The sequence below is a fragment of the Neopsephotus bourkii genome, unplaced genomic scaffold (assembly GCF_033783945.1).
Source record: "Neopsephotus bourkii isolate Nb327-2 ecotype Australia unplaced genomic scaffold, CSIRO-AGI_Nbou_v1 NB_1820, whole genome shotgun sequence".
Taxonomy (NCBI): Eukaryota; Metazoa; Chordata; class Aves; order Psittaciformes; family Psittacidae; genus Neopsephotus; species Neopsephotus bourkii.
The window spans coordinates 5162696-5234784 of NW_026902293.1; the positions used below are offsets into that span (position 1 = coordinate 5162696).

Here is a 72089-nt window from a genome sequence, read left to right on the forward strand (position 1 = left end):
TAGTGGTCTATTCTTTTCCTCATATCTAATTAGCTTTTATGATTTTTAGCTTACAAATTTAGATCAGAATTGTCTGTGAATTTACTGCCCTAAAAAAGTGATGGTAGGTGGTATTTGTTAGGTCTTTTTGTACAATTAACAGTTAACTAAAAAGATTAACAAATACTCATGTTAATGTTGTGGTAACACATGAGATGCCTTTGATCCCAAAAGTATCACCAGCAATAGTACCAAAGATGCCTGGAGAAAAGACATTTCCTGTATTGTAAAGGAAAATTATCTTGTGAATGGGTATTCTACAGATTCAGAAGTCTTATTAGGTAACTGCTTTATTCTCAGACTGAGGCAGAATCATTTCCTGTAACAAGTTTTCCAGTGTAAAATTTAATTATTGAGTCATTGGCTTGTACCATTTCTCTTGTGATTATTCCAAAGAATAATAGACTTACAAGTGAGGAAGTTTTACACATATTCCAACTATATTTTAGGCCATTACACCTAATTCTAGTGCACTAAATAATTTCTTGTGAAGGGCTGACCCTCTGAATATTGCAGACTAGTATCATCTTGCAGTTAAATTATACATCTTTAGGTCTTCCAGCCTATCACCATAACTGAGAGTATTTCTCCAGTTCCCTTTTCAATTTTTAATTTATTTCTATTAAGATTGTGGAGTTAAAAATGAGAAATCTTTCGTTTAAACGATCAGTTGCAGAAACCATGTAAGAGCTCCCAAGCATGATTCTGCCCAGAGGCAGAGACCAGGCATGTATTTGAAATACCAACAAACCGTTCTTTAAAAAATATCTGGGAAGGCAATTCTGAAGACATAGGTTAGAAGTCATTGTATGGGTCTTCTTCTGCTCCCTGTATTTGCCAATATCTTCCTGATAATGAAGTGAGGCCAGTATGAGAAAAGTCATTGCCTCTTTCCTCTATGACAAGACACTATTATTTATGAAGCACTAAATTAAAATGGACTTTTTAACATACATTCATGTCTAATGAACTAGTCTATAAAGGCAATACCCTCTTCTCTTTTAAATCCCTCATTAAAGGCCACTTAACACTAATTATTTGTACCACTATAGTACCTAGCTGGCCCAATAATAAATTAGGTATTTCACGTACTAGGTGTCTCATTCCAGCATTCCTTGCCATAGAGACTGTGTTGCTCTGATAGAAAAGCTAACAACAAATGGGAGTGGATTAAGCACAGGGGAAAATACAGTAATGTCTTACAAATTAAGGAGTTTCTCATCTCGGGCTTTTTTTCACTATCTTCATCACAAACTGCATCATGGAATTTTACAAAGAAGAACACATTAGAAAACCCCCAAAGCCCATTTCATGTTAGTGGCATTTCAGACCTTATGAAGATTTGCACTTCAGCAAACTACATCGACAAATCTACCTGAGACTCAAACATGGTTCCAAACATAGTCCTCCTGAGTTCCACATGTAGCTGGTGGGAAATCCTGGCCCTCAAGGTCCCTTTTAGGCTAGGATGCTTTCAGATGCAGCAGTTCCAGGGCTTCCCGTGTCTATGGCATTAACCAGCTGCTATGTGATTTGTTTTAAATTGGGAACTCCACAAATCTGGGCTAACCCAGTACTACACAGTCTCTAACACTGGAGTCCCTTTGGCTATTTGGACGTGTTTCTTATTTCTGCTTAAATGCCACTTCTTCTTCCAAAAATTCTAGGAAAGGAGAGTGAAAACCCCTAATCTTAGTTCTATTTTAAAATAACATCCATTGCCTTAACTGCTGTTTGGCTTGAATAATTTAGAGCAGAGCTGAAAATCAATTTTATGAAACAGAGGAAAAGACCCTGAACATTTTCAATCACTCTCCTATTTTCCTCCACCAAGCAGTAATCCTATCAACAAACATAGATTTTAAAAAAGTGAAATTTTTGGCACCACTAATTAGAATTTTTTTCAGTTTTTAAGACACAGTCGATCATAAGAACAAGAATAATTGACAATTGAGGGCTTATTCATGCCAGATCTCAACAATTTACATCCATTTCAGGAAAGCAATTACGCATATACTTAAAATTTAAGCAGTTGAGGAGCCCAAAGTATAGCAAATTTATAATACCCTTGTAAAAGCACCTCATATGCTAAGGGACATTCTTCTAAAATCCTTGCTTTAAATCCGATGTTTAGTTTATTAATCTCCATAATATAGACCATTCAGAGATATTTTATAAATGTAACATGAAGAAAAACTTACATATTTTTTTCAAAGTTGTCAACCAAAAGACACCACTTTTCAAACCTTGTTTTGCCTGTGTACCAGCAACCACACTACTGTATATATATTTGCCTATTTCATCTAAGCAACATTCACAATGTGAACCCAAAATTCCCTCTTTCACAGCCATCTCCATTAGTCTGTGGACCATTCTGAATGGCTGCTAACTAGATGGGAGCAACATCATCATGTCAGCCTCCCAAAGTATCACCGCCAGAAATCATCATACCCCCAAGCTGGGGGGGAGAGGAGATGAATGGGAGGAAAGTCACCTGTTGCAAGCCCCATGGCTGCTGGGTGTATGGGGAGTACATGGGCCCCAGCAGACGAGAGTGTGGCTGAGCTAGCTATACCCTGAAGTGCAGAAAACAGATACTGCAGAGGCCGTGGCAATATTTGGCACTTACTACTTTTGCTGCAAGCTGGCACCAAACAAGTATGTTATCTACAAAGCAGGTTAACTCTTTATAAAGTCGTTGCAACTTGCCAAAATAAAAAAAAAAGTCAAAATATAACTCATAAAAACTCCAGGTACTATCTTCTTTTGTCTAACTCCTATATTTCTACTTGGTGGTCTTTGCATTTGTGTTTTTACTTAAAGAATGCCTCTTCAGAATACAGTCTCTATCAGTTCATGACAAATGGAAAGGCATTTATTCAAGATTCTCTTGCATAAAAGCACCACTTAATGAAGAAAACAGTATTTCTTTGCATACAAAGGAAAATAAAAACAACAAATCCAATTCCTTTTTTAAAGTCTCCTTTGAGGACACGTATATGTCTGAGCCCAAATCTAAATCTTATAATCTCTTTGGAAGGGTTATATCAGAGCTTCTTATCTTATTTGCAGAGTATGCCAACATCTACTTCACTTAAACACATGAAAATTCTAAATAGAAAAGTCAGGAAAAAGTGATTTTTATCACCAAACTCTTTTTGTGATAGCACTTAAAACCTTTAAAATATAATGTATCCATCTCCGACATACCTTTTTAGGCTATCAAGACAAAATAGCTTGGCTGACTTGTTTTTCAGAAGCTACAAGGCAACCACCTGACCCACTCCACTATCAGCGGTAAAAATTCCCCTGATTCTACATGAGATTTTTGTCTCAGAATGTCCTTTAAAACACCTCAGAATTTATTTAAATGAAAGTCTCACCTCATACATCTGAGCATATTAAATGAAATGACGTTAATGTTCTGTGCCTTTTTAATTTCATACTTAAATTAACATAACATTGGCATTAGATTTTTTCTATTTCACATTACATTCACATTTCACATACAACTTGTGCTGGAACAGTGCAAGGCAGAGAGCACTAGCTGAACAAAACAGTCCACATAAAAGTTTGGGGTTTTTTTCCTTGCTTCTAAGACATTATAATAAAAAGATGGAAGTAAAACCAGATTAACCCATTTGGTCATCTTTAATAAAATTATTTTTTATTAAATTCACAAAAGTTCAATGTCTTTCTAATCTTGAGGGACAGCCCTAACCACACTTTTTGTTGCCTCTTTCTAACAGCATCTGAGGAGTACTTAAAAGTAAACAGAAATGATGCAAAGGGAATCCCTATAGCAGAAATTAAGAAATAAAATACAGGGATTAACCTCCAGCCTTATGTGCCTTTATCTCTTCTCTGCCTTGCAACCAAAGGGAGACTAACCATTAAAAAAGATTAAAGGTATTAATTAGACTAAGAGATAGAAACCTATCACCCTTCTGTCAGACCAGACAAGAAAGAAACCTTCTTCCAGATTGAATTAAAAAAAATCTATATTTTTAGAATTTGTTCAAAACAAAAGTCTTGTTGATCAGCTTTCTGAATTCCTATTGTTGTCTAACAGATTAAATAAATGAGCCTGACACTGAATAAACATTTTGATGAATTTGTGTGTGAGTGGCAGAACCACTGCTTCCTCCTCATATCAAAGTAGTAACATTATATGCAAATAAATATAATTCTGTTGGGATTTCATAAATCTACGTAAATAAAACAATGGGAGAATAGGAACAGACAACCCCAACAACTTGAACTTTGCATTGCCTTTTTCTTTTTTTCTCTCCAAAATGAAGAACCCACACAGTATATTTAAACTATGTAAAAAGGATTCTAAATACCCTTTGTGGCACCAACAGATATTATACCAAACTGCAGCTATACGCCATGTCTAAAGGGAGATTAGACATCTTTTAGAATAAGTTGCCAGTAGATTACAAAATATTAAAGACAGAAGACTAGTAAAGAGAGCATAATTTTATCCAAGAATAACCCATTTTTTAATTTTTTAAACTTGTGTATGGTTATTTTTTTAAGTCACATGGATTAAAAAAAATTGCAGCTTTCAATGAGACATCCTTTATAAAAAGAAGAGATGTTAATAAAATACATTCATCTCATCATATGTTAAAGGTGACCCTGTTAGAAAAATAGATTATGATGAGGTTTGAAAATGATCATGGGCTATATTAAATAGCTCTATTTGAAATATGTTAAAGTCAGCTGCTAAACAGCAAATTGAAAAAAAATTATATTAAAGGTCACAATCAAATAAATACTTTGGACTCATAGTACCAGTTAGTGAAAGATAAACTGCCGCTTTACAAAAAAGTGCTCTTTATGTGTATATATATTCACACATATATATACACACACACAAATATTGAACACAGACTCACAAACAAAATATTCATACTTAACTACCATTTTATTTTCCCTTACTGCGTTTGGTATGTACCTGGAGTAATCACCCGGAGAGAAAGTACACTGGATTCACAACACTCTAAGTGGCAAAAGTTTGGCTACCAACATTAAATGCTGAATATTGTTATTTAACAGCTAATCAGACAACATTTTCAGAAAAATTAAAGTAGAAAGAAGAAGAACACAAGAAGAACGGATTCCAGTGCGATTTAGCCATTGAATCGCTTCTCGGCCTTTTGGCTAAGATCAAGTGCAGTAATTGTTCTTATCAATTTAATATCTGATATGTCCTCAATTAGAGGACTTTATATTAAATGGAATTTTGGGACTGGGAGTTGGATCCAGAGCTTCCTTTTTTTTCTTTTTTTTTTTTTTAAGTTCCTGACAACTGGAAAAAGGGAAATACAACCCCCATTTTCAAGAAGGGGAAAAGGGATGACCCAGGGAATTACCAGTCAGTCTCATCTCCGTGCCTGGCAAAATCTTGGAGCAGATTCTCCTGGAAGGTATGCTGAGGCACATGAAAATCAACAAGGTGCTTGGTGACAACTGCACTAACTGGAAATCCTGCCTGACCAATTTGGCGGCCTTCTATGATGGGGCTACAGAACTGATGGACAGCAGTAGAGCAGTTGATGTCATCTACCTGGACTTGTGTAAAGCGTTCGACACTGTCCCACACGACATCCTTTTCTCTAAATTGGAGAGACATCAATTTGATAGGTGGAGCACTCGGTGAATAAAGAACTGGCTGGATGGCTGCACACAAAGAGTTGTGGTCAATGGCCCAATGTCCAGTAGGAGACCACTAACGAGTGATGCCCCTCAGGGATCGGTGCTGGGGCCGGTCTTGTTCAACATCTTTGTTGCTGACATGGATGGTGGGATTGAGTGCACCCTCAGCAAGTTTGCTGATGGCACGAAGCTGTGTGGTTAAGTTGATACACTGGAGGGAAGGAATGCCATCCAGAGGGTCCTTGACACGCTTGTGAGGTGGGCTGATGCCAACTTCATGAATTTTAACTATGCCAAGTGCAAGGTCCTACACCTGGGTCGGGGCAATCCCAGACACAGCTACAGGCTTGGCAGAGAAGAGATTCAGAGCAGCCCTGTGGAGAAGGACTTGGGGGTGCTGATCAATGAGAAAATGAACATGATCTGGCAGTGTGTGCTTGCAACCCAGAAAGCCAATCGTATCCTGGGCTGCATCAAAAGGAGTGTGACCTGCAGGTCGAAGGAGGTGATCGTGCCCCTCTACTCTGCTCTCATGAGACCTCACTTGGAGTATTGTGTGCAGTTTTGGTGTCCTCAACATAAAAAGGACATGGAACTGTTGGAACAAGTCCAGAGGAGGGCCACGAGGATGATCAGGGGACTGGAGCACCTCCCATATGAAAATCGGCAGTGAAAGCTGGGGCTGTTCAGCCTGGAGAAGAGAAGGCTGTGTGGAGACCTCATAGCAGCCTTACATTATCTGAAGGTGGCCTATAGGGCTGCTGGGGAGAGACTCTTCATTAGGGACTGTAGTGACAGGACAAGGGGTAATGGGTTAAAACTTAAACAGGGGAAGTTTAGATTGGATATAAGGAAGAAGTTCTTTACTTTTAGGGTGGTGAGTCACTGGAATGGGTTGCCTAGGGAAGTTGTGAATGCTCCATCCCTGGCGTTGTTCAAGGCCAGGCTGGACAGAGACTTGGGTGGCATGGTTTAACGTGAGGTGTCCCTGCCCTGGCAGGGGGGTTGAAACTTCATGATCTTAAGGTCCTTTCCAACCCTAAATTTTCTGTGATTCTATGAATGAACCTCAGTATTTAATGTACATTAAATATCAATAACTGAATGGGAATGATCTTTTCTAAATGTTTTAGTTTCCAAACCAGACAAGCAGTGTTCTATGAAATCACTGCAACATAATTTGAAACTGTTGGGGGGGTGGGGGAGAAATCCAGTTGTGTGGATTTTTTTGGGATGATATTTTCTAAGATAAGGATTTGCTCCCATGGCTCTATTCCCTGACAGATGAAACTAAAAATTAAGCAACAAAATTCTGCAAAGTTCTTGCTCTAAACATTAAGCAAAATTTTATTAATGGTCTGACAGTACAGCAGTGTATTAGCAATTTTAATAAAGACATCCAAATCCTGACATGGTAAAAAATAACACTTTTTTTTTTTTTAACTTATAAGGTTAGTCCTAAAATTAGTCGAGTGGAGATTTAAAACTAAATAGTGCTGCTGATACACAAAGTTACAAAATAAAATGTAAATTTAAAAAAAAAAAACAAACCAAAACTATAACTTTCAGGAGTATTAGACAAACGGGCATTTTTGAAGGTAGATATATTTTGTTTGAGACTTTACGGGCCACATCACAGATCTTTCACAAGTGTTTTTTTTGCTTCCACAGATATATGCAAAATAATTCTTTGAGTCTTTTTCAGTATACTGAAGCCTCTGACCAAGGGCAGAGTCCTGCAGTCAGTGTGATTTCATGCACACTCTTTGTCGTTGAAGAACATAATGTCCAAGAACTTTTATCAGTGCTCTCAACGTTCCCTATAAAAAAAACTTCATTAAAATAACATTATATTATCATTACAAGACTTTCCATGTAAAGCCAGGATGCCTGCTTCACCTCACCCTTAGGCATTTGCCTGGCCAGTCCCAGCAGCTTCAGCACTTCCACTGGTGCATATGGAGGCACTCAGTTTAGTGCTTTGCTCATCTTGTGCTGAAGACACCAGCTCCATTTTCCACTCCAGAGCCCTTATTCAAAGTGTCTCCATCCTAGTCCCAGTCTCCTGCTTCAGGCTGCATGGACTTGCCAAGGGTTCCCTTGAGATCACATGGGGACAAACCCTTTGAGACACCATCCCTGCACTCAGCACAGCCCACTGTGGCCACTGTTAGAACTGGGAGAAAACCCCACGAGAGGAAACTCAGGCTCCTCATAGGCAACACTGCTGGTGAAATCCAAGCTTCCTCTACCAACTATGGGTGAGGGTTTTTCCAATGGCACACAAATTGGCAAAACACAAGGGTGGCAAAAAGCACAGAAAGCTCCTCTCTTCTAAATGCCTTGCTCCAAAGCAGAGGGATGTTTGAGCTTTTCAAAGAATAAAGTACCAGAAATTTCCTTTGTTCTCTTGTACAGGGTTAAAAGGTTATTTCTGCTGCTTTTCAAACCTGCTTACTGAAAATAACCAGAACTTTTTTTAAAGGAACATCAAGAGAAAGAGACAATAAAGGAATGAAATCTGCTGGAGCAAATCCCCGTTAGGAAAATTTTGAACCCATGTAGTTAAAATATGGCAAGCTGAAACATTTTTTTACAATATGAATTATACCTAATACAAAATATCAAACAACCCAACATCTATGCACATGTTCCAGCATCTATGTTGAACAGCACTCAAGGACAGCACCAATCTGGCTTTGGCTCTCTCTTTAGTACTCCAGGGCCAGGGTAGGGGTATCACCATGACCCCAGACAAGGCTACAGCTGTTGGAGAGAAGCCTTAACCAACATATTACTAGGCAATAACACCAGCAAGAAATTTGTGGATGTCCTCAGATCAACATTCTTCTGCCCACCAGCATTTCTCACAAGTAAGTAATTCAAGGTGTTACCACACAAGTCTGAGAGGAAGTTTTCTGGAGAACCAGAAAAGCAGGTTGCAATACCAGGGCCACTTTTAGTATGTAAATGCCAGACATCACATACATGTTGAAAGAATGATTAAAAAACAATGCACATAATAAAAACAGTGACCCAAAGCACAAGTCTTCCTTGCATAGTGAAGATTAACAGTCTTTCCTATAATCAGGGGCTTTCTATAGACTTTTTTCTTGGGTTAAAAAAAGATCATAATATAAATTAGAGAAGACAGAGAAAATACCTAATTTACTATAAGATATACACAAGTCTTTATTTCAAATGTGAGAACAACTACAATGTTCTGCATTGGTATCATTAATACCTCTTTTCTTGATGCTTCTGTGCACTTAGTGCAATAAGAAATTGTGCTTCTTAATAAAACTGTAACTTTCTCAAAAAAAGTTCACTGAAAAACTGATATATGAAAAGCCTTCCACCCTTCATACAAACTATGGACTTTCTTTTGTTCTTGTTATAATCAGAAGGGGCTTTGTTTTATCTTCTGTGGAACAAGAAGTTTTCATTTCCGGATTTCATAACATTTACAAAACTATCCCCTCTCAGTATTATCATCTGTTAAAAGGAAATAGTTGAATATGGTGGCCTTTTATGATGGGGCTACAGAACTGATGGACAGCAGTAGAGCAGTTGATGTCATCTACCTGGACTTGTGTAAAGTGTTCGGCACTGTCCCACACAACATTCTTGTCTCTAAATTGGAGAGACATCAATTTGATAGGTGGAGCACTCAGTAGATAAAGAACTGGCTGGATGGCAGCACACAAAGAGTTGTGGTCAATGGCTCAATGTCCGCTGGAGACCTGTAACGAGTGGTGTCCCTCAGGGATGGGTGTTGGGACCGGTCTTGTTCAACATCTTTGTTGTTGACATGGACGGTGGGATTGAGTACACCCTCAGCAAGTTTGCCGATGGCACGAATCTGTGTGGTTCGGTGGATACACTGGAGAGAAGGAATGCCATCCAGAGGGACCTTGACACGCTTGTGAGGTGGGCTGATGCCAACCTTATGAAGTTTAACCATGCCAAGTGCAAGGTCCTACACCTGGGTCGGGGAAATCCCAGACACAGCTACAGGCTTGGCAGAGAAGAGATTCAGAGCAGCCCTGCAGAGAAGGACTTGGGGGTGCTGGTCGATGAGAAAATGAACATGAGCCAGCAGTGTGCGCTTGCAGCCCAGAAAGCCAACCGTATCCTGGGCTGCATCAAAAGGAGTGTGACCAGCAGGTCGAAGGAGGTGATCCTGCCCCTTTATTCTGCTCTCATGGGAACTCACTTGGAGTGTTGTGTACAGTTCTGGTGTCCTCAACATAAAAAGGACATGGAAGTGTTGGAACAAGTCCAGAGGAGGGCCACGAGAATGATCAGGGGACTGGAGCACATCCCATATGAAAATCGGCAGAGAAAGCTGGGGCTGTTCAGCCTGGAGAAGAGAAGGCTGCGTGGAGACTTCATAGCAGCCCTCCAGTATCTGAAGGGGGCATATAGGGATGCTGGGGAGGGACTCTTCATTAGGGACTGTAGCGATAGGACAAGGGGTAATGGGTTCAAATTTAAACAGGGGAAGTTTAGATTGGATATAAGGAGGGAATTCTTTCCTGTTAGGGTGGTGAGGCACTGGAATAGGTTGCCCAAGGAGGTTGTGAATGCTCCATCCCTGGCAGTGTTCAAATCCAGGCTGGACAGAGCCTTGGGTGATATGGCTTAGAGCGAGGGGTCCCTGCCCATGGCAGGGGGGTTGGAACTTGATGATCTTAAGGTCCTTTCCAACCCTAACTATTCTATGATTCTATAATTTCACTGTGCCTTCAGAAGACTACAAGAAAGGCTGAGTATGCAAAATTAAGGTACAAACCAAGTTATAGGTGTTTGTCTTGAAATTTAAAACTGAGAATAGGATATTGGGACTGACTTGTAGATAAAATATTGTTGTGAGCTTTCCAGGCAGGGGAAAATAGTAGATTAAAATATGTATTTACTACATAGATGAACTTTTAATTGTAAGATTATACTGTTATTTTAACCTAATGTAAACAGTCTTTCATTCATTTTTAGTGTAAATTTACAAATGCTGCAAACTTCTTATGTCTTGGTCCAAAGCAAATTAAAATGGTTGAGTTACTACAGAAAATACTCAAAACAAGGTTCATAATGGATGTTCTAAGGGAATGCTGGCTTTGGTGGTGACACTGACTGCCTCTGTAATAATGTATTTCAAATTATTTAGCTGACTAAGCACTTCAAAGAACACAAGAAAATATAATTTTTGAAGTGCTGGTTCACCTGAACATTTCAGATGAACATGGCTTCCAAAGCATTTTTAGATAGCTCTCCTTTCCAGACTGAGATGCCCAAAGAATTTGACACATAGAAAGCCTGACTTTTCCTTTACACGCACCATGCACAGTATAACAGTGTTGATTTCAGTGTTCCTCCTTCCATGTTTTAAGAGTGTACATGAGAGGAGAGTCAGGCTCAGCATGTGTACCATCCTACCAGCATGCTTTATATTCCTGTCCACCATCCTGTCTATGTACAAGCTGCTGCCTCATGGTTCTCAGAGGTCCACTGAATTTTTAATCAAAATGATATTGTGCTGCTGCCTTTGCATGTTCTTGCACCTTCTAAGTTTAAATGAAAACAGCACTCACCCACCAGAAAAAAAGGCAGAAGCATTTTTCAGACATGAAAAGCAGAATGAATCCATTCTAATTGTAAACAAATATTCACGTGACTTAATCATATTGCTTTGTCCTACATTATAAACTTATCTGCAGCATACAAACTACACAATATGAACACTCAAGAAACTACCGAAATCTTGACTATACTCCTCTAGAACATCTTTCTCTAATCCCCTACTTTATATCATGGACAAATGCCCATCTGACCAGCTCTGTAGATTAATTGGCTCTTCAAACAAGGCTGTAGAAAAACTGCAAGATCTCATTTCACTCTGCCTCCATCAGATTCTGTGGGGAGGACTCCAGCTGATCATAACCTGCTCTCAGTTTCCTCTCCTACTTTCAGTGACTTCTAATGGTGTCTCAAACTCACCCGTCTCCTGGCATGTGCAGACCCAGGAGCAAATCAAACCCTGCACTGTGACCATTCCCAGTCTATCAGAAAAAGCATGCTAAGCACAAGTAGCATCTGCTCAGCTCTGAAAGTACTGTGCCTTACTCTGAGCTCTTCAAGCTGCAGACAATTGATAACAATACAACTTAATTGTGTTTTTAAAGAGTGCAGCTATCTATGATCAGCAGGTACAGTAGAGAGATTTAAATTCAAATTTATACCAATGCATCTTTGTGAAAATGTACATCAGCCTACATGTGTGCAAGACACCCAGTCTTAGGAAAAGAGCTTATTCTTAAACCTAATTCTAGATCAATGAACTTTAGTTCAGAGAACAATATCATTTTAACAATAACCTGGATTTATTGTCCTAGAAATATAATATTAATAAACATCAGTGACGGATATGATCATGCATTCAGAACTGCTACCTGATCACGTTTAGTTACCAAAGAACATTTCACTATGACATGGAGGACGGGCTGTACTATCTATTCATTTAAAAGTCTTTTTTTTCCTTCTCCTCACAGGATTGTGGAGCATCTGAATATAAATGTTGGCACAGCCTGTCATACACAAAATCTTGGCAGTTGCCTATGCTGTGTAATAGAGACATTTAACTTAATATAAAAAAAAATATTGCAACATTTCAAAATGCTGTTTTTTTATTATTATCTTGTCCCCCTTTGTTTACACACGTTCCTGTATAGTCTGTCATCCATACAAATTTGCCAGATTTCAACACGGGGCTTTTACTTGTACTTGCTCTACCTTGTGAAATGAAAAGCAGCAAGAAATAGTCTGGCACAGATGTACAAAAGCCATTTATAGGTTCCACCTTAATATCTGATTTGGTGTAGCTCCATAAAAGCCAAATGCACATCCCAGGCCAATAGGCCATCTCATTTTCAATTATCACAAAGCCAGATTAAGTGCCCTGTCAGCTTTTTCAGCCCTGCAATTCCAACAAAGCCTCTTCCTATGAAGGTAAACTGCTGCAGTTGCTGCCGCAATCCTGGGCTACTTATTGTGATGCTCTTTAATTTAAAAAATAAATAGAAGCTTTCCATGCAAACATTTGCCAAATGGGATAAGATCACCTGCAAAAATGGCTTTCTATGGGGAGGCTGCTGAAGTTATTGAAGTAAGGTTTGGGCTCCATTCTTCACCTACTAATTTACCCTTAAGGAAGTCCTATGTGCATTCTTCATCAAGAAGAACTTGGAGAAGAGATCATTAAGCTAGTCTAACATAATATTTTGTCGTTGTTTTCTTGTTTTGTTTTCAATTGCCAAATGTTATTCCCTTCCTTTGTTTTTATACATGAAATGAAATTAACTGTATCTGTAAGGTTTTCTCCACAGAACACTGTGTACAGTTGATAAGGCAGAATTTGACAAACAGGCTATGCATTACTCTTTCTGCCATTGGCTTCTTAAATGTCATATGACAAGCAATTTAAACTCCCTAAGATATAGTCCCCATATATGTACAATGGGAATACTGCTACTGATCTGCTTTCTTAAATTCTTTGATGAAAGCATTAGGTAAGAAGGAAGTATTAACAGGATTAATAGCCTTTAAGGGACAGAACTGGCTAGTCAGATTCCCCATATATTGTAGGCTATGTTATGCTTTGCCAGGTTTATTTGTGTTGAGCTCAAGAACCTGTGTTAGACAGCTACCTGAAGACTTTGAAGGACGCAGAACCTAACATATCCTTGGAAGTTTGTTCCAGAGATTATTAACACCTTACTTCTACCCTGTTATTAATTTTTATCTCATACTAATCTGAATTCATTCTAAATCCAAGTGAAATCATTAGTTATCACCTATCCTTTTTTTCTGACAGATTAAAGGCCTTTTTTGTAGCTGGTATTTTCTCCTTGCCAACCTCCTTACACAGTGCAATCAAGCAATTTCTCAGTCTTTTTTTAGGTATTATTATTATTATTACTACTGCAAATGGAGTCAGACTGAAAATCTCAGCCTGAACACTGAAATCCTGTGCTTAAATACAAAATGAGAATAGCATAGGGTATCAGCAGTGCTAGCTCTCCTGCAGTGCCCTGCCAATGTTCTTTAATCTTGATCAGGAAAGACCACCTGCAAGGCTAAGCTGATAGTCTCATTCTTCCTGTCCATTCATTCCTGGGTCGCTGAGCTCAGTCTGCCAACATGGGTATCAATTAGTGCAAAAAACATCATCAGAATTTCAATTAAGCTGTGCTAGTGTCCCTGCATTTAAAGGACTGTTGTCAAAATTGTGCAAATTGAGGCAAAAAAGCTATGGTCTGTAATTAAGTCTGTTCTTTTTTAGCCTGAGATCAAGTATCTTTCAAAAAAAAAAAAAAAAAGGAAAAAAATTAAATTACTTTCAAAACATTGGGGAAAAAACACAAGACAGTCAGTTATTTCTCTGACCCAAGCACATTTTTTATTTTTAAATGACATTTCACAGGCCATTAGTTCATAATATGAACTACCGCCTTTGGACATTAAGAGCAATGAAAAATCCCTCTGCAGAAAAACTCGTGTTCAGGTTACTTTTCTTCTTTAAAAGATTTTTAATTTGTGGACTTCGTGTGCAGCTGTTGCAGAATGACACTCGCAATGATTTGCTCAGTCTTGCTTTGAAACAAATGTATGTACAAATCTTTAGGCAAGATCTGTACACAGAAATACTGATGAGAGCCAAGGTACATAAAATTAAACAGAAATATTTATACCAAGTATGGGCAAATTTAAATATTTTCCCATCTATCTGAACCTGAATGTGATTTCTGAATCTATAAATAAGATGGATAACCCCCTAATTTCAGATGAACAATATGCTGAGATCTTCCATTCCTCATTGTATAAAAGGTCAGACCCACCACACAGTCCCTTTCGAGAGTGTTTACATTCACATAACAAAACAGCTTCTCCAAACATGTTCATTTATAGTTTAACAAAGGCTGGCTTTGACTCCATTCAGGCCAGAACTCAAACCAAGAATTGCAGTTCTAGGGGATTCAACTCCAAAATCTAATATGAGATAGAGTGATGGTAAATGGCTTTCATGGCAGACTCATTGTCCTCCATGCAGTCACCTCACAGACAGTCCAAACTCCAATGTTTAGGTTTGTTCTGATGGATTACCTGGCGTGTACACACAAGTACAAGTGAAGGTAGTACTCTTCCTCTAAATAGCTTAAGATACATTTTTTTAAAGGTTAGTAGATTAGCTTTTAAACACATAAGCTTTTTGGGGGGACAACTCTGGTCTTTTTAGTTCGTATCTTAAAACATGGGCCACCTTCTTCCTTTTTATGAAACTTCACATCTATATTGCAAAACAAAAATGTGGAAATTTACAACTAGGTTTAATTTTTGACATCTTTGCATCTTTGCTTTTGCTAGTTTGCCAGATCATTGGAATTCTGTTGTCATATTATCACAGCTACTTGTCACAGAACATCTTATCCTGGAAAATAATGAGTTTCAAAATAAAGATGAAAGGAAATTTTCTTCTAAAAAGCTTTTCTGTGGATGCATTCTTTACTTTGGAAAAATCGTGTTTCAGTGGCTCTCCTTGGTATCCCGCAAAGGTAAGATGTCACAAATGCCAAATCTGATTATTTTTATTACAGTGTTCTTGCCAGGTACCACGGGGAGGACACTGTTTGGAAGGACTCAAGATTCACCCTGTTGTATACCAGGTTTTCAGACAGAGCCCAAGGTCTGTTTGCTATGCAGCAAAGTTACAGAATCCTCAGATTTTACTAAGGAAAATTAAAAATTTTAACAAATATTTACCAAATCCACCCCCCTGGCTATAGAACCACATATGTATAGATTCAGTATATCCTTAAATATATACTTCTCCAAATTATTGGGAATAAAACTACATGAAAATATAGTATATACTAGTATAAGCTTAGTCTTTTAGACCAACCAAATACTTACCAAGTGTTAATAGCACCACCAATTATAAGTAAACGTTTGAATTTCAAGAACATGAAGAAGATGTTGAGTCTATATTCTACTGGCATGCTCCATATGGCTCTCCTCCATGATAACTGTCTTGTTTTGCAAATATTTTTTTGCTGGCTTGCTAGTAAGGCAATCTTTTATACTTTTAAAAGAGTATTAGAAAGGACACTAAAGCATTTTTGAACAACACATGAAAATCCATTCACTAAACCCAGGCATATATTATTTTATAGTATATGCAAGACCTAACTTCATGCATTTTAAAACTCCTGAGTAAGTTTTGTGGGTTTTGATAAACTACGTAAGGGCTGAAAGAGAGATTTCAGCTAAGTACTATAGTTCAGGAAGGATAATAATTACATTTTGTGTCTCTCAAACGGGACAGAGCACTGTCCAAGGACTCAAATGCAGAGGCTGAGAACCGCAGATGTGAACCATAGATGGAGAAGACAACAAATTTGAACTTTGAGGCTACATAAAGACATTTCTGCATGACCTCTGCATTTATGGTGCTACCTTCTTCTGGGTCATTAAATAGAGCAAACAAAGAGAATATCCACAAAATTGTCCCTTGCCAACCTTCCAGATTTCCACACAAAAGTCTGACCCTGCATTCAAGCAGCTTTAATCTCTGCCAAGACCTCTCGAGAGCCCTAGGATCTTCAGCCAACAGTTTACAAAGGACAGAGATGGAGGGGGCCTAGAGAAGGGGAATTGATAACTGAATGGCACCGAAGCTTTCAGAAAGATACCCAAGTATATCTTCGCTCTTGCACATTTCATTTAATTCTCAGATGCAAATGTTTCCTATCATAAAGCCATCTGACCTCTTTAAAGCGCATACAACAGACAGCCATCAAGCGGAACCTCCCTAATCCGCAGTTGGCCCCATTCCTCAGCTTCGCTGTAGCCAGGTTTCACTGCACTATGGACAGACACAAAGTGGCCAAGACCCAGAACTGAAATCCAGCAGTAGGAGAACCACAGGAGTGCAGGGGATGCCTCTGGTGGCACACTCAGCAAAACAGAAGGATGAATTTCTATCCACCTCCAATGCTCCCAAACATGAAACAGGTGTCTCTGGGGCAACATGGTGAGTGCAAATTACATTCAGCTCTGGAAGAAATAACGTTTGCCTTTGAACAACTTCAGGTACATATCCAAAAGGGAGCTAGCATCTTTCAGCATAATCTGAGATCAAAATACAAAACTCTTAACAGTATGGGGCATCACATGCATTTGAGAAACCCCCTATCAAGCTCCAGTTCAATAAACTGATGAATGGGTTACAGTGATATAGCTGTATGCAGGCCCTTTTTTCCTCTTTGACAGGTATGGTGCTGCTGATATTCTGCATGCTAATAGCAGACAGTCAGCTGCATACTGCTTGATGAAACAGGCAGGACCCAGACTCCTAGGGCCTGGCACCTGCTAGGCTGTGCCACATAATCTGTAGCTGACAGGAAGAATCTGGCAGCTATGGCCCACCACTGATTATTTTATCTTTAATCCAATTTTAAAGATACAGTTATTTTTGTGCAAAGGTTTCCATTTTATACAACAGGGTTAAAATCTTAGTATTTACTATGGTGAAAGCATATAAGCACACTGAAAAAGTTTGGAGGGGTGTTGTCTCAAGTATAACAATTCAGGCACACACGAAGTATGCATATGTATGTGTATAAAGACAGCAAAATCACAGACCTGAAAACATTTATGTGAGTGCAACTGCCAGTAGGTGTGGAACCTGTTCAGTTCTGCCTCTGTGGCCAATGCAAGTGCTAAGGTTTTACAGGCACAAAAGATATTTCCCAAATCCATAATGTAGAGACATCTGATTACTGCTACAGAAATAGCAGCAGGAGGCACAAGCTGTCACACACCTCCAGCACTCTCAGGACTGTGTTAGAAACACCAAGGTTACAGCTAGAACCAGCACTTGAAATAAAGCTCAAGGAAACAGCAAACCCAGTGTGAACAGGGCTTGAAGCTATGAGCAAAGAGCTGTTCTCTTCGGTGCCTACTGATTCAGAAAAACATAACTTTGATTGTCCTTTAAAAATAAATGCACTCAATTATCAATAGCTCCTCTGAATGGGAACAATCAGTAAGACCCTGAGCATTTTATCATCTCCTGAGACAAAAGAGACTCCTGGGAATATATGTGGTACTTCATTAAATATGATCTCTGGATATTCGTATCATGCTTGCAACAAAGTATGCAGAGATTTTTATATAAGTTATTATCACATTCATTTGCAAACCACCCACCTGAAACAGATAATCAATGTCAGCAGATCTTTTGTGTGCTTTTAGTATTTGTTATCTTCAGATGAAGCTCACAGGCATCCCACCCCAAGATTTCCTGGCACCTCTATTTGCAAGAATTTGCTTTCATTTACTTACAATTTGGTCCATTTTCACCCTATGGGCTGGCAGCTTTGTAGTTAGTATTTAGTTCAGCCTGACAATCTAAGATTTACTGGAAGATTTCAATTGAAAATAATAATTTGGTTTTGAACAGGGAAAAAAATACCTTTTTGTCCTTGTGGAACATAGCTTCCCTTTGATAGCTGTAGTGGACCATATGCTGGCACAGGGACTTGGAATCAGTGATGAAATTGTACATTTAGTTTCACAGAAGTCACATGAGGAACTTCCTTGTACTGTGATTACTGGTGGATAAACCTTAATGGCCTGTAATTAGGCCTCTCACCTAACATGAAGAACCTAAAAAAGATATAGCTTGCCTGACCTAGTTGTCTCAGATCCAGTAACAGCCAGTGAGGAAGGGTGGCCAATTCTCAAGGGCAATTCATTCCAGTCTAAGTCAAGTGTCTAGTGCAGGTGGGTTGAATTATCTTTGCCAGGTTCCTTTGTCTCGCACTGACTGCCTGAGTAATCAACATTTAACTTCTAGAAAATTTGAAAGACATGCAGTCTATCATAATCCAAGTGGTAACAGTGGCATTTGCTACATTCATTCACTCAGGTCTTGTGTAGATTAAATTCTCTTCCATGGAAGCCACTGATACAGAGAGAAACAAATAAGATGAGCTAACCTGCTACCATGACATTGAATTCAGAGGCTCTTTCCACCAAACTTAGGACCTCAGAGGCACTGGATGCCATCAGCAAGGTCTTCTTGTGACAACTGTTCACAGATTTTCAGGCAGACACCAAAGAGCTAAGAGGTTACTATAAAAATCAACAGAATTATATTTTTAACTTTTTATGTCTCATGACTCATTTTTCTATTTAAGCCTTCTGGGATCCCATTTTCCAGCTTCTTCTATACAAAAACCATGAAGTGATTTTTTTTTTCTTCCTTACTTAAAAGACGATATTTTGATAATTTCATGTGGTGCTGCCATAGCACAAATTTTAAAAATGCATATACAGTTTCTCTGAGAAAGCTATAAATGGGTCAGTCTAATTCAATTCCTCATAGAAACAAATAACAGTTATAATTCTCTATTGTTTTTATAACGAGCTCTGTTTAGAACTTGCCTTTATTTATAGCCTCCTCGCAAAACCTTAAAAACCAAATCTTCCCCTACTGAATTCCCCATCTAACGCACATTTTGTTTCAACAATTCTTTGATATTTGTTCATACTCATTGCTGTTCTATACTAAGATTAGCAGTAGCTGCAGTATCAATTACTTGGTAAGTAGTTAGAAGACAAAAGAGTTTGGGCTTTGCAAACCTTTAGTGGTATCTTTCAAAACCATCCATTTTCTTTTAATGAGAACATCCCCGATCTCCTTCACAACACTGATGCCACTCAGATCTGACACAATCAGGATTCGATGGAAAATACTGATACTGAATTCGGTGTTTCATACAAATCATTAGTATTTGCACATATGTCTTCATGTATTTGCAATCACTCCAAACGCCTTACACACATGAACTCAAACCACTATGGTATGATCAACATTTCCTGTAAATATAGCCTATCTGGAAATATTGAATATTCAAAGCATGAGGCTTGTAAGCTCAATAACTACAGATAGGAAATCTGTGTGGTCTATTTGCAAGAATTTCTTCTGAAGACCCCTAAAGTCTTTTGCCCCACTGAACCTAGGAGACTGGATTCATAATATAATAGTAACTTTGCTAAAATTTCTGGATGATTTTATTGAAAAAACAATCGAGAAAGCCTCAATACCAAAGGTAGCAGCACCAGCAGTATCTAAAGAAGACAGAAGATCCTCAAAATCTCAACATCTGGTCATCTCAGAGACTACAGAGAATGGGTGTAGAGGATAAACTTAAAGACAGTATCAAAATAAAACCAAAGGAAAACAGAAATAGAAAGCTATGTAACAAATGTGAAAGAACCTTACGTTTAAAAAAAAAAAAAACAAACCAACCAACCAAATAGAAAGAGATGCTCTCTACATAAAAATCAATGTACGGATAGATCAGAAAACCTTACCAAAAGTTTTTTTTTACAATTATGAATGATCGCCCAAGGGAATTTTTATATGTCAGTTTTATACTTCCTCATGTTAAATGAAGTGAAACCACTGAGACCTCAGGCAGCTAACTGCATCACCAGGCAAGGATAGAGTTAGTAATTTCCTTTTTTATCTGGACAGTAAAAAATATTGCTGTGCCACCATAACTTATAGCTTGTGACAAGGCAAAACTTTATGACTTCTGGATTTTTAAGTGGGTTGGGAAAAGTCCAACGTATCAGAAACTTTTTTTTTTTTAATGTAATGACTTGAAGATTAAATTAATGGATTAATGCACATTTCCTCGTCTATCTCTTATTCTCAGTATTGATTTTGGAGTCCCATGGAAGGCAATCTGAACTAGTTACTGCCTAAAAAAGAGAGTTCAGCTGGGGTAACTCAGCATTTCAAAAGCAAACTGCTCAGATTTGATAATAAATGAATAGGACAACATTTTTCTTCTTTTTTTAAGTCTACACTACAGAAAAAACAATGCAACCCTCTTCATCCTGATTTCACTAAGGACTGGAAGACTGATGAATAGGAGCAATCATCCAAAAGCACCAATGTCAGTCTAACTTTGCAATTTTGGTTGAAGATCTTTCCTGTAGGCTACAACAATACTGAGACTGGGTTAAAGAATTTGTCTTAGGCTTTTTTTATTTTTGTATAGAATGCTATCTCTATGGTATCTCTGCACTGCAAGTATAATTTCCTCCCAGACACAGGGGTCTTTCCAGTCAAAAATTTGCCCCTGTGGAGCTGAAGGAAGCTGTAATAATTTCTTGCCTAAATAATCACAGATAATGCACCTTACTCTGAAAGAAGAACTTTCTCCTTGGCATTGTCCACTATCTGTAAATCTCAGATGTTTATTCATTAGGGCAATGATTAGAAACCCAGTCTTCCAGGCAACAGCCATAGTCATCAAGCTATAGAGTCTGAATATCTACTATGAATATTTTAAGCATTTTATATTAAGTAGATTAGCTTCACTGAGAGAGGATAAGGGATTCATCTTAGAGCGTGCTATTGTGTGATAGCTGGTGAATTCTTGATCTGGTAGAAGATTTTCTGCTGGGAGGATGTGGCTTCAAATCTGTGTTCCAAAGCAAGAGGGAAAAGAAAATGAACCTGCGTGTTATGCATGAGTGTTCCATGCACTGGGCTGTTGAGCATTTGAGATGGGTCACTGGGTTTTGTTTGTGACTCAAGTTGGTAAAGACATCCTGAAATATTTTATTATATCAGGACTTGCCAAGAAGATCAGGAAAACACACCCCTGGTTTGTGAATCTTGCTGTAGATCAGGCACTGAGCAGTTTAGTGCTTTCAGGTGTCTTGCTTGAAAGGGATCATGCTAAGCAACAGAAATGAAGGCCACTAAGAATTCTTTGCCTGAAGTCTCATGTCAAGGCATCTGGGGCACCAACAGGGTTAAGCAATAGTTGAGCATCAATTTGGAATTAGGGGCTTACATGTGTATTAAACGGGGAACTTCTGTGAATGAACTCTTCCAGGATCAAATTTCATCTCCCTGGTCCAAATGACAGAACATATAGGAAAGACTGAAAGACCCACCCACACTGGAGTCAAATATTTGCTCCTGAGTTAATGAGCTCAAAAGGACAAAAAAGTCACTTGGACAGTAGTCAAGGACATGTTGTACAGCAATGGCTCATGGCTTTTCTGGCTCTATGGGCTACTCTTTCTACACAAATATCAGCAGACATAATGTAGTCAGACCTAATCATATATTCAGTAGGCCCAGTGCTTTCTGGAACTTATGCATGGACCTCCCATGCACCACACTCCACACAACCCACACAAGGATTCACTCAAGCAGAAGTACAGTCAGGAATGGGTCCCCACTACTAGATTAATACATGGAGCATGGTGCCCCTTTTTCTTGGAACCCTACTGCTATCATGTGGCCAGAAAAGAAGACATCTGGGATCATGAAGCTGCCACAGACACTAGAATAATTAATTTAGCCTGGAGCAAGCTCTTGTGCATCTCCAAGGTGCCCTGGGAAAGAACAAGCAGGATTAGCTGACAGACTATCGGTTGAACACTTGAGAGATGAGATATCAAATTGGTTTAATTCATATGTTGCAATTTTCTTACAAAGTCCTTGAAAAATTGAGTGATCTGGGTCAATGCATGCAAAAGCTTCAAAGGAACCAGAATATTTTTGTCTTAGTTACTAACAGGCATCCCACTGATACAAACATATGAGACTTTACAGGTGATGTCTACCCTAATAAATAAAAAAGATTAGGGAGCCCTAGAGGCAAACGTTAAAGTGGCTCACGGCCATCTGTCTAAACTCTCTTTCTTCCTCCCCAAAACAATGTGGTCTAATCCAACCTGCCCACTGAAGGCAGCCTCTAACTTGTGTTATTCTCCAAAAGATGCCAAGGCTTTGCCTCAAAATATGCTATTAGGTACAAACCTGAATTATGCTAAAGATAAGTGCTACTATGTGAACACTGAGGACGGTCGTGGCATAGCATTCAACGCCCTGCACTGGCTCTGCTCTACTGGGGCAGGCATAGCCGTAGAATCCTCTCAGGCCTAGTGAACTCCTTCAGCCCTCTCTGCAAAAGCCAATTACATCCAATTTCAGGGCCTGGAGCTCTGTGTTAATACAGCTTGATTCTCCAACAACTTTGAAGAGCAGAATCCAACATTCATTGCTTATGAAAACATTTATGACAAATATTCTCAGTTAGCAGACCTTTTTTTCTTAGTGCTGATCTCACCTGCCATGGTTGTGGAAGGATTTTCCATAAGTTCTTATTTCATAAGTATGTGTTCAAGGCCCAAGCATTTCTATCCTCCTACCCAGAACAATTTTAAAAGACCGTTTCAATAGACAGTTTTGACTAATTTGAAGGATTTCTAAATATAAAAAAAAAATCCTTAATATTAAATACTTTGGTATGGTTGGCTTTTAAAAATAGCTCCTAGAACCTCACAAGATCCATATTCATAACTGAATGCTGCCCAAGAGTTCAACGCCACCTCAGGAAAACCAACAACCATAAAATGTTATGCCCTTTTTAATGGCATAAACTGTGAAATTCACCAGAACTGCTCAAAATATGTTTCCCTTGATCTGATCAATACAAACAATCACACTATTAGTAATGAAGCTCATGGACAGTAGGTGACAGAATGACGAAGCCTGTCTCTTCACTTGTAGAGAATTTGTGCCAGATGTTGTAAGTGCAAACATTGGACCTCAGCCGACATGCCAAGCTGCACGCACGTTCACACTAGATTCTTGCTGGCAAAAGAAAACAGGGAAGGAATGGAGATTCAGGGCCTTTTCAATACTGCCTTGGATGCACAATTCACCCTTACTGCTTCCTTCAGAAAAGAAAAAACCACCTCATTTTGGGAGTGTCTTTTCAATTTAATCTTTCCTTATTTTAAGCTTATGCTAATTTAATAAATCCTTTGCTGAGTTCAAGACATCATGCTGGAACTATGAAAACTAGTTAGTGGAAGGTGTTTAATGGAAGCCTATTTCTATAGTAAGATCAGCTACAGCTGTAAGAGCTCGGCATAAAATTTAATGGCAATATAACTTCATATCATACAGAACTGGTGTTTTTTAGCATGGCTTTCCATTAAATTTAAAAAACGTGCCTGCTAGTTAGAAATCTGCCTGCCATGAAAGACATAGGCCCTAATATACCTATCACATCTGCAGCCTTGCCTTCATTTACTGGGTGGATCTGTACAACTCACACAAACATTAATGGGAATTTCATGTATACATCACTTGGAGAAAATATTCCCTAAGATATTTTATCATTATCTTTTTAGGCAGGTAGGGATAGCATCAGTCATGGATGTGCATTATTAAAGTATCAGAGGGAAAAAAAAAAAAGAAAAAGAGAAAAGTGCAGACTTTTCCAGACACTTTCTTCTTAAAATTGTAAGAAGGATCAAGTGGAAAAGCTTTGAGAATCCTGTGAGAAGAACATGACTTAGTTGCATATTTTCCTTTAATTACAAAAGATCTAAAACCTAAGCTCACTCTTTCTCCTAGAGAACATAGCAATGTGATAATAAAGACCAACCTCATTATGTAAGCAAGTCACAGATAAGATGCACTCAATTTATCATAAACATCCAGTGGGTGAAGAGAGAAGGGAGGAATTTTCATCAGAACTGGTTGAACTCTGTGCTGCTTCTTTTATTTTATCCATTTTTTTTTTATCAGAGAAATATTTCTTCCCATAATTTTAGTATTTCAGGAGAAATTTTAGGTACTGGGGAAAACCTGGGCTGTGAAAAATAGCACTTCCAGACCACCTCATGAGAATTGTATGCACTGATTAGGAATTTTGCTCACAACTTGCAAATTTTGCCCTACCATGGGTAGGAACAAGCAAAAAGAGGAGACAGCAGATTGCAATACTGCCTTAGTACTTCACTCTTTTTTCCCTAAAACAGCAATCAAGAATCTTTTGTCTGACAAGTGTTAAGATAATAATTCTGGGCCTGTCCAATCTGTGGTACACAGAGGTAGCATTTATCAGAATCATAGAATAGTTAGGGTTGGAAAGGACCTTAAGATCATCAAGTTTCAACCCTCTGCCATGGGCAGGGACACCTCACACTAAACCATGCCACCCAAGGCCTCGTCCAACCTGGCCTTGAACACCGCCAGGGATGGAGCATTCACAACTTCCCTGGGCAACCGATTCCAGTGCCTCACCACCTTCACAGTAAAGAATTTCCTCCTTATATCCAATCTAAACTTCCCCTGTTTAAGCTTTAACCCATTACCCCTTGTCTTATCACTACAGTCCCCAATGAAGAGTCCCTCCCCAGCATTCTTATAGCCCCTCTTCAGATACTGGAAGGCCGCTATGAAGTCTCCATGCAGCCTTCTCTTCTCCAGGTTGAACAGCCCCAGCTTTCTCAGCCGATCTTCATATGGGAGGTGCTCCAGTCCCCTGATCATCCTCGTGGCCCTCCCCTGGACTTGTTCCAACAGATCCATGTCCTTTCTATGTTGAGGACACCAGAACTGCATACAATACTCCAAGTGAAGTCTCACAAGATCAGAGTAGAGGAGCAGGATCACCTCCTCTGACCTGCTGGTCACGTTCCTTTTGATGCAGCCCAGGATACAGTTAGCTTTCTGGGCTGCAAGCACACACTGAAGCCGGCTCATGTTCATTTTCTCATCAACCAATACCCCCAAGGCCTTCTCCTCAGCGCTGCTCTGAATCTCTTCTCTGACCAACCTGTAGCTGTGCTGGGGATTGATCCAACCCAGGTGTAGGACCTTGCACTTGGCATGGTTAAACTTCATAAGGTTGGCATCAGCCCAGCTCACAAGTGTCTTCATTCTCATAGTCCCTGCCTTCCAAGACTTCAGTCAAGCTCAAGGGCTGCTGCTTTTACCTCTTGAGATATCCAGTTGGTGTTAGACAAATTCATGGCTGTCATGTAAAGGAGAAGGTGTATGGAGGTCATGAGAGCAGGATGGTTTAGAATATTCATCCCTCTGTATTAATATTCAAGACAGTCGAGTCTCATGTCTTAAGCATTTAATTTTGAGACATACCCTCCCATTTGAAAATGAACATGTTCATAGTTAAAACAGAGAATTAAGATTTTTAAAACCTCCAGAAAAAGTGCAGACCTTCAATTTTGGAAAAGTGACATTTTTGGTAGTGATTCCATCTAACAAACTCATTCCAGCAGGACATCAGTGTATCAGCAAAGGAGGAATGAGAATGTTACAGATTCTTTGGGCTGCTTAATTTCTTTGTTTATATACCTCCTAACACATTAGTGAATCACCAGTGCTACCATACTACAAATAGTAAATAACATTAATAGAAAAGCTCATATATTTGTATTCCCTCTTGTGCTTATCACAAACACATTTAAAGATGTTTTCAACTCCGAATAAATCACAAATTATTTCAAACAAACTTATTAAAATAATATGGCAGTTTTAAATTCTGGAAATTTTGTGGGATAAACACAGAATAAACACAGACCTCAGTACACCAACTTAATAAGGTACATTCAAAGAGTAGCACAATGACATCTTTCAAGCCATTCAGACTTTGGAGGACAAAATCTTAGCTTTTGTCCAGAAGTCTTGCTTATGTTACTCTACGTCATAATTATTTGTATTAGGGCAGTATCAGGAGGGAGAAGACTGTATTTATAGTGCCTTTGTGGGGCTGAGCATTCTTGTGAACTAAATCTAATTTGCATTTCTAGCATAGGTGATCAGAAGTTATCTAGAACATAGCAGTGCATTTGAGCAGTTTCAGTCCTTGAAGAAAACGAGCTTTACCCTACTGATAGAAAATACAGCAAGTGTGAAAACTGAAGCGCAAGGAAAGCTTTCTGAGGGATTAAACTGATCAAGCATGTTGGTCAACAAAGATGAAATCAAATTGCCAATGTTTTTCCATGAACATCCACATAGCCATGATATTGTCTCTGGCATCACACAGTTCAATTACTGTAACTAGTAAAACAGAGCCATAAATAAATGGCAACGCACATGGACATAAGGCAAAGGAGTCTAGTAATGATACCAAGCAAATGTAGCTTTTTATTCTGTTCAAAGAATCTATGTGTCATTGGGATATCTTGTGATGTATTTATTTGTTCTTACTCATTGGGACACTCAGGCCATTATTTTTTACTCAATGGATCAGTCCTGTACAGGCTAAAAGCATTCTGTAAGTTTCAGTTAGGTGATACTGGTTAGCACAGGGTGTTCTATCTCTTTTGCAGCTGAGTCAGGCAGAAACCCCCACAGCAGCATCATCGCCATATGTATGTTCTAAAACTGATTTCTGAAAAAAAAAAAAAAAAAAAAAAAGGTTTCATAGAATGGTTTGGGTTTGTCCCTGCCATGGACAGGGACACCTTTGACTAGACCAGGTTGCTCAATGCTCCATCCAACCTGGCCTTGAACACTGTCAGGGGTGGAACAGCTTCCCCGGGCAAAAGAAAGAAAAAAAGTTCACTTACTAATTTAAGGTTTGTTTTCCATGGAAATTAAGGCCACTGAAACTTGTAGTGATGGATGTCTAAAACAAGAGGGAAATCTGTGCTAAAAGTCTTTCCAGCACTTGTTCTTTGGTGTATTTTCCTGGCTGTTGCCCAAAGATGCTGGAACAACAAAAATATGAGAAAATGTAGCTATCTGTGTCCCCCTGGTTTATGTGTTGTCACAAAATCTGCAGTCTAATAGAGTAAGTAACCCCATCTGGAGAAAATCTCTCTGCTCCCTTCTGTACAAGGGCAGAGGACTGAAGTCGGTATGTGTGCTGCCAGGAGGGCTGAGGAAGGTCCCAGGGCATCACAGCAAACGGCTGTCAGAGTGGGAACTCAGAAGGATATAGAGAGAGGGACAACAGGGGATAGGACCAAGGATGCAGAAGAACTCCTTTGCTGACAAGTTAAGGGGTAATACAGCAACCAGAAAAGCAGAGGCAGCTCTGCTGCTGCTATTCCACTTCCTAAGGAGACAAGCCTGCTCAGGAGGTGAGCATCCTGGGAGTGTAGCTGTGGCTGTATGCTGGGTAAAAGAATTCCTTGCCATAAAAAAAAGTGGCTTTAGGGGAGACTGGCATAAGCACAGCAATCTCTTTGTGCACAAAGAAGCTTTAGTCACTGCTTAACTGGAGACCCATCATAAATTTGGATCCCTGTTCTTCAAGTCAGGCAGGCCACAGAGGGAAATGGAAAGAAGGATGGGCTGGAGAAAGTGACCTTTGCACAGGCACATATTTAATAGTTCAGAAATAACTAAACACAAAAAGTGATGTTGAAAAAGTTACTTTTGTAACTTTCTCTCAAAAATTTAACTCAAAAGTCACATTCCTTCTCTCAGTGACTTATGAACTAATTAACTTCTGCACTGTATACCTCCTGAAAAAAAATTTGCAGGGAGCTAATTCAAGCCACACTCTTGTGTAAGAGAAGTTAGAGAAATATGACTCAAGTGTGGGTCCACTTGCAGCACCGTGTGTTTGGATTGTCAGACAAATAAATTTAGAAGATGAGTTTTAATACCTACTACTCTTTTGCTGTTGGTACTTGATAGAGAGATGCAACAGAACAACTACTCAGAAGCTAACATCATCATCCAGTTAGACAACCAGTTCAAACTTCTACTCTGTGTTTTTTTGGGGGAAGGAGAATACTATTTTTATATGGAGCTTAAAACAAAGGGTAATTTAAGTAGATTAACTGACAATTTAATGGATTGATCCAAAGATTGTTTTAATTTGTAAATAATCTCCTAAATGTCATGAAATCTCTAAAGCAACATGCAAACTATTCTGAGTCCAAAAATAATGAGCTATTGATTTTTTTGTTATGAAATCACTCTGCAGGTTGGTAATATACCATTGGGCCACAATCTATTACATGAGCAAATTACAGTACCTGATGCTGACAATGAAGAAATGACAGCAAGCTTTTTCCCATTAAAATCTAGGCTGGAAAAAATGTCAAAACAATTTTTTTCCCTCCCAAAATAAACAAATAAGCACAGTTCCTTCACATACTGTATTTCTGAACAGTTACCAATTCTGTATATAAAATCTGATAAAATGTGTCCTGAAAATCCCAAAACTTATTTTCTACTGAATTTGCATCTGTAGACTAGAAATATATTTTTATCTATAAGAGAGTTAAAATAAGGTCTATATCCAATTTGGAGGTTAAAACTGGCAAAATTACATAGTACATAAATGAGCTGGGTATCTAAAACTGACATAGCCCAGGTGACAAAGTCACAAAGAACTGAAAACTATCATTCAATTCAAAGTCTGAATATACTGCACCCAAAAAACCTCAGGTAGAGTAACGTGAATATATGAAACTGGTACAGATCAGCCATCAACAGAGCACCAAAGAGCCTCAGTTCTTGCTCTCCAGCTTTTTTCTTAGACTACCTTTCAATTAACAATTAGTATAACTTGAGTACAAAGTGAAGCAAAATGAAAACCTGAGCTTAGAATACTGTACAAAGCCTAAAATTTAAACTGCAACCGTTATGACACTTTGCACTTTAAAAATAGAAGCGCTGTGCAAAAGAAGTCTTCAAGGCCTTCATCCAAATATAACTAGTGGATACTAGAAGCAGCCGCAAGGCAAAATAAAGAACATACAGCATCAGTCCCTGAAAATTGTGAAGTTGGGATTCAAGCCTGAGGTTAAAGCCAGGCAAGAAGTATTCTATTCCTGCATTCTGATTTATGTCAGCATCATGTGTCAATGTTTATTCCACCAGCCATCTGATGGCCTTGTGCCATCAGAGCCTGTGATACCCACTCCTGCTATAGGCAAAGCACACTCTGAGGATTGGAGATAATGGTATCCAGCAACTCTTCCCTCAGCCCAGCCCTTACCACAACCCAAACTTTTGTTCTCTTTAGTCCAGTTTACCACATAGAATAGATACTGTTTTTCCACACCAGAGTTCCCAGTGCAACAGAGGTACTCAGCCCTCCCCAGGGTCCCATCTCAGCTCCCACCAAACACTTGCACTTCTCCAAAATGTTGGTTTTCTAAGGACCGGGGAAGAACAAGGCTGATATCATATAAAACAGGCTCTGGATGAAGATCTGGGTATTTTGCTTGTGGTTGGAGGGTTGCCTGAATTTTTTCTTCCTTTGTTGAAGGCTGAGCTGCCTCAGACTCTGATGTAAGGTAACACCAGCCCAGAGAGCAGCAGTAGGTTTTGTAAAGGACTGAATTTTATACATCAAGTATTCCTACTGACATAGTCATAAGTTATGTGAAACAGTGTTTGGTCCTGGGTTCACAGATGACGTTTTCCTTTTGAAAAGAAAAGTAATGCAAAATTGAAGAATACTATCTTTTGCATGCAGCTAACAGAATATAAAAATACTTGATCAAAATTAGTTGAGGCGCTAAGGGCAACCAGGATATATTTCCTGAATATGGATTACAAAGTGTTCCAGGTTTCTTTTTTATTACTTTCTCTTCTTGAGGTTTTTAAGAGTCCTGCTTCCATTGTGGGATTATTTTATAAACTGTCTGCCTTCACTAAACAACTAAAGTCTAATTATAAATGCAATGTGAAATCAATTGTATTCATCCATTGTTTATAGCTCTTGCAAAATAATATACAGACTCTATACATAAAGAAGAATCTTTAAAACTGCTTCAGTCTCCAAATTAAAAATTATTCCCATTTGTGTGGATTACCAAGGGACATTTGGAGAATCCCCAGTGATCACAGGACATTTCCATATAGCCTGTCCCGTTAAGGTGAAAAATGTGCAAGGACAGTCTCACCATCTGTCATCAACTCGCTTTGGTGACGCAGAGGACTGGTCTGAAATGGCCAACAGGCCTCATGCATAACAAAGCCCTTGCACTTTTGCATTGTTTATATTTTGACCTGGGCAGATAATCCTTCAGAAAGGGGGGCTGTGTTTTGCTACTTCTATTTTTTTTACTTACATGGTGATCATTTCAATGCTGTCTTTCATCCATCCATCTAGAAAATAAATTTAAACTGTCTCTGTGTTACTATTCTGCCTAAACAAGTACATTGCAAAATGAAGCCATCTGATTAACAGCACCGTATTTTATGAAAGCTGGTGAAAACCTGCTTTTCTAAACGAAGGCGCTTTTTTGTGAGTGACATAGTCACTTCATTTAAACTGTAAATCTAGATTGTTGTGAATGCTTAATACACTGTCAAGTTTTGTTGCTAACAGTCTTTCATTAAACGGACAATTTAAAAGCAGACAGCAATCTAGAAAAGAAAAAAATAGCACCTTTCTGCAGCTTGACAAAACCATGTTAGCCTGTTTGTATAGTCACTCATATAACAAGGACCATTTCTCATAGCAGAAATCAAAGATAAACTGTTCTTACCATGTCAAGCACCACTTAAGACTTGCAAATACAGTTTCCTCATACAATAGGTGACTCTCCAGCCTATCAGGTTTGTAGCTGGTATACTTACAGCATTGGTTAAAGGAATTAAGAAAAAAACTTGGAAAAATAAACTCCTGGGAAAAGTTTTTATCCTGTCAGTTATCTACCTTCATGACTAGAAAATTAAAGACTAATAGAGCATTCAGCCCACAGCTCTGTCTACCTGGAGTCCAGCAGCTAGCATAATTGTCAGAAACAACCATTGTTAGAAACAAGTGAATGGATGAAGGGAAGAATGAATGAATATATGATGGGGACATCCCTTGTGTCAGTGTAACAGGATTCTGACAGGATCCTCTAGATTTTATTTCATCTCCAACACATACAGTTTTCACATGTATAGGAGAAACTTTATTCAAGGCACAGGCAAGCCTTCAAACATTGTATTGCACATATCTAGACTTCTTCCTTTTAAAACTGGGGAATATTTATTATTTTCCAATTATTCATTTATTACTTTCCACACTTAACATTTCAGTAATAAACCAGACATTTTAATTACAAATTAAGTCAACTTTCCTCTGCTAAGACAGGCTCCACTGATACTAAAGGGAATTACACTAAATTCCTCAGAATAAACAAATCCCTTGAGGTCCACTCCTTCTCTCCCACCTGCATTACACACAATATATCAGGAATATAGAATCACTTAAGCATGAGAGGGATTCCTTCTTAGCTCCCCTACTTGTTCTCTATGCCACTGAGCATGGCTGCCCATAAACAAGCAGCCATTTATTGTTCTGCTTTATGTTCTGAAGGGATTACTTTTTTAATCAAATACCCATACAGAAAATAGGATCCATAAAACCACAAGCAAGACAGAGTACAAAACCTTAGTGGTCTGTAAATCCCTAAGTTGCTGCTTTCTCCTGAGCTGAAACTAGAATAAACCCAGAAACAGAGAAAAAAAACATATTTTTGATATGGATCTCATCTTCTCTCTGACAAGATTAGAAATTGTTAGGCCATAGAAAAACCAAACTCCTGAAAGCCAGGTTCTGAGAGAGATGTCCATGTACATTACATCTATATGTAATGAGAGACATGTCCACGTACACAGCATTACAGCTGTGTAGAGCTGCCAAGGATGACACTACAGATGTTGAAAGCTCTCAGTGGGTTCCACTTGCAGTATGAAATTAGCACTTTCTTTGTTGAAGATAAAATAATGGTTTTTAAATATATAGTCAACTTTTCAAAACAGCATGCCATATACAAGGGAACAAAGAAAAGAATCTGCACACTTCCAAGTGAAATTTCATTTCAAAAACAGCTGTGTTGTAGATGATCCCTTTCAGGTACAGGTGTGCCTCACACCTCTGGCTTGGAAGTTCAGAAACATCTTTTCCCTCATAATATTCATCAAGCACAAGTCATCTTTACACATTTTTGAATGATAAATACAGCTTTATGTATTCCAGCCAAGTTAAAATTAATTCTTCTTTAGGTACTACAGCTTTCTGGTAAATACGGGGGTGGGAGGGAGGAAGGGATACAAGAGAAGGGAACAGTTCCAGTTGATAAACCTAACTAGCAAAGGATTCTTAAAAGCTACTAACAAATGAAAGACTCCAAGGTCTGTGTTCCAGATCTGAGAGCAAATACTGCAACGTAACCCATATATATATCTGGCTAAACTCCCCCTGCTCACAAACAGGCAGTGTCCCTGTGATACTTTTCAGGGATGGGTGTCCCAAGCAACAGCAAATTCTCTGCAGAAATCTCTCCTGTTCCCCTAGTGGAAACCTGCTGAATTCGTCCATCCTTTTCAGCAGTCCCAGCTTCTTCCTGCAGCTCTCTCCTTCCACCCAGGGCTGGGCTCTGGCCAGGTCTGCTTCACTCTCTGAGCCTCGGGCAGGAAAGGACCCAAAAGCTTTCCTTGTCCTGGCAGCTGGTCTGTTTTCACCTACAGGGACCAATTCATTTGTCTTTGTCATTTTTTTTTCTGCCAAGGATTTTTCCATTCTTTTAACTTAACCTTTGTTAATAACCAGGAAGAAGTAGTTTCTTTTTTCCTGGCCACTCTATAGCAATGCACTCATTGTCCTACTGGACTGAGTCACTTAGTGTTAACAGTTTTTTAGTCAAAGCATTTCTGTAGCAACGGTTGTCTGAGTACACACGTTAACAAGGTTTATGTAACATATAAGACCATTAATAGACCAAATATGGTACTCGAAAGAGGTAAACAAGTTCTCTCAAACACCAGCCCTTCATTTCATGCAAAATTACAACCCTGTCCTATATTGACATGCAGCTGCTTCTAGGCAAGATTAAGAGGTATGCTAGCAGGCTTTGCTAAAAAATATATGACAGAATAATACAAAATTCATAATATCAAAAAGAATCCATATGTTCCGTGTAGACACAGTCCTAGTTTATCAACACAAGTACTGCTTCCATCACTCCTTGCTTTTAAGAGAAAATTTGAAAACATCATATGGTGATAACCCGCATTTGCCTGTAACTGGAAACCCCTGAGCATCCATCCAGGAAGGAAGGGAGTCTCCACCATTTGAGCTACAAGACAACCACGATGAAAGACAGGGACTTTAACTGCTGCTTGAAGCAGTGATTAAAATGAGGGTGAAACATCCACATCTCTTTGCTACGCGGATACTCAGTAAACTTTCTGGCAAATGCTGGTACCTCCAGGGTTGGTGGGAGCAGGACTGTTTCTGATACAGAGTTTGCCAGCTGCCCACCTCAGTGACAAAAGCTCAGAGATCCTGAGAGTAGCACTGATATTCTGCCCCAAAACAAAGCTGGCAAAAATTACTCTTACTTCTGATACTGTATACAGCCCTTGGTCTTCTTCATAAGGACTAGTCAGATATACACTGGGACCTTGCCTGCTGTTCTTTTGACCTTCCCTTGAGGTGTTTATTCTTGGTACACACTGATCAGGAGGACTCCTTGCAGCATATCTCTTATCTGCCTCTGGACTTCTGTGAGGAAGACCCAAACATCAAAATGTTTTAGATAACAGTTCTGTCAGTCTCCAGGGAAGAGACGAACAGGGACCCATTCTGTCTTTCCATCCTAGGCTAGGGTACCTGACATTCAGAAAACATTTCAAACTCACCTTGTGGGAAAGGGACCATGTAAAGAAAAAGTATGTGAAAGCCATGCACACATCACACAAAGGTTGACCCCCAAACAGCAGACATCTGGGAAAAAAATGCAAGGCATAATTTAGTAGGTGCGTCAATGTCCTTGCAGTGTGCACAGATATGCTGTTTGACTTAATAATTTCTTTCTTCCAAGGACAGAATTTGTCCCAAGAAGTTTATCCTTTACATTTTAATAATGAACATTAATATGCATTTTCCGAAAACACAACTAGAATCTGACAAGAACCCTTCAAGTCCAAAGTAGAGAATATATAACAACAGTAAATCTTTACTTGGGATTGGAAGGAAAAAATAAAGGAGTAATTCATAATATATTAGATATGTCTCCTTTTACTGTCATCTCTTTTGTTCGTACATTTGGTGTTTGTACGACCATGTCTTGAAGAAGTACTTTTATTGATGATACCTAGGCGTAAAGTCTAAATTCTTTCCAATTTGAACATTTAAATGAAATTGTGAATGGATAAAACAGTGCAGAAGTTAAGAAACGCATGTTTCCATGCTCCATTAAAAACACGAAAATGCCAGATTTTACAAGCTAAGTTTACAATAAATGACATGTTAAATTTAACTTTAGTGGAGAGATCTAGTTTAAAAAACAAATAAATCAAGATTCAGATTATTAAGTGTAAAAAGTATTTCTTTCTAGGGCTACAAGTGCTGGAATGGCATACCATGGTAGCACTTCCGATATCCAAAGCTGTGATTTCTGTGCTTTAAAAAATATCAACAGAATTCACTTGGCTTACTATTTTCACTTAAGTGGAAGGCTTGCTTTCACTCTGCCTTCCCATATAAACACAAACAGTCCTGTCACAAAACAACTGGCAGTTTTCATTGACGTGTTAACATTGTATATTCATCTTTCTGTAATTGCATTCCAAAGCCTTCCAAATTCTGTAGACTCATGTTTAGTCCAAATAAAGAGAGATATTTTATTTGTTAAATATATTTCTCATTCTCTAAGCAGGTTGAATGGCAACTTGTTCACATTTATTTGGGGCAAGAGCTGAAATGGAGAATTCATCCATGTAAACAGTGAATAAGGTGATTCTATGTTTCAGTTTGCCATTAAATAACAACTATTTAATTTTCTTTCTTTCTAAAGGACTATTTTTGCTAAATTAATGTTTGAAACTTATTTCCACCTAAGACCGTCAACTGAGCTATAATTTTCTGAAATTCTCCATGAAATTTGATACTATTTCTAATTTTTATATCATATTACATTACCAGAAGAGATGGTGATTTTTTTTTTTTTATTATTTCTGATTGCCTTTTAAAATAGTTCCTGAAGTTGAGTAGCAATTTTTGTTTTTCTGCACTGGCACATGAAATGGTGGCAAGCCTCCTGAAAGGCATTTAAATAGATGGAAGACATTGTATGCAACTGTAATTTCAGGTGCTTATGTTAGACTAAACTTATTTCTAAGCATCGATTATCTATTTCTAAGTGCTGTTTAAGCACAAATATTACCTGTATTACAGAGCAACGTTGCCTTGTCACTTCTGTGGAATCTCACTTGCCTGTAACCTAGAGAAAGCATGACTTGTGTATTGGAGGTTAATATCATGCAAAAACATTCATTCTTGAGGTAATAGCACAATGATGGATACTGATTATGCTGTTTTTTAAGACCTTCAGTTATGTTTTGCCACATTTAAGAGCTGCTTGTGTCTACTCTTTCTTCTGCTTACCCACCACTTCACTGTTGTGGTTGGTACAATCACAATTGCTGTATATATAATTTTAAAAACAGACAGTAACAAGTTTCAAGTTTATTTAAAATCAAACTTGGTCATACCACATAGGAGTATTCCATAAATATTTCTGAACAATAAAAATAGAAATGAAAATGCCAAAGAAAAGACTGCAAGCTGTCTCCGTAGGACCATAAACATTCTGTAAACATGGATTTTGTTATGTAAGGGGAAAAGAGCAATTCCAAGGCATGACTGAAGAAGTAGATATGTGTTTCAGGAAGGACAGATGGGACTAGATCTTACCCAAAGGCTAAAAAAGCAGCTTAGAGAAAGGGGGACATAAGGATGGCTCCCTAGGAGAAGATCACAGTACTTAGTGGACTGACCAGATTTCTTCTCCTTCCAGAACTAACCTTTGGCATGCACCCAGATCCTGAATAAGAGCCGTATAGATGAAAGAAGGTACAGAATTTTGAGAAGTTCTACATCAGTTTGATTGAATAAGGCTACCAGGGCTTTTCTTCATCACTTTAAACCTTGTGTGCTTCAAGGGGATTTTTGAAGTTACTTGCATTCCTCACAAAGCTGCACCCATAAGAATCTATATGTGGTTAAGATTTTCTCAACACTTACTATTCAAAGATCCAGTGCAAGGAGCATATCCAAGCCTCTCAGGTGTGGCCACGTGAGTTAATATAGCAGGACCTAGTTACAGGTTCAGGCATAATCCACCTTTTTCTGCAGTGTTTGGTTGTTATTGCTCTCCCTTTTACTAGGGACCACTGCCAGATTGCCTGCAGCTACCTCATTGTTTTGAGTTTTGAGTGTCTGGATTCCAAAATATCCTAACGATTCCCTTACAGATGTCAAAAGCCAGTGAAAATTTTCCTTTCTTGAAATATCTGATCATTCACTGTGAATAGCAAGAGGCAAAGCAACTTTCACTCTTTGCATCAGCTAAGTCTTTCCTTGTGCCTGTGTCACATTTCTGTTGAGTTTTTCCACACAGAAACCACATGAGGGAGGAAACACCCTGCCATAAAACTGTTCAACCTTTCTTCCTCCTTCACTGGATTACTTACATCAGGCACTCCAGCAGGCTGCCTGAGGACAGCATTTCCCTCTCAGCAAATCCATGCCTCTCTCAGACCTGCTCTGTCCTGTGCTACCACACTCATCTTCTGCATCCTGGCTGTCACAGAAGTTGCTCCCCCAGGGTTGTGACAGGGAGGGGGCCTGTCAGACACCTTGCTGCAAGATGCTCTCCAGGACCAGTGGGTTGTAAACTGGTGACTCCATGCCCTGCTCTAAACGAAGGACAATAACCACTAGATCTAGCCCAGGAAACCTGTGGTATTCTCCCTCCTAGGTGTTGCCCTGTAGAAGAAAGTTTCCCCAATAAAAAGGAAGGTGAAATAGGGCATCTTTATCATTCTTTTATAAAGCTACTAAGGATTATTATCTGTTACACTTTCAAGATCCCAACACAATGATAGCAGACTGCACTCTGGATTAAATAAAGCATTCACCTCTTAATCAAAACAGAAATATATGACTTGACTTTCACTAGAAAGCCTAACAATATGAACAAAGGAGCACTGAAGCTGTGTCTGGATAATTCTTTTAACAAGGCAAAATAGTTGCATCTAGTTGCATAAGAGACAATTAAATACAAGCCCAGACAGGTAAGCAGCTGGTCAAAAATTATAGCTTTAAAGGTAATACTTGTTTTCAGTAACATCCCACAGATCCATGTCCCAGTATTTTATTACTTAAGTAAAGGATAGGCTCAGGCACTATAATATAATTCTCCTGTTATTTTATTACTTTCTTATGTGAAATTGTGGGACATAACAGGAGTATGAACAATTATGTAGAGTAAGGTTATTCATCCCTACATGTCTTTCCTCCTTAAAACTGGGTAAGTCCTTTCCAAAAATTGGTTCCTAAGCACAAAATGCCTTGAGCAGCTTTAATTTCAGGAAAAAGCAATAAATCATGTTAATACAAGAAGCAATATTTGATTACTCTGCATCACCCAGTAGCCCCTTTACAATTATAATCCTTTACACTCTCATCAATGAATACATCACTCCTAACTCTAGCCCCTCAATCACCCTCTCCCTCACCGATGCTCCTACCACTTGGTAACAGACCTCCTACTATTATTTAATATTAAATTATATAGCACATATGTGAAGATGATAGCCATGTGATAAATTGTATTTATCATACATCTTTTAATGCAGCTGCATTAATCTTTCCTTCAGTCTGCCCACTAATCCATCCCTTTCCAGAACTACTCAGTCCCATCCAAATCTTTAGGAAGATTTGAACATGCACTGGTAAAAATGGTACCCTTTTCCAAACACAGAGTTTCATCACAGGAGTCACACTGTCCCAAAGCTCAGCACAAATAACTTCAAGTCTATGAAAGATTTAAGGGTATTTTATCTCATGAACCATGAGGTTCCTTGAGGCTAAAAATGACTTACATTTTCTGTTGTTACAAGGCACTCCATTTCTAGCCCAAGGTTATTATCCATGATCCTGGACATTAAAACTGAAACATTTGATGTTTATAAAATAGGTGTTTCTGAAGGTCTTTAAAATATCTCAGATGCAGTTTTCATTGCCTCATAGCCCTCTAAAGATGGACATCTATTACTGAATTAAAAAATACTGACGTTGCAAGCCACAGGAATGCAAAAGAGCGAGCTGAAAAACATTTTAGAACTCTCTAGAAATTAAAAAAAAAAAAGTTATCTATTAGTTATTTGTTCCATGTGTTATGGTACAGGGCAGCAGACACATTTTATCAGCGGCTGCCAGAGATAAGCTGCCCCATCCCTGTTGATCTGCCATTGTTAACTTTATTACACACTATTAGATGTTCTCTTTTGCCTTAAATCCAATTCTTAAACACCTATTCAACACTTAAATTAATAAAAAAAAAAAAAAGTTAAATTCTTTTCAGGAAAACTTACTGAAGTTAAAAGTATTTTGTGACTCCATACCAGCATCACCAAACTGCTATAGGATAAATTGGGTGGTAAAACAAGGAAAAAGAATGTGCCAAGAACCAGAAAAAATGCTGAAAATTTTGTTCCAAAATAAATGTTTTAGTTTTCCCAATTATAAAACTTTGCATTAAGAAAGTCCTTTCTAATATATTTTTACATCATAAAAATGTCAACAGAAAAAAACAATTAATTTATGACACAAATATTATTGATAAACCCCAAACCATTTTCCACATTTTTTTGGAAAAACTCAGACACCTAAAATATCATTAGTCACAGCAGCTGGGAATGCTTATGTCATTAAAACTAAACATACAGCAAATGTTTTGTTGGATCTGAATTTATATATTCTTTTCAGTGGATTTCTATAGTGAAATTACTTTTTTTAGGCATTCATACAGCCATGGGTGAAATGCTGTTCTAGAAATCTTGTCTGTAACAGAATCAAGCCCTAACAGAATAATGTGCTGTTGTTGCAGCTGTTATTTTTTGTCCCAAACCCATTGCTGATGAGGCAGACACCATGACAGCCACTCTGACCACTCCTCAGACTTGCTCCCACTTGCTATTCTCTTCCTCCTCCCTGATTTCTCTTCCTTTGTAATTTCTTTTCTCCTTTGCTCTCTCCCTCTGGCTTTTTCCCTCAGTGAGGCATTCCCTGTTGAATGATGGGACTGAAAACCAGACACTGGTCATCTATTAAATCACCTTTCCCTCATCCTCTTACTCTTATTTCTCTGACCATTATAAACAGAAGACAAGAAGTTATTAACCCTTTTGGTGTAAATTCACAGGGAAGAAGAGACTAAGGGGGCTGTAGCCATGTCATTAGTACGGCTTCATACCTATACCCAAACCCTTCCAGAATATGACATCCATGCTAACCCCATCTGCAACTAAATATGGAGCTATTTAAACAATACTGCTAGTTAATCACTCTCCAACAGCAAGGAGTACTGACTCTGAGTTCATCAAGGACTCCCAACAAAAAGAGATAGGAAATTAAAAAACAACAACCAGAATTCTGAAAATATTGATAAATCAAAGACACTTACCCTGTTTTCTAAAGCACAACAGAATTAGCTGTTGCCCTGATACATTACAGCCACTCACAGCCCTAATCATGTGAAATCACTTCAAAAACAATTAACAGATTTAACTAACTATAAAAAAGCTTCAAAGCTTTACCAACAGCAGGAGACCTTCTCTTTAATTGGGAGCATATACATGAGCAAAACCAAAACTATTCAATAAAAACCGATTTTGAAACTGCCTAAATATCAAAAAGATTGAATTGATTAATATTCATATTCTTTTGAGACAGAAAAAAAAATGGTCAAAGCTTTATACTTCCTTCACTATCGCTATACACTTGAACTGAAGTGGTACCTAGGCTCCCACTTACAGAACAAGACATTTCCCATTTTAACTAAAAATATCCCTTTCCCAAAAAACTTGCAGAGTAAACCAGGAGACAACTAGATAAAGCAGAGAAATGGGAGAGCATATGGAAACAGTCAGCATGACAAGTGGCAGTCTCAGTTTTGGCTCCACTCTCACCATTTGCAAACCCTGGAGAATTATCAATATTTTCTCCTTTTCATCTACCAGCCTATCTTTGTAGCAATAACAGGAGGTACTATTGAACGTTAGCATTCTCTGCTTGCCTGACTTTATCATCCAGGGATAAGAAAGACACAATGCCAGTATGAACCTCATGTCATTGTCTTCAAAAAATTTTTTTTCAAAAATTCCCAGGAGAGAAACAAAGAGCAGAGATAAAAATAAATGGGGATCAATTTTTCTGTGGAATAAAAGATTGATTCTTGCAATTACAGGAAATGTGAACTTTATTGAAAGAACATTCCAGTTAAATATATTTTAAATGGTCTCTAATACAAAGTGTAAACTAACATACAAATGAAAGCAGTTTTATTGTATTTAAATAGCTCTTGCTTCATCCTTTAAGTCAACTGGATTTCAAGTTACCTTAGGGAGCCTGGAATTAGGAACCACCAACGTTTTAGAGCTATAGGCTTACCTAGTTATACTAGAACAAATCAAATGCATGTGGATGAAAATGCTCATTGTTAAATCCTCATGAGGATTCAAGAACAATACAGGATTTTTCAAGCATACAACCTCAACCTCTGTTGATATGAAATATTATTTTCCTATGTGAAATGTGTTACAGGGAAATAAATCATTAGGAAAATAAAGATTTATTCTATGTAACAATCACAATGAAACCCATATAATGAGATTTCACAGCATGAAGAAAAGTTGCCCTATTCCAGTTCAGTCAAAACATGCCAGCCAATCATGAAAAGCTATTAAAGATGAAGATCTGGTCTTTTTATCCCACTGCACCTCTGAAAGCTGACATTCCTTTCTCTTCCATTTTTGGAGCAGAAACTAAAAAAGGTACCTAACTCTGCATAAAATGAATCTGAAAATTACATCTTCATTTAGAAATTAAAACCTTAGAAATTACTGGGAATTTACAAAATAGAAATTAGGAAAATACTCATTATTATGTTACTGTTAGTAGCACTGTTAATTGTACTTTTACTAAAGGATTACTTTCCATTTCCAAAGTGAGAGGATTCTAACTTCCCCTTCAGGAAATCATTGAAGAAAAATAATTAAATGTAAATAAATTAGTAATGTAAAAGGATTTTGTCTTGCACTTCAGTAAGGACACTGTATTTTTCTCTCTCTTTTTTTCTTCTTTTTCTAATTAAGGGTTCATATCTCCTGCAAGAGTAGCCCCAATTAAGTTTTACCTAAGCTTAGTACAAGGAACACCGCTGACTACAGTCAGGACTGGAGTGGGTGGCATTATTCATGTGTTTAAAACGAAAAATATTATTAGCTTTTTTTTTCAGTCAGGTTGGCTGTGTTGTGACTACAGCAGCAGCCTTATTTTTGGTTACTGTCTGCCTTCTTTGAGTAATGGTGAAGGAAACTGCACATTCCCCAGCTCAGCTATGTGCAATTCCTTTCGTTCTTTCCAGTTCTAGAAATAAATATGAGACCATTTGACATAAGAAATCAAAGCCACCACTTCAGTATCTAGTTTAAAGTTTGGATGTCTGAAGGAAGGAAAGTGTGAGGATGTAGCAGTTAGCTGTCTGCAGACACAATTTCCCAACCTTTTCTTTCACCTGTCTCTTCTGCTAGCACATGCGCCCTTATCAGGACAGCAGGCGAGTCTGTCATATTCAAAAGGACAAACCCAAGGACAAAGTATGGTTGCACTCCTGCTCACTTGACACAGCTTTGTAGGACTGGTGCATCATGACACGGGAAGTGATGACAACAGCCTCTCAGGAGCATCTCCAAGGATGGTCACACTATTGTTCCAGCCCTCTGTGGCACAGTTTAGTTTTATTCTTTAGTTTTAAAGGATGCTTTGACATTTGGAAGACAGCAGGTGAATCTCTGTGACTGTTAACAGAGATTTGGAAATATAAATTATCCACACTTGAAAAACTTCCTTTGTTTCAAGAACAGAGGTGCTTCTGGTTAGGCTTCTGAGATGCCTGTGTGAGAGCCATTTATTGCACAATGTGGATAAATGACATTTTCAGGCTGGTTCCAGGCAAGAAACATATTCCTTGTGTTCAACTCTACACTGTGCTCATTGCCTCCTGCCTTAACCCTTCTTCATCTTTACCACCACATAAAAATACAACATATCAGCTGTGCAGCTGTAACCAGGCATCCTAAGTGACAGCCCAGCAGGAAGAACAGCCTTTATTTGTCACCTAAAGTTAATGGCGCAAATTCAGAGACCCCCTCCTTCCTGCCTTTCTCCTACAAAGAGGACGCAAGGCCCTGATTAATATGCAGCCTTATTAACTCTAGTGGCTCTAAGGAGGTGGTGACTGAAGGGGAAAATTAATGACCTCCTGTCCAGGACTTGCCCCTTATTTAAGAGGTGAAATAAAAACTGCAGTCTGAAAGGAAGCAGAATTGTTAAATATTTCATTCCAAACTGGTGCAGCAAACACTTGGCAGAAATGGCAGCTTTGATAAAATTCAATTTTCACTCCTCTTGTTTAATTCATCTTTATTTCATAGTGTCTCCGCCAAGTTGCTGCTTCTTTTATCCTCATCGCTCAAAACTCAAGCATAGAAAATATACTTTCCATTGTCCATGCTCTAGAGGACTGGGTTATTTTGGTAATGTCATATCAACCAGGAAATAAAAGAGATCCTAGCTGAATAATATCTATTGCTTCAGCAATATATTATTCATAATATTTATTGGAAAAGCACTCCAAACAAAAAAACAAAGCAAAAAGAAACAAAAAAGCAGCCCTCCAAATACCCACCTCACCTTCTAAACCATATGGTGCAGGCCATAAAATCACAACAACTTCATTCAATTCACTCCTTAAAAAAGGACCTACAAAAAAGAAGCTTGACTCTTAGCTTATTCCTGAGCCCTCCCATTTACCTATGGCAGAGTATCTGCATATGCAAATAGAGAGCTAGGGAAAGAAAAACAGAAAAAGGAAAGAGGACACTGCCATTTTAACTAATATTATGAGTAAATCTTGGATTGCTGGGATGGCAAGCACATGCTTCTATAACTCCTTTATATGTTCTAAAATAACATATATTTAGTCTCTTTGATTTGATGCATGATGTTTTTCTCTAGCTTTCACACAAATGTAGAGGCCAAATAAGCTGCCCATCTGCAGCAGCCATAGGTTCTTCTTGATAGATTACCACTAAACATAAACTTACCTGGTTTTGGAGGGTTTTTGTCTGTCCCTGCCTGAAGAGTGCCCAAAACCCAAAGATTGAGAGAAATTTGCATGGAATATGTTATTACTAAATGACCTTCCTTCTTTCAATTGTAGTATCAAACCCTCCTCCTTCTTCTGCACTCAACGTTGTGATTGTCTGACTGTCTGAAACACTGATTACCCATTCCCATTCAGTAGAACGTGAGAAACAACTTCACAGAAATACAGGAGTATTTACCCAGCAAAGTCAGATATTCCTCCTTTTAAAGTTAAATCTCTCTTCTTTTCATACACTTTTTCTATTCATCCTGCTTGTTCCCCTGTTGCACACTTCTTCACTAAAAAGTGTTTTTCACTTTTATTTTTTAGTCCACAGGTTACATCCATTTACCATCTTTCAATTTTCAAGTCTCACATTCTACATCTGCCTAGGAATAATACATATAGGCTACTCATTCACCCATTTTGGTAGACAAACATGCTGTCCATAGCAGTACACTTCATATATCTCTTTCAGTTTTAATAAATACCTGAAGCAGAACGTCCCCTGTTTCATAAGTGTTCCTTTGCACTATAATTGATTAACCTGAAATAATTAGTATGTTTGAATGTTAGAATAAACATTTCTTCTATAAACATTCCTAGGAATAAATCTCAATCACTTACAATACAGTCACAATAAACTTTACATTAAACGGAGCAACTTTCAGGTACCTGGCAATTAATTGACTTGCAACTGAAAACTAATATACAGTGAACACTAAAAATGGTAGCATAAGCTCTTCCAGCCTTACCTGAACTCCACCTCATTCCAGGATTCAGCTGTGTGGGATATTGCCAAATGATTTCCACTTCCACATTACAGCTGTGCTAGGAAAAAGTTTTACATCTGTTGTTAACTCACTTTTCAATTACATTTAGCAAGTACACAAAGCAGCATTATTGGGATGGATTGGATGAATTATCCTTAGTCCTATTGGACTGGATAAATCATCCTCAGTTTAGATCAGTCTACTTTTGCTTTTCTTGAAATCTCAATGTATTTTTGTTTCATTCTAAAACAATTAAAGCAGAAGTAAACATACATAATAATTTTGAGATAATTATGCTAAGCTGTAAAAATATCAAATATAAAACAATAAAATTATTGTTTTGAGTCAAATAAGTATTTTAGTACTAACTTGGGGTAAGACTTAAATGGTCAGTCTTCATTTACCTGCTTATTTAGGCTCCAAGACAGAATAAAGTAATTTAAATATGATAATGTCTGTAGCTCTATTGATATTGACTGCCTTGATGCATTTTAAAGAACTACATGAGTCACTAAATACTTGTAATTTTTCCTACTCTGTTAATGAAAAGAAATATGAAGACAGATATCCCATTCTTTTGTATTCATGTAATATCACATTTTCATAACAAGAGTTTCATTTTCTCTCTCTCCTGCTCCAGCTAACAGGCAGTGCTGGTGAGCTGGGTTCTCACCACAGATTTTACACTGGTGTAACTCCTTGAACTGTGGTGTAAACAGAATCTGCTCTGGCAAGTTTTAATGTTGCAGGTAAAAGAAAGGATCTGAGGGAGAGAGGATGGGAGGGAAAGTGCTGCTCTCATATCTAATACACGTTTCCATATGTAGTCTAAACATGTTAACACTAATAAATCCAAACTGCTCTGCGGTTACCAAGAGGACTTGTGAAGAATACCATTGGACTTTCCAGAGCAGAAATGCCTTTTCTGTGGCTGCTGGGAGCTGCAATGATCTGAACAACCAGCTATTTATGGTTTAGGCACCTTAGTTTTAACTGGGTAATTTACAGAGAAAACAAAACTGAATCAAATACCCTGACAACCAAGACAGAGTTAAAATTAGCTCTGCTTTTCAAATTCATTTCTTCTTTCCAGGGTTAGAAATTCCCTTAGCCTTTCACCTGTTAGGGAATATTTTATTTAGGTTCAGAAAGATAATTCCCAGTGAAGACCTATTCACTGTTCTTTTACTGTGATGCAGTTAAGCAACCATCTGCCCATCCTCTATTACTCATTTAATTTATACAGCAGAGTACATTTACTTATATCTTTTCAGTCTGAACAGTTTTCATTTTAATGTCATTATAACCTTATTTTTGCCAGTCATGAGTTCGGTCTCAGCTGGAAAGAATGCACTTTCCTCTCATGTTGCTGCTATTTTCCTCATTTCACTTTCCTGTCAGTGCTATTTTACTAACACAAAAAACAGGATATATGATTAGAATTAAATAGCAACATTTCAACATTTGTTTCACTATTACCTAAATGTTAGGTAAATCCTAGAATTCAGCTAGTAATATACATCACCTGCAGAGCGACGCATTTTCTAAATATTTAAAGGAGAAAGAATTGCTTGCCTTTTAAAGCGTCTCTTTTTTTTTTTTTTTTTTTTTTTTTTACCTGTGTGATTTACAGTCTATATAATTATTGTTTTTTGGTTTGTATGTTTTTTAATCGGGTGGGGGTTTTTTCTCTCCTTTTAAAACAAATATCTCCATGTCACTCTACTTAGCAGCTGTATTCAGTCATAAAAGGGCCACTTGGTATCAGAAAACTCATACATATTTGCCTAATAATGCCTTTTAAGTAATCTGCCCCTTTGTTAATGGCTTTTTTTTAACCAGCCATACACTAGGAATCAAAATTAGCATCTAAATGAGGATGTTTTAAACGCATGCCTAGGGGTGGCAGTTTTCACCTTATTTTTTTTTAATAGTTTGCCATGTTAAATTATGTAAAATAGAAATGGTTTTTTAGTTTTTAATGAGCTAATGTAGACCTATCAACCCTCTCTCCCTCCTCCCCCTACTTCTCTGCTTAAAGAGTCCACAAATTGTTTTGCAGGTATGAAAAACAGCCATGAAAGACAAAACCCAGTGCAGCAGGCAGAAGAGATCTCTTCCTTCCCAGCAGCAACTGCACCACTGCATGAAGGCACATTTGGTTGAAGTCCTTACTGAAACGGCTCTGTTCCCTACTAAATGCTCACAATACATACAAAGAAGCAACTATTTTTATATTTAATTTCAGAAGAAGAGACTTTATTGCTAGTCGATGAGAAAATGAACATGAGCCAGCAGTGTGCACTTGCAGCCCAGAAAGCCAATCGTATCCTGGGCTGCATCAAAAGGAGTGTGACCAGCAGGTCGAAGGAGGTGATCCTGCCCCTTTATTCTGCTCTCGTGAGACCTCACTTGGAGTATTGTGTGCAGTTCTGGTGTCCTCAACATAAAAAGGACATGGATCTGTTGGAACAAGTCCAGAGGAGGGCCACGAGGATGATCAGGGGACTGGAGCACCTCCCATATGAAGATCGGCTGAGAAAGTTGGGACTGTTCAGCCTGGAGAAGAGAAGGCTGCGTGGAGAACTCATAGCAGCCTTCCAGTATCTGAAGGGGGCATATAGGGATGCTGGGGAGAGATTCTTCATTAGGGACTGTAGTGATAGGACAAGGGGTAATGGATTCAAACTTAAACAGGGGAAGTTTAGATTGGATATAAGGAGGAAATTCTTTCCTGTTAGGGTGGTGAGGCACTGGAATAGGTTGCCCAAGGAGGTTGTGAATGCTCCATCCCTGGCAGTGTTCAAAGCCAGGTTGGACGAGGCCTTGGGTGATACGGTTTAGAGCGAGGTGTCCCTGCCCATGGCAGAGGGTTGGAACTTGATGATCTTAAGGTCCTTTCCAACCCTAACCATTCTATGATTCTATTATTCGATTGCAGCTTCTTTTAAATTGGCTTCTCATTTAATTACGGGGAAAGATTAAAAAGAACTAGCTATGTGTGCTGTGGCATGGCCAAATGGTGACTGGAATGGGGAAGGAGAGATGCTCACCATCTGCGAGTGCAGTGTTTGGATGGAATAAATGGCAAAGTGTGAGGAATTGCAGGGTGATAATCCAGTGTTATCAGGTGAGCTAGCTCATAGCAGTGTAGGGAATGGGGAGAGGGTTAGCATCTAGTGTATAAGGGATGTGTCTCCCTTCTACTGGGGTGTCCTACAGGTATCAGCTCCCATCTCTGAGGGCAGGTTATTTCTGCAGGAAAAAGGGGCTCAACAGCAGCATCTGAGGAGGTGGGGAGTAGTCCAAAAAGGATCCAGACCTCTTAAGCAGACAACCCTTAATATGAGACAGAACAACACAGAACAAAACTAAAAATAACAGAGACTGCTGATAGGTAGGGCCCATGATCAAGCTTTTGTATAGTACTGCTGCATTTAACTACCTTAGTTTTCCCCTTGCCTCCTCCAGTTTACTTAGAAACCTTCAGTGGTGTCACATGCAAAATGAAACCAAATTCCTCAAAACTGAGTCAGCAACAAAATGTTTCTTCATTGTTGTTTTAATTCAAATCACATGAAGATGATTTGACAGAAGGATCACATCCCATGATCAGTTGATAATGTCTTCTAGTGCAACCCTGGGCACCAACAGCCACTCTTGCCACACATTGACGTGTGGATATATTGCTGGCTCTTATTCAACTTGGTGTCCACCAGGATCTCCAAGGTCTTTTCTGCAAAGCTCTTTCCCAGTTGGGTGGCCCCCAGCTTGATCTGGTGGCTGGGGTTGTTCCTCCCCACGTGCAGGACTTTGCACTTTCCCTGATGAGCTGTGTGATATGTCTGTCATAGAATCATGGAATCATAGAATCATTTGGATTGAAAAGGATCTTAAGAACATCTAGTTCCAAACCCTCTGCCATGGGTAGGGACACCTTGCGCTAGACCATGTCACCCAAGGCTCTGTCCAACCTGGCCTTGAACACTGCCAGGGATGGAACATTTACCACTTCTTTGGGTCAACCCATTCCAGTGTCTCACCACCCTCACAGTAAATAACTTCTTCCTTATATCCAACCTGAACTTCCCTGTTAAAATTTAAACTCATTCCCCCTTGTCCTATTGCCACAGTCCCTGATTCAGAGGCAAGAAAAGCTTTATGCTCTTCTCCTGTTCTCTGAGCAATTTCCAAGTAGATAAAAATTTTTACAAAGAAATATAGTTGGAGATAATTGAGCTGTTTCTTCTCATGCTATTGGAGATAGGCACCACTGCTACCATTTGCTACCACATGAAATGTGGGACGTCCTAGCATAGGCTTTGCCAGCAATAGAAGCAGGCAGGCATAGCCATTGGGGATGTAGTTATTTGACAGGAGCTCTCCCCTACATAGTTCCTCTGTCCTGACACTCAAACCACGTCACTGCAACAGTGTGTCAACATGAGGACCTGCTCTGAAAGAGCAGCAGCAGAATATTTCACTTCACAATAGTTGTGGTTGCCAATCTTCCCACGGAGGAAAGAAAAAAGAAAAGAAAAAAAAAAATAAGTCTTAATTTCTTCATCAGATGCATAATTGTGAATAAATTACCCCTTTTGGAAAAGCATTCACTGCAATGCAACTTTTGAACTTACGGAGAATCCATTGGCTCCCATGGTAAATTCTCCCACTTGTTGTCTGTTTTCCAGTATCTAGGAACTGACACTTTTTTGCAGTCTTCACCATTCCAAATGTTTCCATTTTAGTTTTACTGGCCTTTGCTTTCTTATCATCTAATGAGCAGAAAAAGGCGAGTATCACAGGGCTAACCAAGAGAACTGAAGTTTAACTAACTCAGGAATAATCCCATTTAATTAGAGACATAATCACCTTAAATATATGCCCTTCATTATTACAGTATCAAACAAAGCAGGGTATTCCCTCAGAATTTACAATTTCTGTTGATAATGCTTTAAATCGATAAAAATTTTAAATAATTGCTAATAGCTAAGTATTTGCTAATGTAGAAATTTTTAAACTTTTCATTTATATTCTTGCCATATCTCTATTTTTAATTTCCTTTGGGTTTTCTTTTAATTTTTTTCCTTATTATCTGTGATATTTTAGAAATTGTGCCTACTTATTCCTTATGTTAAGCTTTGACTTCCTTTTATTTCTAATGTATTTTTAATAACTATTTTATGGTTAGTTTTTAATCATTCCCTTTTCTTTTCTCAACTCTGTTCCCTACATTTTTCTACTTGCAAATCCAGTTTTTTTCTCTTTTCATTCCCTCAATTGTATTTATTTTGATTATTTTCCTCTCATTTTTTTCATTTTGTATCTGTTATTTCATTTTATATATTATATGCATATGACAAAGTAAATGTATATTCATGGAAACTATTTCATTTATATCCATCTTCATACACCAGCCTCATGTTATCTACATGATATGAAAAGTGTGAAGAAGCAAACTATAATAATCTCTGTATTTTCAAACTTATTTGCTTCACTAGCAGTTCAGCTTTAGGGACGTGTAAACATTTACTAGATAAGATGTGTGGCAGAGTAACAAAGCCTTTTTTATTTGCCCAGCAGAGCTAATTGTATTTTCAAGGACTGCTTTCTGACTGCTGGTGTTCCTCCACACTTTCAGAAAAAAAAAAAGAAAAAAAACAAAAACAAAACAACCAAAAAAAAAAAGGAAAAAAAAAACCTTTCTAAATGTTTTCTTTCTTAAATATATATATTTAAGGCATATATTCATGGCATTCATATCTTTAATATTGGAAACTGGAAACAAAACATAAGTATTGCAACACCTATTAAACAACATGGTCCAGAAGAAGTTTGCTTTGATTCAATTGAGGCTATACAGAGTGAAAGAGGTTGTGGTTCTGAAAAGACACCTTCATGTGTTTTTTCATGTAGTTTAAAACAGCTTTTAAATAGATCTTTAAAAGTAATTCAAAATACAAACTTACAAATTGTTGACACCAAGTCATGGCTTCCTGACTGAGCTGCCTATCCTAGGGCTGCCATATTTCTGCCTAGGTCCTACAAAAATTATGTATCTTCTAACCAGATCAAAATGGTAGAAAAATCAAGTACATATAGGAAAACCCAGACAGATGGTAATACTGGCTAAAACTGGTCTTATTGTATGCCCTCAGCCAGCTCCAACTGATAAGTAAAACATGGCAGTTTAAACCACTTCCATCAAGGTTTAGCTACCAGGGAAGCAGATAGACCTTCAGGATACCAGCAGCCTTGTTTATTGTCAAGCCTGACTTTAGCAGTTCATTAAGCAGACGCTTAGCTTCGGGCACAAGCACACAAGTGGTCCCATGGATTGTAGTGGGTCTATGTGTCCAGCTTAAAATTAAGCATGTACTGAAATATTTTGTCCAACAAGGGTAACATTATTGTTCTATTTAAGGCTGCAGTGTGTACAAACTGCTTACTCAAATCAAAGCTTAAGCTTGTGGGTTAGCACATGCTTTACTCAAGTATGTTAAAATATTTATGTAGTTACATAGATGTCATTCATTCCATTCATATGCTTAGTGCTAAGCATGTGTGGAAATGGTTTCCCTAGCTGGCCCTAGTACATAGTCCAGCACAAGTGGCATCACTAGTAAGCACAGTGGTCTCAATTTACCCACTCAGTGCTAAGAGCTAACAGAAGTAGTTTTAGAGTTCATGGTTGTATACAAACTAAACAAAAACTAAACAAAATAAAATGAACGAACAAACAAACAAAAAGAACAAAAGCAAAATATATTGAGGAAACTTCCAATCACATTGAAATCTGGCTGATTCCAGGACCCCTTTGGTCAGTGATTTTATGCCCATTCAAGGCAATGTTTTGCATAACCCAGCACTCTAAAGACATTCAACACACAACACACCTGTGAGGCATATATCACATCCAGCTTGCAGACATGCTGACTGGGGGCAGAAATGGATACTTGATAGTCCATAAAGGCGAACATGAAGCCAGTGGCCATGCACAGTTCTGACTTGACCCATCAAGCTGACTGCTTTTCATTTTCTGATTTCCAATAGCCAACCATATCAGAAGCAGAATCATAGAATAGTTAGGGTTGGAAAGCAGCAGCATGGGTTCAAATAAGCAGAATGATTTTCTGTTGGTCCAAAAGTTGGTGGACTATAGGCATTAATAGTCCATTTGAACTCTACATGCTCTTATTCAGTTTCTAACCTAGTTAATAGTGTCAGATACTGCATTGACACTTCTTAGCACTGAGATTTATGGCATGGTGAGCAGTTCAAGAAGTACATGCCTGAGTCTATTATTTCAAAAATAAGGGAAATAAAAAACAACTAAGGTAACCAGAATATCAGTGATATATCTATATTCTGGGCTTCAGGTATACATGTTCATATTATTTTAATATCATATCTTAAATTCTGCAATTAGCCTATTGTCCAATATAAAGCTTTCCCAGTCAACCACCTAATACATTAATGACTCTTTAATGAGAGAGCTGTCATCCTTATGTTACAGGTAAAACTTGGAGCACAATAAGAAAACCTTGTTTTGCCTCAGGTTACATTCCAATCTTGCTTCTTAACAGAGTAGAAGCCATTGGTTTGTCAGTCTTCTGTTTTAGCCACTGGACTCCTGCCTTTCAAAGACTTTCCTTCAACTTTAATTAGAGACAGAACACATGACCTTCTTTATTCTTTTGCTTTTTTTGCACTAACACCTCATTTCCAGCCTTCCCTGCTCACCCCCACTGTGTCTTATTGTTCAGGGAATAATTTATATTGATTAATACAAGTTTTGCACATGCCATATAGAGTACAAGAAAATCAACCTTACATTGAGGCTTCACAATATAGTTTTAATAACCCTACTGGCTGGAAGTTAGCCAACTACCTAATCATTACTGCATGAGCATAGGCACCTCACAGCATGCCATATCACTGAGGTAATAGACAATAGATTTGTTAATCTAATATGAAAGCATTATCAGTTCTCTTTGCTTTGCAACCACTTCAAAATCTTCTCTATGCTATTCTACAGATCTCTTACCTTGCAGTTACATTTAGTCAGCTGTGTTTTACAAAACAAGGAACTCTGAAAAAGTCAGAACGGATGCTATTTTATAGTGTAATGTGTATCATTCCTTTCATTCTTTTCACTGGTCTTCTCTTCAAAGTGGAAAAGCAGAGTCACAAATTTGATGTTTGGGGTTTTTTCTTCACATTAAAGATCTTTTTTTTTTTTTTACTTTTTTATTTAATGTACTGCTTTTTGTACATATATTTCAGTGAAATTAATATTTAGAAAGCAATGTCTCCTTTTTAACTGTCTGTGACTCCAAAGTGCACCTCCTAGCTATGTATTAATTACTATTTAATGATTATTTTGAAGACTGAGGTTTCTACTTTGTCATCAGGCACTCTAGATGGCCTTTTTTCTACCTTTTTTTTTCTTTTTGTACTTAACTACAAAAGTATTGGTTGGCAATAAACTAATTTCTTTTATTTTCATACCAAATGGTGTGATAGAACCACCTTACTACTCAATGTTGTTTTCAGCCATTCTAAGGTAAGAACAATCCATCTGTAAGAGGAAAATCAGAGTAATCTGAAAGACATATATGATTTAAACCATAGAATGGTTCGATTCTTTTTGATGGTAGAATTGGATGACAGCATATTTTATGGAATTTCCAAACCAGTCATCAATGACATTTTGCTAACTCTGTGGAAGAGGAGAAAATTCAGACTTACCTCACTTCTGAAAAGTTATATATACATATATATAAAGACTATAGCATCTGATGAGAGATTCAGGAGGAACCCAGACTACTCAACTACTGGATGGAACCTGAAGTAAATCACATGGAAGGTCAACAACTTATGAAAGGACATGTAGCGCTAATATTAGGATGATTTCAGCCAGGAATCTGCAAGCCACACTTCAAGGCTCTGACCGATTATTTGAACTTTTCAGTTTCCAAATACTGTCTTCAGAATTGGAGCTCCTCCACTTTTCTGTCAACTACTAAGGCAAGGTTGTACCATATCTATCACACTCCCTCAACTCGGTAAACCGTAAATACGTAGTGACATTTTTGAAGAACTATTTTTCTGCCCTCTCATTTTGTATTTAATGTCTTCATTAGGGTTACCTTTGTTAACCTGGAATTATTTCCTTGTTTCAGGATTAAACAGAGGAATAATCTAGGGAGCAAATCACAATATGTGGGGAGTAAGAGTAGGAGTATAGAGTCCTTTTATTAAGTGACCCTGTCTGACAGGTGCTTGCTAAAGTGGGTGAACTGGACAAATTTAGCACAGATTTTTGTAACAACTCATAACCGCATGGCTGTAAAACCAATATTTCAGAGGCGGATGAGCTTTGGATTACATCATGCAATAAAGCTCTGTATTTTCTCTCATCCTTGCGTGGGGAAGGTGAAATGCTTGTTTTGCCAAGGATGAGATAGTCTTTGATTTGATACTTATCTTTTTTTTAATCATAGATGAATTACTACCAGAATAACATATTCTTGATGCAGTTAGAATCATTTAACAACGGAGATGTTAACATTATGTTAGGCTAAAAAATGTGGGGAGGGTTAGACCTTGTAATTCCTCCTTTTTCATATAGAACTATAGGCAGTTGTTCTGAGACAACACCCATTTGCCTTTGCTTATCTAACACAAATGCCATTAACACTTAACTGTAGAGCTGAGTTCTTTTCCTTGTTTCATCTTGAGCCTGGGAAACTTCCTATGATGGAAACCAGAATCAAAACTGTCATATTGCTCTGAGAAGTTTTGGGTTTGACCAATAGGCATTTTCCAAAGGAATCACTGTTTGTGGGGATTTTTTAATAATACCTGAAAACTTTGCTCCATCTACGGAGAAAAAAGTCTTTGAATCTCCTAGATGCAGAGATAGACAAAAAGGTAGAGTCATGGGAGCAGCTACCTTTTAATCCTACCCTTGTATCAGAGATGTACTCAGTCAATGGAACTGCAGAGGCAGAATCCAGCCAGGGTTTTCAACAGGCTCTGCGAAAGAGAGGAGCCAGGTTTACTTTCAGATGCTTGGGGGATTCTGCAAGGCTTGCAAGTAGAAAAGTCATCTTTATACTTGAGCATCATGACAAGACTGAATCAATAAAAACTGAGCCATCATCCCCCTTCTGGGCTGTTTTTAGAATCTGTTTTCAAAGTAGAGAAACCATTCTTCAGAGCAATTTAAAATAAAATGGCAGTGTGGCACAGACTTTGTCCCACCAGCATGAATCTTACTGAGTTCTCCTCAATAGGCCATTTTAAAAGGAATTATAAAATACAATGAGTCACAAAAAGGCCTACTTCAAACAGATTCCAATCACGAGGAGGTGTCAATTTGTTACTGTAATTTAATTCCTCCAAGTAATTAGTTCTGCAAAGACAGGAGGGACAGAGTGTCAATCCTGGGGGCAAGCAGAGGTCTTTCTGGCAAAATACCAGCCATTCAGCTCTTTGGCAGGAATCCCCATGCTCCTTTAAAAGATACCCAGGACATGTAAAACACCTTGAAATCGAAAAGAAAAAAATGGAAGAATACAAAACAATCACCACTGAAATAGTTTTACAGCTACAATTTACAGTTCCTTTATTTTCCCATCAGCATCTTTCAGACAGGTATTTGGAAACTCCTGAAAAGCCAATGAGCTTTATTGCATTTGTTAATATGCACATGGTTATCTGTCTACCTGACAGCCCAACAAAGCACATCTCTGACTTTGCAGCCACTGTTGCAACAACCTGTCTGAATCATGTTTGTTCCTTAATTTCTAAAACAAATCTGTAAAAACAAACAAACAGAAACCCAACAAACAAAAAAAAAACCCACTATTTTAGTAGGCAGGCTTAGATAAACCTTACAGGGCTACAGGCATGCAAAAAAACAACTCCATAAAAAGCAGAAATGGACTTGCTAAGATGATGATCTCTCTGAGATAGGATTTGGTTTACTATAACATTAAATTAATAGACTACCTGCTGCGTGGGAGAACCTGGATTGATCCCCAGTATAATTTCTATAAAGTCATCAAATTTATACAAGAATTTGAAACTGAGAACCTAGCAAAGCTTTTCTATTCCTGGCCCTGACATTAAAGCCAGTGTTTCCATGTGGTGTGTTTTTCAACTCAAATAACTGGTTGTGTGCATGACTTTATAGAAAGGCTTTTTATAAAACCTGAAAAAATACAGAATCTGCAGTTTCTAGATTCTGTTAATAAACAAGCAAAACTTCAAACACTGTTTTATTTCAAAACTATTTCCAAAATGACAACAACGGTATCAAATGAGAATGCTTTTAGGTCAACCTAGCATCTCCGGGGGTAATTTGTTACTGTAGTAGAGATTTGCATTTTCCAGGCAAAAGGTGGAAAATGAAACTGAGAAATCTGATCATACAATGAAGTTTGCTTTTTCTTGCCTGAAAATAGTAAAACCTCAATAATATCAGTGTTACAGAAGAATACTTGAAGTATGGATTGTGGGGGAGTCTGGCACAGTGGATTTTGCCAGGCCAACCAGGGTTTGTTGGTGTTGTCATTGTTCTAAGTGCTCCTACTGTTAATAGCAGGCAATCGTATTCCTTTCTTAGATCTCACAGTTATTTCACTCAGGTTTTGTACCTGTATATTATGAATTTCGTTATCTTTGTTCCTACATATGCATTTGCGTGCTTACTATGAGATTTTATAGAGTGGCTAGTACAATGACATTGAGATTTCTTGTCTAGAGCTTCCCTACAATTAATAAATGCTGATAAACAATATTTAAATTCAGTGGTAATTACCCTTCTGCCCATCAAAACAGGTGAAGTATAAAGATAGAACTAAATTGTTTATTCTCCATCTTCCTACATATATGGCAAAACAGATACTTTTTTCTTGGCAATTAGTGCTGCCAGCTGTAGTCAAATGTGTCAAAATGTGTTGCTGTATGGACATCAAGTAGCAAACATGCCAGTCTTGTATGCCTAATGATGGACGCTCAAATAAAACAATCCCTACTTTCTACAGGCCCAGACCCAGACCCACATTCTCCTCCCAGTGAAATGAGCTGCAAGAGATGCACCAATAAAAGAAAAAAATGAATTAATGAAAAAAAGTTATTATCTAGATGCTTCATTACAAAGGTAGGTGCCTACCTTTGGACTTCCATGGAAGATTATCTGGCTGTTAAAGCATAGCAGGCTAGGTGTTTTAGGAGCCTTTGATGAAGCACTTGGAGACTTATGTGCAGATTGTTTCCATCGGATCAGCTTTCCCTGCAAATCCAGTGCCTCCTTTAGAAACTGGAACAGATTTGAGAGAGGTAACTGTTCTTAAAAGTCATCTTGACTCTTCCCAAGTACTCTCACTGTAAACAAAGGTTTTGGTATACCTTTCCTCCCTCCCCCTTTCCCAGTGAACAAAGGAGCACGGAATTCATTTTGCTTCTCTACATGGCTTTATATCCTTTGAGCTTTCCTTTACTATATCCATCATCTATTGGCCCTACAGACTATCTCACAAGTCCTGCCTCTGATGTGTTTAAAGAGAATTCATTTTTAGTTCTTACGCCTTTAACAACCTGCTCTTCAGAACCCTTTTTGCCTTGCCTTATTGTGTTTAACACCTACTTGCCAAAGCTTTTCTCCTTTTTTTCCTTTTTATTTTTTTTTTTTCCTCACTGGAACAGAATTTCAATTTGGAAGTCATAATTCTCACATTTAATAATGTCCTTCATCTCATTGTTAATTTCTTACTGCTTAAAACACACCAGTCTGGGAGGGAAAGGAGCTTGTCTTTCCAAAATCTGTTGTGATAGTTAGCATATATTTGCTGAATACATGACTGTATCTTTAAACCATCTCTGTGTTGTTCACCAGCATTTTAACAGTGTTTTACCATCTGGATCCTTTTTAAATTTCTTTTTAACAAGCTTCACCATTTCTACCCTTCCTTTTGAAAATAAACAATACTAGAGTTCATGTCTCTACTCTCAGAGCCCTTCTGTTCCCTTTCACACCTGAGAGTAAATCCAGAACAGGCACTTGATAGTGTATTGGGTGTGCATGGCAAGGTTTTGGTAGTGTGGGGGGTCTACAGGGGTGGCTTATATGAAAAGCTGCTAGAAACTTCCCCTGTGTTCTAGTGATCCAATGCCAGCCAACTCTAAGACAGATCCATCAGTGGCCAAGGCTGAGCCCATTAGTGATGGTGGAAGCGCCTCTGAAATAATGTATTTAAGAAGGGGAAGAAAAAAAAAAAAAAAAGCAAACACAAAACTGTGCAAATGCAGCAGAAGAAAGGAGTGAGAATATGTGAGGAAAACAGCCCTGCAGATACTGAGGTTAATACAGAAGGACCGGAGGAGGTGCTCCAGATTCCAGAGCAAAAGTTCCTCTGCAGCCCTATAGTGCAGACCACAGTGATGCAGACTGTGCCCTGCAGCCCATGGAGGTCCATGGTGGAGCAGATCTCCACCTGCAGCCAGTGGTGAACTGCACGCCAGGGCAAGAGGATGCCCTAAAGGAGGCTGTGACACCATGCAAAGCCCATGCTGCAGAGAGTTCCTGGCAGGACCTGTGGCTCCATGGAGGAAGAAGCCCACACTGGAGCAGGTTTGATGCAGGACTTGTGACCTCACAAGAAACCTAGACTGGAACAGTCTGTTCCTGAAAGGCTGAACCCCAGGGAAGGGATCCACCCTGGAGCAGTCTGTTCCTGAAGGACTGCACCCATGGAAGGCACCCATGTTGGAGTAGTTCTTGAAGAACTGCAGCCCATGGGAAGGACTCACACTGGGAGAGTTCATGAAGAACTGTCTCCCACAGGAGGGACCCCACACTGGAGCAGGTGGAGAGTGTGAGGAGTTCTCCTATTGAGGAGAAAGGAGCGGTAGAGACAAAATGTGATGAACTGACCACAATCCCCTTCTACATCTGGAGGAGGTAGAAAATTTGTGAGTAAAGTTAAGCCCAGGAAAAGGAGGCTTGGGAGAAAGCATTTTAAAATTTATGGTTTGTTTTCTCATTATCCTACTCTGATTTGACTAGTAATAAATTAATATCCCCAAGTCGAGGCTGTTTTGCCCGTGATGGTAATTGGTGAGTGATCTCTCCCTGTTCTCATCTCAACACACGAGCCTTCCATCTTCTTTTCTCTCCCCTGTCCAGCTGAGGAGGGGAATGATAGAGTGGCTTTGATGGGCACTTGGTATCCATCCAAGGTCGATCCACCACAGATAGTATAGTCTTAATGTTATACTTTTCCTCTGTATGCCTAGCACAGGTATCATGCATTAGATGGCGACAGTAGTAGGTTTATTCATGTGATCTGACACTAAGCTGTCCCTTATGCACAGGACAAATGTTCCACCGGTACAACTGCTTTTCCTATATTTCTCTACCCTTACACTGTACAGTCTTTATATTCTTTCTACCAGGTTTTTTATATGCCTATTATCTCAAATCCTTAAGGTAGATTACTCAAAGTAGAAAAAAGCACTGAGACTCAACACATACATGTAGCATTTTTCCCCAGGGTCTTATATGGATGTCAAGCTTCTTCTTGATTTTAAACAGAATGTTGTTTTGTTTGACACTCCTTTTTGGCTCAGAAGATGACATTAGAGAAGTTCTCCTTTGTCTTTAGAACAAAGATGCTAGGGAATAAAGTTAAGAAACAAGACTTGTTTTCAAGCCCTGGACTTGAGTAGAAACTGGGATAATCATCAACCTTTAAAGAAACAGAACATTCCTGTTAAAGGTTGGGGGTATTAAGAATGTCAAAGAAAAAAAAAAAACAACCTATTTTTTTATGATCTGGTGAATTGATAAAAGACATTTTTCAGTATTATTATTATTAATGGATTAAATATGCAAGTAACTAACTGGAAATTTTGATTTAAAAAGAAAGTCAGACATACAGAAAACAAAACAGTCCCTAAATGTTTGTCACAGACAACATCAGAGCAAATTGCCAATGACTGATGTTTCTATTGAAGTACGCATGTTTTGATCAGGGATCTCAGCAGAATTTGACTCCAACTGTAGCTGTAGTCTTCTACACAGCAAAAAATGAGGATTTATAGATAGATAATACATGTAAAAGACTTTTTTTTTCTGGAAACAAAAGAGCAGCTCTATATATAGTCTGAGTAAACAAACAGGATACTAGAGACTATAAGAAGGAAATGGGACACTGTATCTGCATTTAAGTGGTTTTAGTCATACAATGTAAGTGGAATGCCTATGTGTGTTTGCAATGGGACCCAGATGAAATCCAGACTTAATTAACTGCACCCAAATAAAGCCAAACTAAACACACGTATCAGGGAGGGAGAGGATTTCTGAGAAGTGTAGAAAGAAGAACCCTAAAAGCATGAGAGAGAGCCTAAGTGGTAGGAAGGGACACAGGGAAATGGGGAAAAATAAAGGACAGGGTCAGAAATAAAGTGTGGGCACTGCTGCTAAGGAAGGTTCCAGATATTTGTAAAGGTATAAGTATAACCTTTTTCCATAACTTTTTGTTTCTGTTTTAGTTGTGGTCTGAAAAATAATTAGAAAATAGAAATGCTTGAGAAGGTGAGAACTAGTTTACTAAGCAATGCTTCAGCATTTCACTTTTCAGCAGTAGCGCCACCTTATGTTTTCCTTACCATTTGAGGTTAATAACCCAAATATGTCACATTCATAGGAAAAACCTCTTGTCACTTACCTGATTTCTTAAGAAGACATTTTCATTACCAAAAAATGTGGTTTATGGTTTTCTGTATTTTCTAATGGACCATCACTTGTGCATTCATCCACCTCAATCACTATCTGCTTTGCTTTCCTTCTCAGCCTTCTAATTACTCATAATCTTCACTGCTGCAATGTGAAATATTCTACTGTTTGCCAAGAACCAAAGAGGAAAAATACCAAGAGATCCTTCAAAGTTGAGGAAATGGAGGGAAATTTAAATGAGGCAAAAATGGGAGGCAGAGAAGCGTTTGTGAACCAGCAGAAGACAGGTGACAGGTCTTTTGAACAACGTTTCTCAATGCCCAAAGTAAATACCAAATACTCCTGACTTTTGGTAAATAAATCGATGCTGATATTCTGCCCTGACAGACCTGAGACACAGAGTAAGTAATTAACCTTCAGCTTGTCAGAACTGATACTTAGTCATCATCATCAGAGTCACTAAAGGTATAAACCCTGGAGGAAAATATCATTCTGCTCCTGTCACTCTCATTTGTGGACCAAGTCACACAATGAAAGTTTTTCTAAACTCATTTCAGATGAAGAATGGTGCCTTTACAGTTGGTTTAATGGAATAATGAGCAAGTTGAAAGGTCTTGGTGTAATATTTGAGTTTCAGATTTAATTTTAGTAGGATCATTCTTGCTCCTTGCAATTGGCTGAGAGCTTTCCAAGTTTTTCTGATTGTCATTTGAAATAAAAAGCCCTGTCAGGCTGTAATGAGTCCAGACAAGGACATTCAGGTCCTGATACTGTGTACTTGAACTATGCCTTTTGAAGCAGCATGTTGCTCTGTTGAGCACGTTTTCTCCAGGTTGTAAACTTGAAATCACTTATTCAAGGACTAGAAGTCACCCCCGCATTGGATTCCACCTGATCTGGTGGCATTGTTTGCGTTCACAGGCTTCTGTTTTTTAGATCTACGGAGTAACTACCCTAAATTTCTTAAATCTGTATCATTGCTATGTGTTTGCTTGAGTCTTATTTAATCTTGCAGCAGTACCCCTCAGGAAGGATAGGATTCATGCTCATGGTTAACATGACTAATTTATTCTTGCAGACAAAACCAGTGCTGAAAGAAGTAAGTACTGCAGATGCTTCTCTCCTTAAGGTGGAAGCCAAAGAGGCTCTGTATCACTCTCCAGCACTTCGAGCTGTTATCAATTAGTTCCATGAGACATTGCCAGAAAGTGTTTATGTTGGAAAACACTGAAAACATTATACATTTGGGTTTCATTAAAATATATAAGTCCAGCTTTAATTCATACTCTAAGGTCAGATACAGCAACCTTGCTTGAATTTTATGGCCCTGAAAGACGAAGTGAGAGCTCAGTAATAAATGCAATATGGACTTTAAAAAAAATATATTTAGATAATAAGTGACATTTGCTGTATTATTTCTCCTTCAAAAAATAACAAGCCACATATAGCCTGATGTTGAATGCGACTGGGTGTTGGGGGGGAGACTTTTTTATCTTGCCCCCTATAATAGATTTTTTCTTTTGCTCAATTCTCTCTGTGAATAACAAGAGTGGCAGCCATTTTCTCCCAGCTCAACATCAAAACCCCTTTCATCTGCTGTCTAAATGCAAACAAAGCAAACCTTCCACCAGGCCTTTCTTTCCAGATAAATTAAAACTCTCATGTCCTGGGGCCTAAATCAAGCCTACAGGCCTTCCCTAGATAAATCCTTTCTCAACCTGAAATCTTCTTGCTACACGTGCTCCTTGTAAGATAATTTTGCAGTAGCTAATCAATAATGCAACAGTAAATTGCATTTAAATAAACATTAGCAGCCCTCTTAATGAATAAAACCTCATTTGCAATTTGTCAAAGTCAGAAATGCTGGACTCTTTTGATATTCATTAGAATATTGGAAATTGGAGCTTTGACAGGTTTTATGTATGTTGCAATTATGATTTTTGTGAATAAAGCAAGTGCTTTATTTTCACAAGAATTCTTGAATAAAAACAGTGATATATGCTATAGATTTGATAGATCTCAATTGCTGCCTTATGAAAAATGCAGAAAAAGAAAAAATGTCCATGTTACAGTCACAAATTTTAAAAGCCTGAAATGTACCATACATATATTTTGTAAAAACTTATTATGAAATTCCTTCTTTTGTATGAAGAATTTTAATTAATTTGCTGTGATCCTAAGCTTTGGAAAAATACAATACTTGCTAATTAAGTTTTACGTGGCAATACAGTATTACAGTTGTATGTGTCGCTAATTTTGTACTGAAATTACAAAATAGAAGCATGTTTACACATCATATATTGTAAATTCAATTAATAAGGGTTTTTTTTGTTTTATCCCCATTTTTCAATGGAAGCATTTCACATAAATGTCCCCATGTGAAACATCTGCACCATGCATATTACTGTGAGAATTCACCGCTTTATAAACAAATTCTTACACCTGGGACGCAGGAAAAATTCTAATTTTGAGAACCATTAGATTGTGGAATAGTATCCCAAGGGAAGAAGGAGGAGTCATATCCACAAGCTATTTAAAAACAAATTGGAAAACCTGAGCAGTACAAACAGCACGGAGAACAGAATGACAGTGGAAGAGAAACACCAGAAAAGCTGTGCAAGTTGCTTTCCATCTCTGAGTTCTGTGATTGCATGGAAGGATGAGGCCAAGCAGGGCACAGAGCACCACGCTGGTTTACTACAAGAGTTTCTATGGAAAAATCCAACTTTCCTTTAAAACATTTCCTTTAAAACACATGTGCACATTACTCTTGCTCCGAAGGAGTTTGAACTCATGAAGTATGAAACACATCTGTGAACAAAACCCCCAGTCAATCTCCCTTTCCCTTACCTAAACCCATAAGAAATGCTGGCTCTTTAGAAATATTTCCTTAATAGTTTTGTTTGGAGGACCAGGCTCTCTGTGTGAGCTAGCCTGAAGAATTGCATATACTTTCAAATATATATATTGTTATAACGAACACTGTTCTCTAAAGACTATAAGGATATACATACAGATACATTTTAGAAAATAGGTGGCTGCAGCTTGTACTATGAGCAATATACATTTTTGTTATGCATTCAAGTATTAATGAGTTCCAAATCTGCTTAGATTTGAAAATCATGAAATGCACGAAGACAGATCCAGCTTCTACCACAAAATTTGTGACTTTCTGTGAGCTCCAGGGTGTATTTATCCCAAGGTACATTTAGGAGGGCAGAAGAGGCCAAATTATAGCTGTGGCTCATAAAGTAGCTTGACTGGCTCACAAGAGGCCAGTAAAGGCACAAGCTAAAATGAACATCGCCTGAACTTCAGTGCAGTGTATACCTCATCTGGCCATTGCACCCTAGCATGGACCCACATCCATTTACAACAGCCTCTTACTCCGAAATGGCTCATTCCCAAGAAAAGGATGTATAAGCCTGATTTATGGTCTCCACCTTCAGTCTAAGTCAGAGCTCCTTTCTCATCACCAGCAAGGCATTTCCATTCAGGCAAAACAGTCTTGTAACCAGAAAGAGAAACAGCCCCTTACTTCCTGTCACCTTCCTGCTCCTTGCTCATTGCCATTCCTCCACCTTGGCCTCCAGGAGCGGGAAGGTGGAAGATCCCTGCCCACTTTCCCCCTCCAGACAAATCAGGGTAAATGAGGACCTGCTGTGCAAAGGCAGCATTTTGGTGTAAGGATTCAGAGTCCTGTTAGTGACAGAGGAGACTTGAAGGAATATAACAAATAATATCTTTACTGCGAGGGTGGTGAGGCACTGGAAGAGGTTGTCAAGAGAAGCTGTGGACGCCCCATCCCTGGAAGTATTAAGGCCAGGTTGGATGGGGCTTTGAACAACCTGGTCTAGTGGAAGTTGCCCCTGCCCATAACAGAGGGTGTGGAACTGGATGATCTCTAAAGTTCCTTCCAACCCTATCCATTCTGTGATTCTATGTTTCTATGACCTTATTAAAGTGCAAGAACAAACACAAAGACCAAGCATCCTCAAGCTCAGCTGCCTTGGGAGCTACTACTACCAGCAGATCTTACATCTTCTGCGTGCTCAAGAGGACCAATTGTCTCTACAGACAGTACAGATGTATGGCTTTGAAGCAGCATGCATGCCACTAATGGTACCCAAACACCATAGTTTAGACATCACTGCTCTCAAGCTCATTACCTTGGTGAGGGCAGAGAACCAGGAGCGACCACAAGACATCACAGTACCACAGGAGTCAGGGCTTTAGTCCTGTGCATGATAACAACCTAGAAGGCCCAAGGCTGCTCTTCTCTCTGCTGCCGTCCAACTGGCAGCAAGACAGATGACAGTCAACAGAGCAGGATTGCAAGCTTCTGTGTTCTCAGATGAAGCCAAGAAGAGTCCTCCCCCATGGAAGCATGTTCCTACGTTCCCCAGATCTGTTGCCTGATGTGTAATACAGAGCAGATCCTCTAATGCAAAGCTCTGGAGTCCTTCAGGTGTTTCTTTACTACTGTTCTGCTCTAGTGAGAGTCCTACGACATTGCTTCAACACCACAAACTGCTTGTTAAGTATATTGTTAGGAAATGTCAGAAGTTAAATAATATTTTTTCCATGTTATCACATTAAGTAGAGGGGATCCGTCATTTTTGCATGGGACCTCAACCATATGTGAAACAATTTTAATGGGTTGGGAGAGAGTGAGAGGTTCAAGACACTGTGGGAAGCCACTGTTATTTATCTCCTGTTAAATGACCACATGCAAAATGCTGCAAACAAAAGTTTAATATATCTGGTATTCGTGACAGCCTCCTCCATGCATTTTTGTATCTGACTTTGAGGGACAGTAAGCGTAATGAACAGAACTGCTCATATTCAAGTTATATGCAATTATTCTGTCTGCTCTCTGTGGAGGAAGAGGTTAAGTTTCTGTACTTATTAATGCAGAAGCCACTTTGGGGTCTCTCACCATGTATAACAGGATTGGTTATTTAGGATGGAGGACTCTGGATGCCAGACTTTGGTAGTGATGAGCTGCATTATTCTCTGTGATTTTAAGCAAAGAATTGTGGATACTTTTGACATTTTATGAATAATAAATTTGATGCATTTTAACATATTGTCAGAAACCAGGAAAATAACATTCCTATTTTCCTGTTCTAGCCACATCCTGAGTCTATTACTTGCCCCCTACTAAGAGAGAGAGAGAAAAAAATTTAAATTGTAACAGGTGTCTTGATAAGAACATTAGACAAACAGTACTATGGCTGACCCAGAGCTCCACACAGATATTCGCAGTGCAGTTGTTAACTATTTATACTTACATACATTCACACCTGTAAATATTGGTTCCTGAATATGAATGAAAAAAAAAGAACTATTTTCTTATTAGTGACACTGGGCTCAAATGGTAATCATTACAAGTATTAGTATCTTTAAAAATACAGTCCTATACCTACAAGCAGATATAGATTTTGCATTTCCATTACAATACTTTAATCTGTGACCTTTGTCCTTTTATTACAACGCTATTGAAATTAGGTTGTTGGAACGAAGATGTGGCCACTAATTTATTCATTGCTTTTTTTTTTTTTTTTTTTAACCTAAGGGTAGTAGAAAGGTCTGAAAATGATTTTAAATCAGATGCTTTTTTTTTTATTTGTGATAGAGTTTTTCCCATGAATAAAAGGCTTTGTTGAGTCTGGCAAAGGCTCTAACTTTGTCCGCAGGTTAATATACAGGCACACAAAAAATCAGAAGTTAGACCTCATAAACTTGATCAGCCAGTAACCAGAGTTATGCCTTATCAATTCCTAAAACCAATTTTAAAACCAATATATATAAAAGATACACATATATATACATACATACATATATATGTATGTATGTATATATGCAATGCTATGCTGTTACTACTAACATTTCCATCCCTACAAGGCCTCCAGCAGTTTTTTGGTACAAGAAAAATACAAATGATGACATTTTCATTTTGTATTTCATATCAGCATGCTAAACTAAATTAGCTAGTCCCAATTCTGGTTTCACACAGAAGTAAATCTAGAATAATTCCAGCACGATGAACAATGATGCATACATAACTGGGGTAAAAGCACAAAATCATGGCTCTGCTACTTAAATTTGTAATGTCTTGGGGTAGAAGAAAAGATACAGGCACAAAACAGAGAATCAAGCTATCTCCTTGTACACACAATACAGCCACAATCCCTCTCCAAAAGTTGCATTTCCATAACATAACAGTATTTCCATACCTTTAGCATCTTGCATATCTAACACTAATGTTGCAACAGCTAAGGCCATGGCACGGACATAATCATCTATTTTTTTGTTGAAATTCTGAATAGATAAAGTTCCAGCATATCACGATTATGCCATAAGTCACACAACTTCCAACATGCCTTCGTTAGAAGCACTTGAGAGAATTTTACTTTGTCCATTTTAACTTTATTTAACAACAGTCATACACCATTCACATTAGCTCAGATTACGCATTTAATTTCCTTAAGTGCTGCTCTTAAAACATCGCCATGCTTAATGTTGACGTCTAAATGGTACCATTTACGCTTTGCTGTGAACACCTCATTAAAGCAAATGGAGCAGGTAAGGAGGGAGAGCATCTGCCTTTGTGGAGGCAAATGGGGAATTGAATGCCTTTGTTTGTCTGGGAACAGTTGAGCACGATTTTTAGCTTGTGTAAATTGATGTAGCTCCATAGATTTCATCAGAGATTCTCTGATTTATATTAGCTACAGATAAGGCAGGTTTCCTGTGAGCCTCGGATAAGGTAGTATTCTCTGCCTCCATAAAGCCACTTAGGAGGTGCCTCCAGAGCACTGGCTGCTTATAAATTGGACATGGTGTATTTTAAAACAGGGGCTACTTATATGGCACCTTTCTAGCAGCAAAGTTTAACCTTTTTTCCTTTCCTCACGTGAATATCAAATCTGTGATAGTTTAGTACAGTAAGAAAAAAAGTACTTTTTCCAATTAAAAAAAAAAGGGGGGGGAGAAAGTGATTTTTCCCTGACTTGCCAAAATTTCTCTCTTTGAGTAAGCTCAAGTACAAAATACTTTGAAAGCTCTAAAAGTATAAAAAAACAGGGCAACTATTCAAGTCATTCTGCATTTTTGCTCTATTATTGCGTTCAATTAACATAGGTACATATACCAGAACTCCTCCGGATTTTTACATGTATTTTTAAGTATTACAGAAGGAAAAACAAATCAACAAACAAAAAACCTACACCAGCATCTCCTGAAGTAAATAGATCAAGAGATATCACTAAGTCAGCTTAAACGCAGTTTCCTTCACTGTAGCATCTGCAGCAGAATCAATGGACTACAAAGGAGGTTTCATCCCTTTCTACTGCACCAAACAGTGGCAGTGATAAATTGCACAAACTATTTTATCTTAAATATGATTTAACCATAAAGCTGTTGTCAGTAGGTTGCATCACTTCTTAAAATCTGCATTAGTGTCCTACCACCCTATAAAATGACTTATGTCTCCTCAGCTCCCACACCACCGTGTGACCACCTAGCGAACAGAGAATAAAGTAGTGCACCATTAATGTCTGAAAAATCTTTTGAAAAGCTCGGATAAAAGCTATCATATAACTGCAAAGTATTATTATTATTATTATTATTATTATTTCCTTGATGTCAATGTGAGCTGTAATAAGGTGGGGTTTTGTCAATTTGTTACTTAAAAGAGAAAGAAAAATCAGCTGCTGCTCTGTTTCCAAAGCCAGCAGAGGCCATTGAGGAATTTACAGCATTCTATTTCAGCTATTTCTTAACCCTTTTTGCCCCAAAATATGAAACCAGGGTTAAGCATGGTCTATTTCTGCTTGGTGTGATTCTTGGAAACAAGGAGTTAATATGTGCAGCAGCAGCTATTGCTTTTACTGACAACATATGTTCGTTATGAGATGAACAGTTTAAGCCAACTGAGTACACAGGAATTTTAATAGCAAAGGAATGGTTATATTAGCTTCAAAAATCTTACATTATGCAATGTGACACTGCATATTTTGTGAGGCTTTCAAATTAATTTTTTCCAAGTAATTTGTGTTCAAAAAGTCTTAGAAACTTTTCTGAAGCAAATAAATAAACAAATGCGTCCTCCTACTCTGTCTTGTTCCTCTAATCTATTACCTAAATGGATTATCCTCAATTTTTCCCCTCCAAAAGTCAACAGCAGAGGAGGCTTAATAAGTGAAAGTAAAAGCTATTAGCACTGTTTTGCAACTGTATTGATAGTGCCGGTGGCAAAGTCATCTCCTGTCACTTGCTGTCAAGGATGGATGTGGAGAGTCCCCATCTCCTTGCCTGGCAGCAGGGAAACCCGGTGGTCAGCAAAGCCGAGTTTCCACAGCAACACCCCGTTATGTTTCCCAGGCAACCAGGATCCTCAAAACCTGGTGGCAATTGGTGAGCAGAGTAATTTGGGACAGTAAAATCCATTTTCTCACTTAGCCAAAGTTGGAGCCATGCTTGTGGCAGACACAGGTGATGGAATGGTATGGTGGATCTGAGGAAGAGGGCTGAAAGCCCAGCTGCAGGACATGGCTGCTTCTCCTGACTTACACCTATATGCGCCTTCCTCAACTTCTCCAATTTGCTTAGCAGAGGGCTCAAAAAAAAAAACAAACAAACAATTCTTTTTTACAGTTTTACGTTATTTTTATTTACAGTTAGTTTTTGATATTGCTAATTTAATAGTTAACATTCCTACATTTCTGTAGATTTTTAATACCACCTCATACATATTTTGTGCCAGCTTTTGGGAAAGCTAATCATTTTTAACTGTTGGATTCATGGCAGAGGACCAAACCTTGCTATCTGCATTCAGTTCCTAATTCAACCAACCGCCACTGCAAGCAGGGGAATGTTTGTCCAAGTGACAAAAGCCAAAATTCAGATTCAAACTAACTTTTTCACCAAAATCTTTGATCTAGGAGGAGGGGCGCAGTAAGCTCATCCCTGGTATTTAGACAGATGTGGGGCCAGAATTTGACATAAATTCTTTAATACAGTGTCCTGTTGTTATTGTTGACCCTGATTGTTCTATCAATACCTGGCTTGCTGTCATCTGAGGACATTAGGAAAGTAGAGAAAAGAAGAGCAAACAGCATTTCACTGGCAGAAATTTACTCCTCTGCCTGCCTTGACTGCTATCTCCAGATTTGGGAAAATGATTACCTGAAAATTGTCACTTTCTAGGCTTTCTTGAACAGTCTTACAAGGCTATGAAGAAGTTTACTATTTCAAAGAACATATTGGCAGCTGGCCAAGAACGACCTATCTGAGCTTGAAAGTTGGTATTTCCAGCAGTTCTCAGTAATGTGTTTTTGTGGCATGGAGGAACAATTCCAGACAAGACATACAACTGAACACATGAGATAAAGCAGAATCTCCAGCTGCTAATCAGTGCCATCAGGCAAGATTCAAAGTACTATAAAGCATTGTGTGACTCTTGACACAGTCACACAAAAAAAATTACCTGAATTAGTACTAGGCAAACAGGCTAACTTTAGTTTCTTTGGATTTGAAAAACCATCCTGGTTTTCCACAGGCACAGAAGACAGAAAAGTACAGATTTTGGGGTTACGCTCACATGTGCTAGGTGCTTTGTTCTGCCAGAAATTAGTGACTTTCATGATTACTAACATGTAGACCTGGGAAGAAACTACCTTAGGTCACAAACAGATTTAATCTTTTTCTTTCATGAACGTCAGTAGGAAGATCAGATTTATTATTTTCCTTTGACTGGAAACTATTACACTTATCTTGTTTGCCCCGTTTTTAAAGATACGACATAATAGAAAAAAAGATAATCACCAATTTGGGCTATGATTTAAAAGGCTATCCTATAGTGTCTACTTAGAATTGAGCAAACACTGTTTAACTGTGTTCAGTCTTCTCCACCAGCCACTGATGCAGAAAGAATTTTATCCTATGAAAAAGAAAAATATCTAATGCTCACCTTACTAGATACAAAATGTAAGAGGAAAAAAGAATCCTCTTCTATCAAAATATTGTTCTACACTACCCAAAACTTAATTGTCTTAAGCAAACTTATATAAGATGAATAAAAAATTCAGTTAAAATTTGTTAAATGTGTGTCTGGAAATTAACTATCAAGACAGGTCATGTATATATTAAATAACTTCTCAGCTCATGTGATCTTTTAAATAATCATAGATTTACAAAAATATCACTGACTATGCAAAAGAAAAACAGAATTACTATAGCCACTATTCTGCCTCTCACTCTGTCCTATCCATTAACTGTACCTCTGGAGTCCCACCACTGAAGGTCTTGAGTAACTGTGAAAAGCTCTTGCAGGCATGGTGTATTCCTTCCTTCCTCTAGGATGCATATGCATTGGCCCAAGTATTGAAGGAGGCTCTAAGATATCACACATGGGAAATCAAATGGTTAAACAAGGACAGCTTGCTAATATCAGGAGTGCAAGTTTCTTTCTGGAAGTTTGGGGAGCATGAAGTGAGTCTTATATAGACTTATATAGGGTCAAACAGCTATAACATCAGGAGCACCAGAAGGGCCAGAGAAATGAAAAACCATGATCTGTCTTAACATGACGAGCTATCACACTAGCTTCTCTAGTACTTTAAGGCTAGGAAAATCGAGGCTGCCACTTCTTTCTACTTGCAGAAAGAACAGAAGAAACAACAAAAGAAAACACCAAAACAACCGTGGCAAGGACAAGTTTTTTTTCTGAAACAGCTGGCTGACTTTTTGTCTTTTCAATGATTTAGTGCATCTGGGCCAGAGGAAGTATCTATCAGAATGTTGGTCTGCTCCACACTGTGTTTGTAGAATCGCTGCCCTAGGCTTGTGAAAATTCTATCTGAAACCACCCTGTTGACATGGGCAGAGGTTACCTGTGTCCACAGAAATAGTCTGAGCTCAGGATACCTTTGGGTATGATCTTTCTCAACTCCTTACACCATTCAGCACATATTGCTGCTACAAATAGGACCCTCAAAATAGGCAGCACTGTAGAGTGGAGGAGAGCTGCTGTTCTTACATTGTATTATAACTCAACAGCCAGCAAGTGCTGTTAAATTCCCCAAACAGAACTAGCACACACACAGAATTCACAAGGATGCCTTAAGTCTTGAGGATGAAGCTGCAGGAGACGCACTTATTACAGTGTCTAGGCAGCAGAGGAACATATTATAACCTGACCCTTTTTGAACCTTGTCCACTAGCTTTAGATAGGTCCTCTGCACTGCTCAGTGCTGACATTATATGTCCTGGTAATATAAGATAACTGAAAATCTCCCACAAACTTGTACGGCCTCTGCCCAGCAGTCAGCCTGGCATCCCAGCAGGATTTGCATGGAGGAAAGTTCCACTTCTCATGAAGAGAATTATTTACTGCTTTGTAGACACCGGTTACAAAGTCTGGCCACTCTTTGGGTAACAGCAGAACTGTGAGTTGAGCTGGTATCCTAGGAACATTTCATCATAAAGCTTTACCAAATAATATAGCCAGCTTTAAAAGTATTTTTTGAAGAATGAAAGGCTTAAAAGGCAGTGCCCATTGGCCCAGCACAAGTGATGCTGTGGGGTTCTCCTAGATGTTAATTCTTTTGCTACTTTCTGTGCAATCACGTCAGTTGGCAAGGCAAACAAAGCAAAAAAAAAAAGGAATCAGTTTTGTGAGAAGGGTTAAAGAGTTCTTCGCTTATTTACTAGCACTGGCTCATAAGACGTTTTGAGAAACAAGCCCTGCATTGCTAGAA

General features: G+C 38.3%; 1 non-coding gene across 1 annotated transcript; it reads left to right on the forward strand.

The window, feature by feature from the left end:
* The first annotated feature begins 5188 nt into the window (after positions 1-5188).
* LOC133206801 (U2 spliceosomal RNA) lies at positions 5189-5376 on the forward strand. Its single transcript, XR_009723885.1, has one exon. It is a non-coding gene; the product is annotated as a U2 spliceosomal RNA (small nuclear RNA).
* Positions 5377-72089: the final 66713 nt, after the last annotated feature.